The sequence below is a fragment of the Cibotium barometz genome, chromosome 52 (genome assembly GCF_041138505.1).
Source record: "Cibotium barometz isolate CiBa-2024 chromosome 52, ASM4113850v1, whole genome shotgun sequence".
Taxonomy (NCBI): Eukaryota; Viridiplantae; Streptophyta; class Polypodiopsida; order Cyatheales; family Cibotiaceae; genus Cibotium; species Cibotium barometz.
This window is the reverse complement of record NC_141097.1, coordinates 4941024-5013112: the sequence shown is the minus strand read 5'-3', so window position 1 is coordinate 5013112 and position 72089 is coordinate 4941024. Positions and strand designations below refer to the sequence as shown.

General features: G+C 42.4%; 1 protein-coding gene across 1 annotated transcript; it reads right to left on the bottom strand.

Moving 5' to 3' along the window:
* Positions 1-31497: 31497 nt before the first annotated feature.
* Positions 31498-34590, bottom strand: HCEF1 (high cyclic electron flow 1). Its single transcript, XM_086788812.1, has 4 exons — positions 34034-34590; positions 33101-33325; positions 32509-33015; positions 31498-31826 (listed from the first exon to the last, which is right to left on the bottom strand). The coding sequence occupies exons 1-4, from the start codon at positions 34481-34483 to the stop codon at positions 31755-31757; spliced, it is 1254 nt and encodes a 417-aa protein (XP_086644938.1). The 5' UTR covers positions 34484-34590; the 3' UTR covers positions 31498-31754.
* Positions 34591-72089: the final 37499 nt, after the last annotated feature.

Below are 72089 nucleotides of genomic sequence, written 5' to 3'. Positions count from 1 at the left end.
TAAAACAAAACACTCACTCAAGACTGACAAGAATAATGTCCAAAAAGTTAAAATGAACATAGATACATCAAGAATATACTTGTTATCATAACACTATCCCTTATACTTATGTATGTACCAGAGAACAATATCTCCTTCACAAAGAATAATCAACAAAAAAGGTTAGAATATTAACTCGCAATTTTTTCCATGTCTAAGAGCTCAACCAACAACCGAGTAGGGATAGAAGCACTCCATAGAAAGGGATCTGCATAATTTGTTAGGTAAAAGGACTTTAGTGTTGTTATTGAAAACACATAAACAACACCCTTAGTACTTTTACAATTATGTATCTTCCACCCGAGCATAGGAGTTAGCGAGAAACATAAAAGGAGTCAGCACAAAATAACTCTTTATTCTAATCCTATATGAAGCACACATGTATTAATGTCTATGTAGAGCCAAAAAATCTAAAACAAAATGTAAGGATAGAGGAAATAGCAAAAGAATTTTGAATCACACAAATAGTTAAGTAAATGACCTAAAACTTTATCTTTCATCAAGCAAAAAAACTTGCTAAATTACCTCTACATTCATGTCAAAGCCAATTGCAAGACCTTCTTGAACACCACATTCATGGTGCAAACAATGCTAGAAGTACTCTCATATCAGTTTCAGATGTAGTGCTTGAAATAAATACTTTCATAGCATCTAATGATCTCACTCGTGAGAAAGCCACATGTAATTGCCCATGGCTGAATAGAGGTGTCACCAAGTATAACCTTGGAACTGATAGTGTTTATCCCTATGATTTATTGATGGTCATGGAAAATACAAGCTTTACGGGAAATTGCCTTTGTCTCATATCAAAAGGAAGCTACAAAGTACTTGGTATGAAAGTGATTCTAGGGATGAAAACCTTGTCCCCAATATGCCTTCGTCTCATATCAAAAGGAAGCTACAAAGTACTTGGTATGAAAGTGATTCTAGGGATGAAAACCTTGTCCCCAATATGTGTACCTATAATTATTTATGCTTCTATAACCTTAGAATGGAAGTGATTCTAGGGATGAAAACCTTGTCCCCAATATGTGTACCTATAATTATTTATGCTTCTATAACCTTAGAATGGAAGTGCTTACATATTAATCTCATCCCATTGCATAATCCTTTTCTTGGATCCAAGTTTTGCAATAAAATAATAGGAGCATTTTTCTTCAAAATCAATCGATGAGCAGAATAAGCTCCGCATGGATTCAAGATATTAAGATATTCTGTTGCATACAAAAAGTTTGACTCACCAGCTCTGGACACAGAATCTACACTCAAGTATTCCTTGTTCTCTATAGGCATTACACTTAGAGCAATATCATTGATAGCATCAACCTCACATTTTGAGGTGCAAGGATATCATGCTTTTTAAAAAAACTTGCATAGTCTTGAGTTTCTCAAAAGCCCCTTGTACACCCATTCAATGAGTTATTGCATAGACCCTATTTGAAGAAGTATTCTAGGAGGGATTGACACAACAACTTCTTCTATTTCTCTATGTACAGTCCCATTACCAGTGTCTAGGATCCATCATGTAAATTTTTGCTCTGTCGAGTCACTTGTGCTATAAAGAACATACATGTTCTGCATAAACTTTAACACTTTAATCTCTCTCCAGATTTTTGAATGGCACAATGTTGAATTAACAATTTCCTCTCTTCCTCCCTTTGGAACCACTAGTTTGAAATCCCCTCCAAAAAGCATGAGCTTTCCAAAGAGCTTGTCATTAGACATTATGTCTTAGCGTTCTATCTTGTAACAGTATATGCCCATTTGATAGATGAATTTATGGTCTTTTTGTGGTGTAACAATTATCAATTTTAATGATCGAGCTATTTCCACTTGGAATATTAAAATTCTGAGTCCAAATTTGAAACTATGTGTGATTTTACCCTAATATGAGATTTTACAGCACTCAAACGGACACCGAATTAAGCCTATAAGTAAATTTTTAGTTATTTTAAGTTAAAATACAGTAAACTTTAAACCTTAATAAATGCATGTTTGGGTGTTTGATTCACGAATGGACTGCAACCCTATGACCAGGGAAACACCTTGGACATTTTCATCATCGAAAAAACTTTTCGCACGCTAGGCGCTTCGGCATGCATATTGAGGTCCATGTCTCAAATTAGGGATCCTCGCCCCAAAATGATGGTGTTCACATACCCGGGCGCTCATACAATAGTCATGTAAGGACCAAAGGCCAACGTACGATCCACACTAGCTGACACGTGGATGCCCATGCTGCCCCACTGACCCGAAAGGTACATGCGTACCTCATCTTTTGCTCACGTAAAGGCACCATACCTTTTCCCAAGCTCATGCAGCCATAGGTTGGCGTACTTTCACCATACATCATCCTTTGCACCCTGCTTTTTCTCCCTTTCCCTACACTCGTACCTGTACCAACTTCTATATAACCCCCCTACCCCCATGGTAAGTACGCGACACCCTGTGTTGCCCATACCTTATCCTTATGCTTCTCGTAAAATACATGGGTAGTAAGATCCGATCGATCCTAGGCAGTTTGCCCCAGTAACAATAAGGTGTCTAATATTTCATTTTATTTTGGGTTGCATGAGAAGGTAATAAATTGGTCTTGCTTATCCTTCTTCCTTACAATTGCCATGGCGTCTTGGTAAAGCTGATACATAAAGCGAGGTCCTCCTATAAAAGAAGATGGCAACATAACTCTTTGCCCTGATACACTTTGTGCTCCATCAACTACATTAACCATGTCAGAGAGTCCTTGGTATACTTCAGCACATAAATTTTGTGTGACTCCTTTTTTTTGGCCCACTTTGTTTTTGGCAATCATCGACAAAGTTACATGTGATTTTTGTTAGTGGGGACACTAAGAGATATTAATAATAGGAGAGAAGAGAGAGAAGGATCCGGAGGAACGTAAACTTAATCATCAGAACGAGATGGTGATTCTCAGTTCCTCATTTAATTCATTGAAGTGACATTCATCATTTGAAGTAATTGGCTTATGATGATGTCCCTTTGTGTGATAGGATTCTTGTCAAATGTTGTTGATTAGGACGTGATCCTGTCTTCTTATGCCCATGTGATTTTTATGTTTTTATGCATAATTAAGTGCTCTTAGAAGCAAATTTTCATGAAGTACAAGAATTGAGTCATATAGACTCTTATTGAACTGCTTTGTGTTGAAGTAGCCACTTGTTGGTGGTTGGTGAGGATTGAAAGAATTACGTCGACTAGCGAGGATAATATAGATATCTTCACTAAGGATTGAAGATCATTGATTTATGAAGATGGTGGCATCGCTTGTTGTAGAGGTTTGTAATTTGAAGAAAAATTCCAGGTGATGGGTTGTACCATTGACCAGGCTTTTGCCTACCATGGCTCCCCTATCCAGAGATGTTCCTGGAAGTTGTTGATGTTGAATTGAGTCATATAGACTCTTATTGAACTGCTCTGTGTTGAAGTAGCCACTTGCTGGTGAGGATTGAAAGAATTACGTCGACTAGTGAGGCTAATATAGATATCTTCACTAAGGATTGAAGATCATTGATTTGTGAAGATGGTGGTGTCGCTTGGAGAGGTTTGTAATTTGAAGGAAAATTCCAGGTGATGGGTTGTACCATTGACCAGGCTTTGCCTACCATGGCTCCCCCATCCAGAGATGTTCTTGGAAGTTGTTGATGGTGAGGCTTTGGTGCAAATGTTCTCCAGTGCATGAGTATGGGTATTTACTCATGGAGTAGCTTCTACATTAATTTAGCCAAAAGAATAGTAAGAGCAATAAGCTAACAGATATATAATGACTATTGAAGATTATTGGAAAAGGTTAATGCGTGAGATGTCTTAATCCGTGATTGGCTTAAATTGTGTAAGCCGTGAGATGGAACTCCGTGAACTGTAATTCCATGAGATGGAATTCCATGAATTTGCAGATTTTGACCCCCCTTTTTTTATTTTATAGATCATCTATGTCATGATTTGCAAGCAACAGCCTCTTGTGCGCTCATTTCCCACTTCCACAGGGGTGACAAGAGCATTGTTATTTTGTTCTTGATGTGCTCTTAAGTCTTTGTATTTGATCTTGAATTTATTGCTGAAATGATGTCGAGGAAGTAGGGAAGACTGATGATTGTTTGCTTGAACAGACAAGCTCTTGTGTTGGGGCTGAATGCACGAGAGTGGTTGAGTGATTTGCTTGTTGTTTCTTGGGCCTCCATTCTTGTCGAACTTCAGGTGAAGTTGTTGGGGTTGAAGTCGGTGGTGAGGTTTTCTTCACAATGTTTGATTTTGGCAACCATATGATGGAATTACCATCATAGTATCCTTGTTGTTAATGTATATGCACAGGCACCCATCTTTGACAAACACTATAATTTGGTGGCCGATGTGCTTGGTGGTGAGGCTTTTTTCTTTGTGCAAGCTTAGGGGACATTGTGATGCGCTTAGGGGACATTGTGATGCGCTTGGGGACCCAAGCTTTGGTATTTCTTTGGTAGCACCCTTGTGCTTGCAGCAGTGTTTTTGGTACCCATGCTTGTTGCATTGGTGGAGTTCTTTGAGGAACTCGCATAGGCTTTTGTGGACGTTGTTGTGGAGTACTTTTCTTCTTCCTTGGCTTTTGAGTGCTACGTTGAGGAAGAGGTTTTGATTGTCGAGGCACCCAAATTTGATTGGCACCTTCATAGTAGCCTTGAGCTACAAGTAGCTGCTTCTCCACCCACATTTTGATACTATTAAGATATCGTGATTGTGGTTATCATGGTAGAGTTTTATTTTGGGGTGATGTGGAAGGTTTGGGGCCCTCCTTGACTTTGGCTGGTGTGCTGAGGCTGTGGGTTTGAGACTGATGGGCATTGTTGATGATGATGAGGTTAGAGTCTCTTGTGGAGTGGCTATCAATGATGAGGCCTTTGAGCATGTGGTTGTCTCCTTTGATGAGGTTTGTTAATAAAGATACATAGGCTCCGGGGTCTTTCCTTTGAGTTCCTTGTTAGAGATAGATAGTTTGGCTCTAGGAACTTCTTCAAGAATAGCTGATTTGCGAGGTTTTGGCATTGAACTTCATAGGTGAGGATGGGGTTGAAGGAGTAGAGGCTTTATCGGAGTTGGTTATTGACGCACATGGTAGGTCATTGTGTAGAGGGGCTTTTGTGGAAGAGGCTTGTATCCTTTTGCGTTTAGTATCATAGATATCCATTAAAGTTGGATCCTCTTGCTTGCAATATGGTATTGTCAACTTTTTATCTCGTTGACCATCATGATGACTCTATCGCTAGTAAAGCACAGTGGTGCTTGGGCAGCAACAGTCCATTTATGCCCCAAGATCAAATGTGCTTCCAACACATACTCAACCACAAAAAACTTGCAAGTAAGGGAGTTAGTTGCAATATACATTGTATGTTCAAAGTACCCCAAACATGGCATGTTCAAGTCTTGTGTAAAGTTTATTCTGTCAGGATGGGCCGTGAGTGTTGGTTGACCTAACAAATCCCATAGCTCTAGGGTCATGAGATTGTGTTCTCATGTTGGATAAAGCTGTGCTTGAGCTGTGGTGATTTCATTTGAAATTTCCAATCCCACCAAAATCCCAGGTATCTTTTCAGTAAGATATGTTGGAAGTTCCGGCTCCTGCAAGGTTTCTTCCTCCCGTAATAGTAATTGTACATTAATGGCCTGCAGGAGTGTTCAAGGTGACTGTTTGCATGGATTCATTTAGTGAATACAACGATTCACTTATCCAAGGTCCACCAAAGACGACATCATACTCAAGGGAATCTAATGTAACACGGAATGTAAATTCCATATCACCATCAATTGTTCGAGTAGTGTATCTAAAGGAACCTGGAACTTCAATGTTTTATCCATTGGCTCCTCTTGTAAGACTATTGCTTGTAGGGATGAGTTTAGGTTGTCCCAATGACACCCAAGTGTCTATTGTCACTCATGATGTTATGACTTGCTCGAGGGCTAATCAATGCGCGTTTGTGCTGAACATCATTGCATGTAGGAAAATCCAACCATACCATGATAGAATCTTCCAAAGGAACCATGGGTGCTTCGGTTATTATTTCAGCTTCAGATCATCCTGTGTCTGTTTCATATTCCCGTTCACTTTCATCCTCTATTTGGGTCTCAGCTTTTTCAAGAGTACCCAATGCATACAATGGCACACTTGGCCCTCTGACAATTCTTAATGAGGGATGTTTGGAAACTTGTGAATCCTCACAGTTCTGTTTTATGTAGTTCGTTATGTCCTTGTATAACTCAGAGCCATTAAAGATGCAAGTGCCGATGTGGTGCTGGCTTTATTATGAGAGAAGAGCATTTCTCCAAATGAGGTTTTGAGAGACTGTTTTAATCTTGTAAGGGAATTATCAAATTCCTCACATGCTTTCTCAAGCGTATAGTTCATAGTCTGTTTCAAATGACTCTTATGTAGAGAGTATGTCTTCCTCTTTGAAAGGGAAAGTGGTACTCCTTTAGGCTTTGTATTTTGGTTGCTGTTTTAGGTTTGGCATTATGAGGCTCAATCACAACCGGTGACCCTGTAAGACATTCAACCAAGCTAAGCATTCTCTCCTGTGCTTGCTTTTTGTGTTCTGCATATGTCATGTGATCATCATTATCCATTTGGGGTGGTTGGGTGGGTTTTAGTTTCTTGCTTGGTCTATGTGGTGTATTGAGGGAAGAGCAAGAACTTGTTTCATCCTCACTTAGTGATGTACTAAAACTTGTTTCATCCTCACTTAGTGATGTACTAAAACTTGTTTCATTCTCTGACTTCCTTTGGTTTGTCAATTTTTCACTATGTTTACCCATGCGACGAGATCGAATTTTCTTTTGGGTTTTTGTATCATGTATCATCGTACATATAGGTGTTGAGGTTTGTGTGGTGGTCTTTGATGTGGATGCTTCTGCATCTTGTATAGCTTTTGGCTCTTTCGTGTTTATGTCCCCTTTTGGGTCTTTGTCCTCTGCAGGCTCCTTTTCCCTATCTTTTAACTCGACCTTGGTTTTGATAGTTTTTTGTAGTCCCTTGTTTTTCTTGGGTTTAGAAGGTTTTGTTTTCTCTTTTAGGTTCTGTTTTAAAACATGTTCTTCTACCCATGTTGAGCTATTGTCTTTTACATTCTTTTTGACTGATTGTCGTGCCTTGGCTTGTAAGTGTGTAAGCACATTCAAGGGCACCATGGCGTGTAAGCGTGTAAGCACATTCAAGGGCACCATGGACAATTGCCCGTTTTGTACACTTAAGATGTTAAGAGTTGTATTTTGTGAGACAAGTTGCATTGAAGTAACTTGTCTTGGGCAATCTTGGAACATGTGGTCAATGCCACATCGTTCACACATCGGCTACAAGGTATCAATGACTATGGGTATAGAAGTATTCCAAACTGTGCAGTCTGCCACCTTGTGAGGTCCACGATAATAGAAACCCTGAAGTGTCCGATTAACTGTTTCCTGAGTATTTTCTACCTTTTGAACTGTTTCTGTTTGGTGCACGGGAGGTTTTGAGTCCATTGTGGATGAAGTGGGACACTTTTTAATATCATGGTCAAAGGTTTTACAATATATGCAGTATAGAAGAACAAGTGCCTTGTATGCACAATGAGGATTGGATGGTGGTAGTGATTGCATTCAACACAAGGCATTTCGCTCGTCACTTTTATAGGCATTAAGGATGTTTGGTTTTGAAGGTTTTGAGGAACATCTCGTAGCCTGATCATCTTCTAGCATGTTGTCATCTAAACGTATTGCTTCTTTACAACATTTATCGAATGTTTCCGGATTGGATACAATGATCAAGTTGTGTAAGCTATTATTCTTCAAGCCCATCATGAAACATCTCCTCAATTGAACATCGTTTAATTTTTCCCATGACTCACAACGTGAGTCCAATGGATTCATTTGGTTGATGCTCAATTGAATAGAGTTCTGTTATTGCACTCCACACCACCTTGTCTGGAAAGGCCATGTATAAAGGATGATTTCAAGGTTTTGAAGTTGGTCTTGATCGTCGGCATTAATGCGATGAACTATCAACTAGCTTTTCCCTCTAAGCAGCATAAGTTCAATGCATGTACCTTAGTAGGGCAGTTGGGATTTCTAAAGACTTCACATCTCTGTTCAAACATTTGAATGAATTGAATAGGGTCTGTTGTTCCGTCATATTTGCCCATAATTTTGGAAATCTGTACGGCCGTATTTCTGTATGAGTCATTGAGGCCATATGTGAGTGCTCTTGTTGGAAGAGACTTAGTGAGTCCTTGGGCCACCCGCCTTCCTAGACTAGTCAGTATGTCCAAGGTGTGGGCATCTAGGAAAGGGTTAGTACTTGCAGGATTTGCGAGAATGTTAGGCAAGGGCCCAAAGCTTGGTGGAATCGAAGTGACAGGGGGTGTAAAACCCGTGACACGCTTGTTATAGGCATGGCCAATGGCATTGGGAGGTGAATTTGCAACATAGATCTCAATGGCTCAAAGATGTCAGCCATTGGGATTAGTCCTTGTGTAATCCCTGGCAATCCCTCTATTTATTGTGGCCATGTCAGAGTGCCTAAATGCTCCTTAATGAGCAATTACAATTTTTTTTTCTTTTTATACTTTCCCACCACCCATTACAGCCTCAAGAGGCTTGGCGTAATCTTCATTGGATCAAACGGGTGTCCGTTTGCCCTAATTAACTTAGGCGCTATACGCACGTGAACGACCTCTGAGATATTTTTCAGAAAAAGTGTATGCTAGGAACTTCCCAGATGGAAGATAAGGTCTGTTTTCGTGCTGTTTTTTTTCGATTTTTCATGGTTTTTAGGTTTTTTGCTTCGATTTTCGAGTCGAATTTCGAGGATGCTGGTCGGAGGCCAAAATGATCGATTTTGACTTCGGACGACCACGTCCAAAGTCGTAGAGCTTGATGTTAGCTTTTCGATGAGCCCTAGAGTGCTTTTATCAGATATATGGTTTAGGAGATACGGGCCTCCAAACAGGGGTGTTATTTATTTATTTATTTATTTATTGCCAAGTGAAACTAGTGTTTCACGTCATGAAATGGTTTTCACGCTGTGAACCGAACTTCACATGGAAATTATATTTTTATTTTTTTATTTTTTATTTTTGCCGCATGAAACTAGTGTTTCACGTCGTGAAATGTTTTCATGCCGTGAACCGGACTTCACGTGAAAATTAAATTTTATTTTTGACTATTATTTTTTAACTGTATGAAACTAGTGTTTCGCGTCGTGAAATGGTTTTCACACCGTGAACCAAACTTCACGTGGAAATTAAATTTTGATTTTTTTTAAAAACCATGTGAAACTAGTGTTTCAAATCGTGAAATAACTTCGCGTGAAAATTAAATTTTAAATTTTAATTTTTTATTTTTGGCTGCGTGAAACTAGTGTTTCACGTCGTGAAACCGTTTTCACACTGTCAATTGGACTTCACGTGAAAATTAAATTTCGATTTCTTTTTTTGTCGTGTGAAACTAGTATTTCACGTCGTGAACCGGGCATTATGTGAAAATTAAATTTTATTTTTTTATTTTTATTTTTTTAATCGCGTGAAACTAGTGCTTCACGTCGTGAAACGGTTTTCACGTCATCGTGAACCGCACTTCACATGGAAATTAAATTTTGATTTTTCTTTTTTTTAAAAATCGCATGAAACTAGTGTTTCACATCATGAAACGGTTTTTACGCCGTGAATCGGACTTCACGTGGAAATTAAATTTTGATTTTTTTTCCACATGAAACTAGTGTTTCACGTCGTGAAACTGTTTTCACACCGTGAAAATTAAAATTTGATTTTTTTTGGTCGCGTGAAACTAGTGTTTTGCGTTGTCAAACGGTTTTCGCGTGAAACTAGTGTTTTACGTCGTCAAACGGTTTTCGCGCTGTGAACCAGACTTAACGTGGAAATTCAATTTCAAAAATTTTTTGGTCTTTTTTTGCCGCATGAAACTAGTGTTTCACATCACGAAATGATTCACGCCGTGAACCGGACTTCCTGTGGAAATCAAATTTTATTTTTTATTTTTTTATCCTGTGAAAATAGTGTTTCACGTCGTGAAATGATTTTCATGCTGTGAATTGGCCTTTACGTGAAAATTAAAATTTGATTTTTTAAAACCTTTTTTTGCCGCATAAAACTAGTGTTTCACGTCATCAAACGGTTTTCACGCTGTGAACCGGATTTCATGTGGAAATTAAATTTCATTTTTTGTTTTTTGTTTTTATTTTTTACCACGTGAAACTAGTGTTTCACGTCGTGAACCGGAATTCACGTGGAAATTAAAATTTGATTTTTTTTGGCCGCATGAAACTAGTGTTGCATGTCGTGAAACAGTTTTCACGCCGTGCACCGGACTTCACATGGAAATTAAATTTTGATTTTTTTTCTTTTTTGCTGCGTGAAACTAGTGTTTCACGTCGTGAAACGGTTTTCACACCATGAAGTGGACTTCATGTGGAAATTAAAATTTTGATTTTTTTTTACCGCATGAAACTAGTGTTTCACGTCATGAAATGGTTTTCACGCTCTGAACTGGACTTCACGCTGTGAACTGGACTTCACGTGAAAATTAAATGCCGTATGAAACTAGTATTTCACGTCGTGAAACGGTTTCCACGTGAACTAGACTTCACGTGGAAATTAAATTTTGATTTTTTAAACTTTTTTTTCCCGCGTGAAACTAGTGTTTCACGTCGTGAAACGATTTTTAGGTCATGAACCGGACTTCACATGGAAATTAAATTTCATTTTTGATTTTTGATTTTTATTTTTTACTGCCTGAAACTAGTGTTTCACGTCGTGAAATAGTTTTCACGCGTGAACCGAACTTCACGTGGAAATTAAATTTTAATTTTCTATTTTTATTTTTTACCTTTTTTTGGGCTACGTGAAACTAATGTTTCACGTCGTGAAATAATTTTCACGCCATGAACCGAACTTCATGTGAAAATTAAATTTTAATTAATTAATTAATTTATTATTATTATTTTACCTCGTGAAACTAGTGTTTCACGTCGTAAAACGGTTTTCATGGTTGCGTGAAACTAGTGTTTCACGTCATGAAACGGTTTTCACGCCGTGAACTGGACTTCACGTGGAATTTAAATTTTGATTTTTTTATTTTTCTCCACGTGAAACTAGTGTTTCACGTTGTGAAACGATTTTCACGCCGTGAACAAATTAATTTTTTTAAAAAATTTACCCGAATGAAACTAGTTTTTCATGTCGTGAAACGGTTCATGCCGTGAACCAGAATTCACGTGGAAATTAAATTAAATTTTATTTTATTTTTGCCATGTGAAACTAGTGTTTCACGATGTGAAACGGTTTTTACACCGTGAACTGAACTTCACGTGGAAATTAAATTTTAATTTTTTTTTTGGTCGCGTGGTGAAACTAGATGGGTTTCATCCATAGTGACAATGCCCAAGAAGAACGGAAAAGTGCGGGTGTGCCTAGACCTCAAAAAGGTCAATGCCACCACAATACGGGATCACTACCCATTTCCCTTCATGGAACATGTGCTCAAGAGAGTTGTAGGAAAGGCAACCTACAGCTTCCTCAATGGATTCTCTGGATACAATCAGGTGCTGATCGACCCAAAGGATCAACATAAAATAGCATTTGCGTGCACGTATGTATATCATGTCATGCCATTTGGGATAACCAATTCCCCAGGCACCTTCCAATGCCTAATGTGCATGGACTACAAGGAATATCTTTGGAAATTCCTTAAAGTTTTCATGGATGGCCTCTGTGTTAACTCTACTTGGAAAGCACACTTAGAGTGTTTATGGAAAGTGCTAGAAAGATGTCGACTCTACCGAATCTCTCTCAATCCTTTGAAATGCCAATTTCGGGTTTGACACAAAGTAATCTTAGGACACATTGTCTCAAAACAAGGAATCTCCATAGATGACAGCAAGGTGTGACTCATCCTAGAACTGCCGACCAACTTCAAAGGATTCCAGTGCTTCATGGGACATGTTGGGTATTATTGATGTTTCATCTTCATGTACGCCGACATTTCTCGCCCCTCTATGGACTTCTAATCATTTTTAAATGGATAGAGGAGTGCCAACACCAGCATATAATACCCTGAAGAAATCCTTGGAACAAGCGCTCCCATCTTGAGGTCCCCCAATTGGGACATCATATTTAACGGCCACATCGATGCCTCCACCTTTGCAATCGGATGTGTACTGGCTCAACCCGGTGAGCACAATAGGGATTTCCCTATTAGTTTTTCCACTCACCAACTCAACAAGGAAGAATGCAACTATACCACCACTGAAAGGGAGGGGTTAGCCATGGTCTACACGGTTAAAACGTTTCGCCACCACTATCCTTTGGCAACTAAGTCAGTCTTCTTTATAGACCATCAAGCTCTCCTTTATCTTGTAAATAAACCATGTACCTCCTGCATGAATCACTAGATGGCTTTGCTAATTCTGCTTGATTTTGACTTTACTGTCATGGTGAGGAAGGGCTCACAACATGTTTTGACTGACCACATGTCACGCATCCCCAATGGAGAGCCACCGATGGGTGTCGATGATGACTTGCTAGATGTTGCCTTGCTCTAATTATGCGCCACACCCTTACGGTTTAACCTATGGTACTGAATTGGTCATGCCTATGAAGTTCTTTGCACCCAACTTAAGAATTATGGTACATGAGAAACTCACGGGCAATCTCCTAGGCTATCGCTTTTTTGAACTTGAAAAGCTTGATGAAACATGCATCCTTGCTGTGTACAGTATGATTGTAGAAAAACTGAGGCGTAAACAGTGGTTTGACGACCAACTCAAAGACAAAGAAATGAGTGAGGGCGATATAGTCCTCCTCTATAGCACGAAAAACCACAAAAAGAAACTCAAATTCAGAGGCTTGGGACCTTTCCTAGTTAGTGAGATAACCCTGCAAGGTGTGGTGCACATAGAAATGCTCGATGGCATCAAAGTGGTAGGATACTTCAATGGTAGCAAACTAAAATGCTACTATGGTCCACTCACTAAAACCACACTAAGGCCCATTCATACCAAAAAACAACAAAAGAAACAGGACAAAGCAATGAAAGAAACGGCCCAACGTGAAGCAAAAGAGTGGCAAGCAAAACTTCAGGGCAAAAACATCGTGGTCACCATGGCCCAAGTAGTGGACCTCGAAGAAGAGGATTGGGAAGTGAAACCTGCACAATTGTGGTTAGGAATGACCACCCCGATGAGTTTCACCCAAAATTGGCCCTTGTTATGCCTTCAATACAACTGCTACCAGACAGCGTATGCCTTTAGTACCATGGAAGGAGCAGCATATGCCTGTAGTACCATGGAAGGAGCATATGCCTTCAGTACAACTGCTACCAGACACACCACCAAAAGCACCTTTAGGAAATTTCTTTTTATCTAAGTTGCAGAGAATCTAGCAGTGAGCAATGCAACGTCTCTATGATAGAGCAATAGAGAATCTCAAGTTACAGAGAATCCAATAGCAAGTGATGTAATCTCTCTATGACAGAGCAGTGGATAATCTTGAGTTGCAGAGAATCTAGCAGCAAGCGATGTAATCTCTCTTGACAAAGCAGTAGAAAATCTCTCTCACACACACTCTCTCTCTCTAATGAACACCCCTGCTTATAGTCACTACAGTCACCTCACACTCGGTTCAATGTCTAGGCACGATCACAAATTTGTTCCACATTGGCAATAACCCCTTGGAAGGGAAGTTTTATGTGATGCCTGCAGGAAGCATGAGGGAAGAAATTCTTCCAAGGGAAATAACCCCTTGGAAGGGAATTTTTATGTGAAGCATGCGGGAAGCATGAGGGAAGAAATTCTTCTAGGGCATGGATGGATGGGACACAACCAGTACCAAATTGATTGGGATGCAAGGACGGCCACCCTACAAACAGGCCTCTGGCCAAGTTACAGCCTTAATGACAGATGAAGAACCCTTGTCCTCCAATCACCCACCCCAAGTTGATCACTCCCCTCCTCTAACCATCACCATCACTCTCCTCTCCTACCTACATAGAACCATGCCCCCCACAAAGTGGCCTCTCCCCATAGTACATACCCAATTGCCTCATGAACCCTCATCATCACACTATGTAGCTACCCAAACCCACATAAAAGAAACCATCACACCACTGCTACCCCCACTAACAAGACTAACCCACTAACCCAATTACAACTTTGGCCTCGAGGCACACAATGCATGAACCTTCGCACACCTAGGTGCCCAAAAAGCTCCGTACAGCCCAAGGATATTACAAAGGTGCTACAACTCTGTGGATTTCCTGAAGATCCACTTCCCAAAATCATGTCCCAAACCAGCTCCTCGTACCTCCCAACGGCCCCCAAACAACCACAAGCCCACAAGGTACAGGAGAACCTCTGGCAAAAACCTTCCCCAAGTCCAAACCATTATCACCAAAAACCTCGGCCTCACCTCGTCTCACTGCTTATTAACAGGTGGATCCCTAAGCCTCTCCTTCAAGCTCAACACTTCTATGAAGGCAATCAAAAAATTTGGGTCTTGCAACACAACTAAGGTACACTATCCCTATTACTCTCGTGATTCCGAAATCACTAAACTTTCAATGGAATCCCAAGATAGCCTCCATTGCTAACACCACTACTATTGCACGTGACAAAAGGAGAAAGAAAACTTCAAGAGGATGCCTTGACCATCCAACCCCAGTCCACTATCCCTAACAGTGTTGTACCTTTGACTTCAGCTATTCCCCCACCCCTTATCATCCGACTCCCTCGGTGCACCCCCACTCAACCCCTTCCTTCTCCAACCCCATCTACTCCCTCCATAAAAGCCCCCCCCCCCACTTCTGATGGAGCTACCAACCTCGCCCTATGTGCCCTAGATCCATTCTCTCAAGATTTCATGGTAGAATGGCCTTTTGGGCACATCTATGCATGTGCATGGCATGAGTGACCCTTACAAGAGAATCTAGCTTGGCCCTAGGGCCAAGCTACCAAGAATAAATTAGCATCCTCTTTGCTAGTAGATGGCCCTAGGGCCAAGCTACCAACAATAAATTAACATCCTCTTTGCTAGTGGCTTGTCCCTAATGCAAAGCTACCATCAGAGCAACACCATCTTTGTTAGTAGATTGGCCCTAGGGCCAAGCTTCCAAAAACGATGATGTTTATTTATTCATGGTATCTTGGCCATAGGGCAAAGCTAGATTCTCTTTTGTGTGCTAGCTACATTATCTAGTGTTCCATGGTGCCATTCTCTCATGGCCCTTGGGTCCATCTTTGCATGTGCATGGTAGGGCGGATCAATAGTAGATGCTAATTGCCAAAAGCTAACGAACAACAGAGTGAACCCAGGAGGCGCTCCACGAGGCCATGCTAGTGGCCAGTCAATGCCTCTAGGCTGCCTTGGAAGACCGCGAGGCCACCCTCGCCACCACCCTCAATGAGCTTTAACACACACTATAAGTCGCCCAAGAAGCTGAGCAGCGCACCCATCACACCCTCACCCTCACCCAAACAGAAGCCCCCACAAACCCCAACAGCGAGTGGCATGCGCAGAGGAGGATGGCAACCATATCCACCTCTTCTTTAGTCAATACCGGGAAGTAGCTGAGAACTCCCTGCACCAAAAGGATTTACAACTCCAAGCCGTTAGAGGCCCACGCTCTTCTTCCTCAACCCACCCCTTCTTGCCCAATCCTTAGTGCCGTCGAATGTAAAGTCAATGCACTGATGGGCACAACCACAAAGCTCCCTTGCCTCGCCACCCCTCCACAAAACCCTACCTAACTTCTTGACCTCAACCACCGTGTCATCCACCTAAACCTTCTTCAGTAGGATAATTTTATCAATGACCCCATTTCCCCCACCATCCTTTCCTACATCCTCACCAAGATCCCATAAACCTTCATCTCCTTCCTTGTCACCCTCTTTTTCCAAGCCCATATTTCCTTCTCCAAACCATTCGCCCTCTTGACTTCCTTGTCCACCCCCTTCAGGCCAACCTCCTCAACTAGGCTCACCTTCTTCGATATGGGCAACCCACCAATGATGACATCATCAACCTCGCCGTCCCTAAGGGGCTCTTCCCATACCCCATACTCTCCCTCCCACACTCCCAAAGCCCTCCACTTCCTCCGTCACCTGGGGTGGGAGATCGTTTACTCCGCCTACAAGACCCTATGCGACTACGAGCTCCCCCCAAAGCCTCCTCATCCTCTACCACCAATGCCACCTCCAACTCCATATCATCCACACCATTGGGATCATGCAGTTCAATGATTCCCACGTGGCCTTCCCCCTCGAAATCTCCCCTCAGGAAGCTAAAGACGCTCGTCACTTCTTTTATTCAAAGTGCCCCGACAACAACTCCTCTGACGAGACGATGATGGCAAACAACGGAGGTGCCAATCCAAGGCGTCCCCCCAGCCATCCACCCACACCCTCGTCCCCTCCTCATCAACCTCCACCCCCTCGTCCCCTCCTCATCAACCTCCACCCCCTCCCCCATCCCAACCTAGCACAAGCTCCCACCCTCTACCACCACCACCACCAAGAAACACCACCCTTTCCCTCTTTCCATCACAATCCTCTACAGCCCCTCACATACCCACTCCTCCTCCATCACCAACACCCCCTTCATCCCCCACCCTCCATCTTCATTTGGGCCTCCCCCTCAACCTAAAATATATACCCTCAACATTGGCAAGGCCCCCACCTTTCTTTACCACCACCCTCGCCGGTACCCTCTCCGTCTATAGCTCCTCCACCCCAATCGCAATCATTGCACAAACTCCCTCCCCCCCCCCCCAAGGAGGAAGGCGAGATCCCCCCACCACCACCGGCGGAGGAGCATGAAGAAATTGACCCACCCCTCAACTAGCATGCCCCCTAGACCGCATGGAGTTTGAGCAAGAAATTAACATACTGCTCGGTGACAACTCCAACAAGCCCCAATCAGCAGGGTTACAGATCGAATGGACATCCATGTCCTTCGGCCTTATCTGGACGCCAAGCATAACGCATGAAACACCCCCATCGGCAAACGAGGTAGTTACCACCGACCTCCCTCCACTGCTCACCCCATTACCTTCAAACTTATGGGCGAGCATCCTACTTGGTACCGGCTGTTTCTTCTCAAGCCATACATCTAGGAGTAGTATTGCAAGACACCATGCCACATTTGGATAAACCCCAAGTACTTTCCCATTCGATGTTGGGCTTGGGACCTCTTCCAGAAGGTATAAACAGCAAAACCCAAGCTACAATACAACTTTGTGTGGTTTGCCCCACCAACATCCCAAAGCCCCTGCACCAAGGCCACTATGTTCACAAAGATACATGCCTTCATTGATAGATATGAGCAGGTGTCTAATCTAGAACTTGTGGCCATCATCCGCTTCTTCCACTTAACTATCACACTTCTAGAGGCCTTCCCAGATTGGAACCACTACTATGAGGGCAGCCAAGGCCTCGCCTTTGACCTCAACAAAGGCCCAATCTTGAAGCAATTATTTGGCTACTACGAGCGCATCCAATGGATGCCTGGCTGGCACCTGCAAAACTTCAAAGATATGATGGAGACCACTTTTTGGACTAGCTACAAGATCTTCCATCGATCCTCCCCGCATCCCAAGTCATGGTACGACTTCATCCACACCTACTCCATCTACTACGGCTAAGTACGCTTGCCAGCTTTGAGGATGGATCTGAATTAGGGAGGGGGGCATGTTAACCACACTGGTTAACATCATTTTCAAGCGTGGTTATGCTTCTTATAACTCATTATTATGTAACCGCGTGCTATGCGCTTCATATATAGGATGACTGAGCTTACGACTTATGTAATGCTCATCACAGGAATGATCCTAGGTGTACATAGAGCCAGGAAATCAGTTTTGGGCCCCCAATTGTAAGTGGGTGGCCGACCATTGTAAAAAGTGAGCTCATGTATATAAGTGACTTATGAAATATGAAAAGGGACAATACCATTATCACAATTGAGTTTTTCCTTGTCTCTCTCTCTCACTCTCTTGTGGCTATGGTAGGCTTGTGTTTGTGAATGCATGCTTGCTTGATTGTGGGTGTGTGCATATAGGTGATGATTCTTGTCTTGCTCTCTCGTCTCCCTCTTCTTGTCTTGTTCTTGAGATCACTCTTGCACACACAAAGGCATTAAGTAGAGGTAGAGCTTTCCATAGCTCCCTTCCTATTTGTTCTCTACCTAGCTTGTGGAAACTCCATTTGGGTGAGTTGAGGTGGAGTGAGCCCCTAGCGACCTCACATTGGGGAGTTAGCTCTCATTAGGGGGAGTTAGCTCTCATTAGGGTTGGCTAAGTGCTAGTCTCCGAACTGATCCTTGCATGGTCCTCCTTCTCTTCTTCTCTCCCTCTCTTGTGCAAGGTAACATGTTGATTTAGTTAACAAATGCAACCTTACCCTATTCTTAATGTCAAATAGGAAAAGTCTAGAGACTTAGTGTACATAGTTTCTTAAGACTAGTAATTGAGGCTGGACCATTTTTAAGTTTGGCTAGCCTAGTGTGAAAACTAGTCACTTATATATAAGTCATTTTTTACAATATGCAATACACAATCATTCCCTTGCAATAGTTTGATTGGAGGTTTCCCTCTTCCATTAACTTCTTTCCCCACCTTCTATGAGAGAGAACCATCACAAAGAACCATCTCTTCTTGCCTCCATCTAGGCATTGCAAGCTCTCCCTTCACCCCTTTGGCAATAATCATTCTAGTGTGACAAACAAAAGGACCATCTCTTATTACCTCCATCTAGGCATTGAGAGCTCTCACTTTACTCCTTGGCAACAAGGATCATCTCTTCTTACCTCCATCTAGGCATTGAGAGCTCTCACTTTACTTCTTGGCAAGGATCATTCTAGTGTGACAAATGGAATGAGGACACAATGGATGAGCTAGTGCACCCACACAATGGAAAGTTGCATTTGTGGCTCGAAGGCAAGACCCAATAGCACATGCTTTGACAAGGTTAAGGTAAGCTCTCAACTTGAATATATTTGGTGCCACCACTACCCCGGGGACTAGCCTAGGAATTAGCTCTATTTTTCATCCATTCCAAGCTATTCATATTGTCCAATATTACTCAGTTTTGATTAAAATGTCATACTCCAAAAAACGTATGGTTTTGGAGCCTTGATTGCTTTTGTTTGTTGTGTTTGATTTTGACTTTTTAAGGGCATTCTATTTTCATCTATTAGTAGGACAAAACCCTAGCTCTTTGGTGATTTGTATGAAATTGGAGCCCAAGAGGCGTTCTATTTTCATCTATTCGTAGGACAAAACCCTAGCTCTTTGGTGATTTGTATGAAATTGGAGCCCAAGAGGCGTTCTATTTTCATCTATTCGTAGGACAAAACCTTGGCTCTTTGGTGATTTACATGAAATTGGAGCCCCAGAGGCATAGATTTTATTGCTTTGATCCAAGGATAAGCTTAGTAAGCCTAAATACGTGAACCTCGACACATGAGCTAGTATATGTGAGCCTAGAGTTGTGAACCTGGACCGAGACCTGGACACATGAGCTAATATACATGAGACTAGAGATGTGAACCTAGACACATGAGCTAGAGATGTGAACCTAGACACATGAGCTAATACACGACGTGAGCCTAGAGATATGAACCTAGACATGTCAACCTATGTACGTGAGCCTACAAACATGAGTCTACATATGTGAACTTGGAGATATAAACCCAGACATGAAATAAAACAGAAATAACTTCCAAAAAAAGTAAAAAAATTTGGACCTACACAAGACACCAAGGGCGTTTGATGCAAACAAAATCTAGACTAGTTGTTGAAAACGACAATACAGTCAATTGCAGTGCATCAAACCACACTTATTCAAACCCACTAAGTATTCGATCCCAAAAAACTACCAATACACTCAATAGAGTGCTCCTCTATTAAGAAGGCTAGAACCTCTCGGATCCACCTCAAACAAAGAGATTTAGAAGGAAATAAGTCAACGAAACACATACGTGAGTGGAGATGGAACCCATGCAAACAGGAGCTGCCACGAGCCTTTGAGATCTAGATTCACCAATTGGCTCTGTAAACAACGCCTTAAATTTTATGAAGAAGGCATTCAATTTTTCTATATTTGGGCATAGCTCCAATGAAGGAGCAAGAGTGTAGAACAAGAAAACTCAAGGTTTTCTCCCACAGGTAGTGGTCAAACCATGTCCACTGATGCCATGATGTTTCAAACATTTAGTGTCAATGATCTTGAGCTAGGTTTATCCTAGCTTACCATGACTGACAAGAAACCCATATTTTATGAGTGAACCTTAGAGTGTTCACACTTTTTGAGCCACTCTCATGGTGGGGGAGATTTAACCCATTCTTGTGTCGAGTACATAGCTTTCTTCTATTTTTTAAAGCTTATGTATTTCTTTCAAGTTGATTTTTTTTAAAATAGAGGGCCAACTGTGAGCTTCCAATATTGGTATTAAAGCCAGAGAGCTAGAGAACACAGAGAATTGTGTTGCATACTTTTCTTGTCAGAAATAAATGAAAAGGTTATGTATTGGGCCTTAGAGGGCCCCAAGACTGGTTTTCTTTGCGTGAAGGTGAGAGTCGCCGCCGCCGACACGGAACCCGAGAGTGATACTAGTTGTCAAAGCACCACCTGTTTACTGTCTACAGTGCACACTACTATAGTGGACAGTGCACTGACCACCAGAAAGCAACCAACACCGACGGGGCTAGCAAGTACACCCATCACACAAGCGACACCGGCGAGCATAAGAGGCAATTAATACAACCAACTCGCAAGTGCCGGCAACAAGCCCAACCCCCCACTTGGTGGCAACAACACTGACAAGAAACGTCAGCAACAACAAAACAGGAAGCAGCATGAGGAGACTCTGGCAGACGGACGAGCAGCGTTGACGACTCCACACCAACGTGGGTGTCTCATGAGAGAAAAAGATAAGGAGGTAACTCTTCTCTCCTTATCTTTGTCTCATGAGAGACAAAGATAAGGAGGTAACTCTTCTCTCCTTTATATTTTATCCCTTCTCTCCTTTTGACGCTATATGGGATTAATACAAGATTGCGTGGCATTCTGTGGTGAGTCGTGAGAAGAGAAGAAGTAGAAGGAGAGCAAAAGAGAAGAGAAGAGAAGAAGAAAGAGAAGGAGAGAGAAGAAGTAGAGAGAGAAGGGAAGAAGAAAAAAGAAGAAGAAGGAGACAGAAGAAGTAGAGAGAGAAGAGAAGAGGAAAAAAACAAGAAGAAGAAGAAAAAGAATTTAAAAAAACCATATATATATATATATATATATATATCTTTTGAAAGGGGGTATATTTTTTTTCCAATCTTTGTTTCTGCTCCATCTTTTAAAAGAGGGTATATTTTTTTCCAATCTTTGTTTTTGCTCCATCCTCGATTTCTACCAAGCATCTACACCCATGGATTCTGATGATGGCCCTCAACCACCAACCATTTTGAATGTGTCACCTCTTCCCGCTTGTGCTTTGGAGGAGCACATTTTTCTACTTGAGATGCAACTTGAACAACAACGCAAATGCTCGCGTGTTCATGAGGAATCTCCTGATCTCATGTCTCTCGAAGATGATCGCTTGAGCAAGATTCTCAAATCTATTTTTGACTCGCCAATAGACTCACCAAGGACTCCAAGATCAGCCATCGCGCATTCACGTTCTCCAAATTTGATGGTAAAAAGGATGGTCGTCTAGTTCTTTCTTCGTTGACTGAATTTGATGATTATTTTGCTGGTGAGCGATTTTTTGAGGAAGATAAAATAAAGTGTGCTACTAATCATTTGAGTGATCGAGCTTCTTTGTGGTGGCACGCACTTCGCATGGGTCCTACAAGCCTCTTACTTGGGATCAATTCCAAAACAAATTCAAGTCTGCTTTTCTTCCTCCACAATTCCACCTTAATACTCGTCGAGCATGGAATCTTCCCTGCATGACAGATCGTGATGTAGTTTCTCAATACACGGAGAGATTTTAGCAATCACTTCTTATGCCTCGTATGCTCGAGGATGTTCCTGAAGAGTCACTCCAACAAAAGTATGAAGATGATCTTGAGACAACTATTTAAGCGGATGGGAACACATTATGTTCAAGCCAACTTCTCTTGATGATGCAATCTCTTTTGCTCATGATTCCAAGCACAAGAAAGGTTTACCTCGTCAATTACCTCTCGTAATGGTCAGTATACTTCTCCACCCAATCGACAATCTTCTTTCATGGTGGGGAATCAAAGTTTTAGACTTTCTTTTCGATGCCCTCAATTTTATCAATCTCCTTCATCACAACAACGGCGTCCATGGAATGGTAATAATGGTAATTTTGGTAATGGTAGTAATAATGCACACACATTTTCTAATTCAAATGTAAAGAACAATTTTAATACTACCAACCCAAGCAATGTACACCCTAAATCCAATTCTAGTCACAATAGTAATGCACCCACTCCTTGCCCTACCCAACCTCGTCAGGGCAATAATGTGCCTACATGCTTCAAGTGTCATCGAGTGGGACATCAAGCCGACAAGTGTACCTTTCATCCTACTCAAGTGGCACAACTTTACAATATCGAAGATGACACATACTACGATGGTGATGGTGATGGTGATATGGCTCCGGATTGGACAGAAGAACAACTCAACAATGAAGAAGTGGGTATGCAAAGCGAATTGACAGGTACTTCAATCACTCCTCACTCTTTGCTTCGTATGAAAGGATCTATTAATGGCAATGATATCACTATTTTGCATGATGATGGTAGCAAGGCAGTTCGTAGGTTACATTTGGAGACTCATCCTTCGTGTTATAAGGTTAAATCTGCATTTCAAGGCACATGCTACATGGGCACTCGTGAAGTATGTGACCTTGAGATACAAATTGAACCTTATAAGCAAAAACAAAACTTTATCATTGCACCTTTGTATTCTAGTGACATCATACTTGGTATGCCATTTAGACATGAATTCAATCCACATATTGATTATTCCATGCATACTATGGATTTCACACATAATGGTACTCTCATACAATTCGTTGGTGATTGTTCTCTTGAGATGTATCCATTATTATCCCATATCCAAACTAAACGTGTACTTTAGAAACAATCACATGTATACATGATTTTAGTTAATGAAGTGCAAGCATATGAAAATAATCTCACTCCCTTTCAGCAAGCATTCATGGCTCAGTTTCAGGATTGTTTTGTAGATGATTTACCTCCTACCTTACCTCTTTCATGTCGTGAAGGCCATACTATAGAGATTATTCCGGGTAGCTGTTATAAATATTAACCCAAACATATGGGTTATTTGCCTAAGGTCTCAATACAAATAGGAGACATTTACTCTTTATTCATATTAAGAGGAGGCACCCCTTTCTCTCCTACATTCCCTCCATCATTTTTCATACTCTTAAGGAGGAGAATATGGAATCTGATGACCTCATTGATGATGTATAGAGCTTGTATCTCTTGCCTATAAATTGGCACATCTAATGCAGTGTGTGATTATCATTATCACTTCAGCTAATTCCATCAATTATGCTTAATTATGCATTATGATTTGTTTAATTTTTGAACCTCCTTAAGCTTATGGTTTCTGCTGCAATCTCCTCCTCTCCTCTCTCCCATTTTCATTAAATGGTATCAGAGCTTCTTCCTAAATTCTATAGTGCCTACTGAACTTAAGCATCTTCACGACCAACTTACAATTATCGCCTCAGTTTTGTTATGCTACAGCCGATGAGAGCTCATATGTGTGGAGAACGAGGTGAGCTTGAAATTTTTATGCTTAGTATTTACCGAGATTGGGTAGTGTTTGCTGACTGGGAAGCCAGGGGAGAAGAAGCTAAAGCAAGCTTATTTCATTGCATGTCATAAAACATTGAATGCTTCACATGTTGCACAATTGTTTATCAAAACTGTCTTCACAAATCATGGATTACCTAAAGTCATTATTTTATATCGTGATTCTCGATTTTGTAATCATTTTTGGATGGCATTATTTTCAAAAATAGTCACAAAGATTGATTTTAGTTCTGCATATCATCCAGAAAGTAATGGACAAATTGAGGCCACAAACAGCACTATTTTAGATCTTTTGAGGTCTTACACTATCTCATCTCTTGCAAATTGGGATCAATATTTGCATCTTTTGCAATTTGCATATAATAACACACCTCACACAACCACTGGTGGCAAAGCTCCTTTTGAGATTGTCTATGGTAAGAAACTTCCAACTCTAATTACTAGACTTTCTCCCAGCGGTTAATGATTTTATCGTGACTCATAAATAATCGAATTTTGGCTGAAACTCATGAGTCTATTCTTAAGACTCAACAAGCTTACACTAAACAGGCTAACAAGCATAGAAGACCAAAGACTTTTGAGGAAAATGATTTAGTTTGGCTTCGCATAGAAAAACGCAGACTAAAGTCTATTGAGAAACATCCAGCCATTAAATTATCTCCACGATTTTATGGGCCTTTTAGAATAACTGCTAAGATCAATGACAATGCTTATCGTTTGTCTCTTCCTGACCATTGGAATATTCATAATTCCTTTCACATTAGTCTTCTTAGACCCTTTAAAGGTACACCACCTTCTACCCCCATTTATGATGACCCACCTCTCTTAGAGGGGCTGATATAGAAATTTTAGTTCCAAAAGCAATTCTTGATCATGAGTAAACTACAACTCGCAACCCCTATTTATGATAACCCACCTCTCTTAGAGGCTGATACAGAAATTTTAGTTCCAAAAGCAATTCTTGATCATGAGCAAACTACAACTCGCAAAATGGCAATGTTTATGTCAGATATTTGGTCAAGTACAAGAATCATCTTGTAGAATAATCTCAGTGGATTCTAGGCCATGTCCTTGCTACGCACTATGCCTTGATCGACTCCTTTCCTCAGACAATTGTAGTGAATTTTACACTTGGTATTGAGACCGGTGTAATCGTGTTTGTGAAGGTCACCGATTTGAGGTATCACACGATTCTCAGTTTTTTTTTTGTATTTGGCATTGGTATGTGTGAAGGTCACCGAATCGAGATATTGCACGAGGTTTTGATATTATGGATATTTTGAACTTCATATTTACTTTCATGCGAAGGTCACCGAATTAAGGTATTGCACGTCGTTGTTTAAATATGCAAAGGTATCGACTTTGAGGTATTGCATGTTTAGCAACTAAGGACAATTGCTTTTCACCAGGGAGGAATGTTGGAATTATTCACATTATTTGAAATTTATGAATTTATTTAATGGATATTTATTTTATGTGCAAGTGAGACTGATCACCTCTAACTTGTCATATATTTTGAGCTTATATTGTGAATGTCAGTGTAGATCAGTGGTAGGGCTATTGTGCAGGATGTGCATGGATCCATTAGGCTTGCTTCGACGAAAATCTATTGACGCATGGTGTGTGGCATAATTTATTCGACAATGACAGTGATATTTTATGTGCACATTAGTGTGCAACATTTTGATATATATTAGTTCTATTTTATGAGTGAACCTTAGAGTGTTCACACTTTTGTATTTAGGCTTATGCAAGCCCAACGTGGAGATCCATATTTTTGGCTACGTGTATTTTTGGCTCTTGCTTTTTGTACAAGGAAATATATTTAAATACACCATGAAGAGGATATGAGCCACTCTCATGGTGGGGGAGATTTAACCCATTCTTGTGTCGCATGCATAGCTTTCTTCTATTTTTAAGCTTATGTATTTCTTTCAAGTTGATTTTTTTAAATAGAGGGCCAACCGTGAGCTTCCAATAGGATGTTTTGTATGAGCCTATAATCTTTTCGTAGGAAGAATGAAAGAACACTTTTTCGTAAATATTAACAAGAGGAAATATTTTTTATGGGTCATTAATCTTCTTGGTAAAGATACTTGGTACAATCATGAAAAATGTCCAAACATGGATATCTATTAGAGTTTTGTCTAGATGGGCAAGGACACTTACCTTATAGGGTCAGAAATAGCATCAACATGCTCCAAAAGGAACCTATGAAAAAGTAGTGCATAATAGGAAGTGCACAATAAGAGAACCTACAAAGGGATAGTACATACCCAAGTTTAGAAAGCAAAAAGATTGAATGAATCTAAGGAAATTATTAAGAATTATAAATAACTCATCTAGGTTACTCATGATAACTAGAGAAGGTGGTTCAACAAGAGGATGGTGGCATTGCAAGGAGAGTATTTGTCAAAGATTTTACATTCACATTTATAATTAATTTCAATGTTTTTTAAAGAAAATTAGAATCTGTGGAAATATCAAGGTTGTGGGCTTTTTGAAATAAAATAACTTTGACATTGGAGCATTTTATATTGGTACTATCTTTGAGCAAGAATGAGTTTAGCTTAAAATCATAACTAGAGTTAGGAGGAGGGAGGAGAGGGAGAAGGCTTTGAATGGCACATGCTTTGCATTGGAGGTAAATGTCCTAAGTGAAGCCACAAAACTAACCTTTAGAGGTAGTGGTAAATGGAGCTAGTTAACTTACTAAATCATGAGAATAATTGGTATTGTTTTTTTGCATTTCATTCTGCATGTAGGGGTATTTCTACATTTGTCACTTTGCATATAGAGGATTTCTTATCATTTTTATGGATGCCTGCTCTCCTATAGCTATACATTGACACTTCATGCTCTCTTCACATGCCCCTCTCTCTCTCTCTCTCTCTCTCTCTCTCTCTCTCTCTCTCTCTCACTAGACTCCACTCTCTCTCACTAGACTCTGCATGTAGGGGACAGGAGCCTCGCCATACACTTGTCTGTCAGAGGAGATTATGCATTATTCTACACTAGGGGAAGTATTTCTTACGGGCGACTTCAATGCCCACACACAGAGCAGACAGTGTGAGGTGTATGACTATGATGACATGGAGATTCTCCACCCTGTGGATCCAAAGGAGATAGGGGCTAGTCGGGCAGCATCAGAGGACACTGGACCAGACAGAGGACATTATGGGGACCACTTACTAGAGTTGGGAGCCAGGCATCGTCTCGTTATTCATAACGGGATGCTACAGTGGTCGGGATCAGGAGGGCTGACATGCTTCCCACATGGGGGTCATACACGGACCGGAGGCACGGTGGTAGACTACATTATGGGGTCTTTGGAGGCATCATAGCTTGTCACCTCATTCTCCATTCCACCTCGTCCTATTGGGGCAAATCATACATACTTGGCATTTTCACTAGCCGGATCACCAGTATCACCAGCCCCCCACATACCGACGCCACACACTACCATCTACTTCACACATGACATGGCAGACATATACACTGGCAGAGTAGAGGATGGGCTCCTACTCATGGATCCCCTGGCATCTATGGATACCATTACAGCCCAGCTGGCATCACTCCTACACACGGCTGCATTACAGAGCTTCCCACATCGTGTACACTCAGGAGAGCCTGTGAGACCTGGGACTATGCCCCAGAACAGATGGTATGATGACGAGTGCAGAGCCCTATACTCACGGCTCCGCATACAGAGAGCCTTGGGAGCCATCACAGAGCAGGAGTCGAGGAGAGAGATGAGGAGACTTACTCGCCGCAAAAGGCGGGCCTTCGCAGAGATACAGGAGCTAGAGATCTTTCATTTCTTCATGAGTAGAGATAGCCCTGTCTCATGGCGGCACTTCAGAGAGCCCCGGACCCCGACACCTATTGCAGACCCACAGACATGGCACACATATGCAGAGGGTCTATACCATGCCCCAGAGCAGCCACCTATACCTCCACAGGAGCCTCGACCTACCACAGCTAGCTTCTTTACCCACTCGATGGTACAGGAAGCTATCCGCCGCCTACAGCATGGATGGGCCGCCGACCATATGGGCCTACAGGGTGAGCATCTCATATATGCAGTAGATTCTTTAGCTCCTTTTCTTGCACACCTGTTTAACAGGGCACTAGCAGAGGGTTTGCCGGCGGAGTGGACTATGCACACCATTGTGCCGATTCACAAAACAGGGGATATGCTCGATCCGAGCAACTATAGGACGGTTATGGTTGGCCATGTGCTGGCCAAACTCTATGGTGCAGTGCTGGAGCAAGAGCTTAGCTTATATGCTGAGCGAGTAGGTTTACGCTCATCAGGGGCAGGCAGGCTTCAGGAGAGCTTTCTCTACCACTGACCATGTATTCACTTTGAGATGTATGATTGATCAGGCCAGAGTGAGGAAGAGAAAGCTCTATTGCTGCTTTGTAGATTTCCGCAAGGCATTTGACACAGTACCACGAGAGAGGCTCTTTCAGCGCCTGCAGTCTCTTGGCATACCAGCAGATATGACATGGGGCATCTATGCATTATATGAGCAGGTTTTTGGGCGAGTCAGATGTCCAGGAAGTATGTCCGAGACTATTGCTAGCACCATTGGTGTGAAGCAAGGATGCCCACTTTCCCCCACGCTATTTGGGTTATACATTGATGAGGTGGCTGACTTCATTACATGGGGAGACGGAGATGGAGTTGATTTAGCAGGTACCTCGGTACATATTATGCTCTATGCTGATGATATTGTATTAGTGTCTGAGTCTCCAGGTGGTCTACAACAGCATCTACATGCACTCGATGATTTCTGCACACAGAGGGGTCTTATTGTGAACCTTGGGAAAACCAAGGTTATGGTCTTTCATACATCGAGACAGGGTAGGAGTCAGCTGACATTCACTCTCACAGGATGCCAAGTGGAGGTGGTGACATCATACGTGTACCTAGGGATTACCTTCTCTGCAGCAGCCACACGCTTCACCATGGGTTCAGCAGCCAGAGCTAGATTGACACGGGGATATGCAACATTGGCTATGCTAGAGAGACAGTGCCACCAAGCGCATTTTCAGGAGCCCCGGACGAAGGGGTGGCTATTTGACACATTAGTCACACGGGCATTGATGTATGGAGCAACAGTATGGGCGCCAGGCCTTGCTACCCATTGGTGGACACAGATAGAGAGACCACAGGCCCTCATGATGGCATGCATGATATGCAACAAACCGTCAGTACCTCATGACATTATCCGAGCAGAGTTTGCTGCGCCTCCTATGATGGTAGAGGCCATATTTCAGACTATATGCCTGCTAGACAGATTCAGAGAGATGCCACAGGACAGATTGTCATATAGAGCTTTTGAGGCATCTAGACAGTTGGCTGAGGCAGGAGACAGAGGATCATGGTATGCACAGGTCACACATTGGTTCTCACAGCATGGCCTAGACATGGATCATCTACCACCATTCCAGTATGACAGGGATGCACCACATATCCGTCTCTCTCATAGTGAGAGGAACAGAGTATTGAGACAGGATCTATGGCAGCTCTATACACGAGAGACATGGATATCGCCTACACAGCCTCTTCCACCAAAGATGCTATACTACAGAGATCACGTCATGAGTATCACTGATAATGGATTTATAGAGAGGCCTAGATACATGGAGGGCTTTTTACCACACGGCTCCCGAGTGGCTATTGGTCAGCTCAGAGTTTCATCACACCGATTGGAGATTGAGACTGGTAGAGCAGCACGGATCCCCCGCCGAGAGGAGAGGGTATGCAGATTGTGCAGAGAGGAGGTGGAGAGTGAGGAGCATTATGTATGCAGATGCAGAGCATATACAGCCATTAGAGAGAAATATCCCATTTTATTCAGAGAGCCACATTCCCTAAGCCAGATCTTTGAGGCAGCAGACTAGCGCATACTGGGGAGATACATTATAGACATACAGCGCCACAGAGAGACATTATTACAGGCTCAGAAGACAGCTCCAGAGGGGGGGCGACAGACACAGATTACTACATTTTTTCAGAGATCCATCCCCCTCCCAGCCCCTACACGGCAGGGAATTACTCTCCAGAGAGCAGAGACACTTAGAGCCCGCAGGAGATAGAGGACACCTGGCTTTCGGACACCACGCCTATACCAGAGAGAGATGACAGAGATCAGAGCTCAGTTTCATAGAGAGGGTGCGGAGCGACTGGCTCGCTTCAGAGCACACCCAGGCATGTTCTTCAGGGAGCTGTGGACACCCCCTTCACTGATGTATACCATTTTATACCCCCAGTATGGTACAGGATGGAGCTAGCTAGGTTGCATATCATGATTGTATACTCCATGCATATAGCTTTGCATTCTCCTAGTAGTAGAGCTCCATCCCCTGCACACCCAGATTCAGCTTTTTTGTTCAGTACTTTTTCATTTTGTTGGGATGACAGAGGATACCCCATACAGGTACTCCGATTTGTCTCATAGGCCGAGTTCGGTCTTTTGGAAGACGTTAATAAAATCTTTCTTTCTTTCTTTCTCCCTCTCTCACGGGAGAGAGGACTCCCTTACACCAACCCCCCTCTTTCTCTATCTCCCTCTCTCTCATGGGAGACATGCCTACCTTACACCAAGCTCTCGATTTCTCTCTCTTATATGAGGTTCTAGACAAGGCTCGCATACCTCATGTTTCCCTATGTTTTTCGGTTGGCCCTCCACTGGTGTCTTTGTGTGTCATGGGAGAAAGGCTAGAGAGGCTTGCCTCGTGCTTTCTTGTGCAGGCTCGATTTTGCATGAAGGGGGTGCGGATGACATAGGAAGCTGGGAGGGGCACTTATAAAGGTTGCATTAATTATGCCCACTTCGGCAACCATTAATCACCGCCCTGCCTAGGACCCGATGTTAGAGCTGAACATTCTCAGTCCCCCCTTTAGTGGGCGTTTATATTGAAAGTCAAGAAATACTTATTGATGGTGTATATTTACTCTTTTTTTAATGGTGTATTATTAATTAATACCAAAATCATGGGCATAATACTAGTTTCCAAATGCAAGATTTATGACTCACCCACCCTTAATCCCTAAAGTGCGTGGAAAACTACTTGAAGTAATTATCAAGCATGAACAATTTTCTCAAAGCTCTAGCTATCTAGTGACACACTAAAGGTGTGAAAAAAAAAAACATACAACCACTAGGTTTTAGAAAGGATTAAAGCAAAGATTCACTAGGTTTTAGAAAGGATTCTTGAGTAGAAATTTTAGTGCCACAATATTGGCCCCTTTCCCTAATGGCGGGCAAAGGACATTGAGGCCGTCAGCTACTAAATGGTGCGGAAGATTCCAAAGAACTAGTGGGAACTTCTATAGATGTGGGATAGAAAGCAAGAACAATGGTGTGTGGAGTTCGTATAATAGCCACAAAAGTGGCCACAAAGTGTACCCCACAACAGTACGCTTGCAGGTGGCTATCTAATTGTGACTACGAAAAGATCTACTCAAGGGAGGGTAAAAAATTCAACTCCATCTCCATCTTCATCTCCAACTAGATACTCCAATGCACAGGAGGCATGAAATTGAAGGGCCCAATGCACGGGTGAAGTAGTTTCTACTACTCCAAACATAGCGCGCACTGGTATTAACAAACTAACGTTGTAAGGTGCTTCGTGTATAAAGATTAAGTAAGGTTCTTTCATGTACAGCAAAACTCTCGCATGTGCTTGGGCACATAGCTTGGTATGCTTGCCCACATACAGTGGCATGTTATACTCTTCCACACGCTGCGGGGACCACGATGATTTCAAGATTTCACGTTTGGAATAGAAATTTCAACAAGTGTGACTACAATCATTCCCTTCGAAGCTCAAGCCAAGCACATGGCATATACACTTAAAAAGCAATTGGTCATTCAGGCGAGGTACTTCTCAAGTTTCTCAACTTCTTCCGTGCTTCCGATGTAGAGGGGAACCCGTTGATGAACCTGCATGGGCCAAGTAAACAAGTACTTAAATAAACTTCAACCTCCATGAACAAGTAACACAGATGGGGTGTGCAGCATAACCATGACATGTAAACACTACACGTGTGGCATGACCATGGTTCAACAATTCTGGCACATACCCACCACATGGGTCACGAGGTGAGCCATACTTTGGCTCAAAAGCTTTCATGAATGTCTGTGACATAGCCACGGTTCACAAGGTGTGCTATGAACAAGGGCTACGCTATGAACATGGGTCACAAGCTTTCATGAGCATGTTAACACACAAACTCGACACATATGGTGTGACATAGCCATGGATCACAAGGTCCATGAACATGACTGCAAGTACAACAGCCCACATGAGGTGTGTGTAATAGCACAGCTCACAAACTTCCATAAGCATGCTATCACAACAAGGCACTTACATGAGCATGTTGGCACAAACAAGCAGTCCACACTAGAAGTGGCATGACATCATCTTCAAGCTTTCATGGACATGATGACACGTTCAAACACTACACAGAAGCTGTGGTAACCAGGCTCAGAACCCTCTTGGACAAGAGGCACATGCAGACACTATATGGGTAGTAATGGCACAGCTATGGCCCTTTGAAAGGAAAAAAATATGATTGAAGCGCCCACTTGATCATCACAAAAGAGAAGTAAGTGTTGCTACTACCTGGTCAGGGTGAATGTCAAGGATTCTTTTGTGGCCATCAGAGCCTTTACCGCCAGCCTGCTCAGCCAAGAAGCTCATGGGGGCACATTCATAGAGGAGACGGAGCTTGCCATTCTTGCTTTTCTTGTCGGAAGGGTAGCCATAGATGCCTCCGTAGAGCATGGTTCTATGGAAATCGCCCACCAAGCTACCAATGTAGCGAGCCGAGTAGGGCTTACCGGAGGTCCCAGGGTCCTTAAGGTTATCAATGTACTTCCTGAGCTTGTCATCCCAGAGCTGATAATTGCCTTCGTTGAAGGAGTAGATTTTGCCCTTGGTGGGCACTTTGATCTCCTGGTGTGTGAGGACAAACTCTCCGTAGAGGGGGTCTAGTGTGAAACCGAAAACTCCTTTGCCGACAGAGAGGACCATGATGACGGAGCTGGAGTACATACAGTAGCCGGCAGCGAGCAAGTTACTACCGGGTTGGCAGACGTTGAGGATGCATTTTTGGGCCTGCTGGTCGAGCTACGAAACAAAAAGGTCCGGCCAGGTGTGAAATAACCGCGGACAATCTCAAAGTGAAACAGCTGGTGAAACGGAAGAGGTTTACCGGAGAGTCGTCGTCCAAATCCGCCAGGCATTCTTCGTTGGGCCTGTAGATGCCAAAGATGGAGCCCGTGGACACAGCTGCATCGACGTTGGAGGAGCCGTCCAGGGGGTCGAACACAACAACGTAGTTCCCCGAGTAGCTCTCTTCCACGGCAACAGGGGTGTCCTCTTCTTCAGATGCGATGATCCCCGTCCGCCCACTGCTCCTCAGACAGTTCGAAAACACCTGGTAAATAAATAACAAGGAAAATGAGCCAATTAATCGAACCATTCTTGCCAAGCTACACCTGGGGACAAATTACCACCTTTCTCCTCGTGGATGTGGGGCGCTTATGCCTGTGAAATTCTTCACCCAGGTTACACAGCACGTGTGTGAGCACATGAAACCGCATGCAACCCCATTCAACCCAGCAGGTGTGAGCACATGTAACCGCATGCAACCCCATTGCAGATTCATAGAGTGTCTTGGCCCACTTGAAGATCTCGATTTTAGCTATAAATTTTTTAATTTATTCAAAACTAATTCAAGAAAATACCTCCACTTGAAAGGGTAGGTTTTTTGTCATCATTTAGTTGAGAGGTTTTATTGGCACACTGATTTCTAGCACTTACATGGGATGGAGGCGGGTGTTATATAGTGCCGAGGCATGGTCACCAAGGTCAGCATTTAATGCCATACACATTCCAAGGCTACAGTTGTTCAATTCAAGCTTAGCTTGCATCTTTAAGGCTTGCTTTGCCGATCAAAAATCAGGCTCTAAAAAAGATACATATAAACTAACAATTTCAATGTATTTTTTAAAGCTAACTGAAATTCGAGAACGTTCAAAAGAGCAGCAAAAAATCAAGCCTGCACTGCAATATCTCTCTCTCTCTCTCTCTCTCTCTCTACACACTACTACACGCGCCCGCACACACAGAATGTTTATGATACCTCGTTAGATACCACGTCCAGCTTCTTTTGATCCTCCCCCTGCACGTTCACCGCCCCTTGCACGCCCGTCAAATTGGAAATGCCCGCCCTCTGCACCAACGACGCAATCTGCTTGCACGCCAAGGAAATGCTCGACAGCACAATGGTGAGCTCGGCGTCGATCACGCCGAGCTGCTCCTGCTTCAGTAGCCATCCGGTGAGTGTCTGAATCTCGTACTGGCTCTTCTTGGACTTGGAGGCCGCGGGCTCGATGGTTACTGCAGCTCGCACTGACCTCTTGACAGACTCTGTACTACCACCCCTCAGAAGGAGCTGCAACTTGAGACTCTGCAAGGAGCCATGGAACGAAGAGGCCAACGAGGACGTTGGAATCAGAGAAGACGACGAGGACGTTGAAGACGAAGGTGAGCACAAATGGGAGGTGAAGGCTGGGGCGGACGAGATAGCCATTACTGTGACTCTCGCTACACACAGCGAGTTCGTTGTGTTGTTGATTGGAGGGAAGGTGTGAAAGGCACAATTCCTTTTTTTGTGGCCACAATGCGTGCCTCGATCTATCCCCTCGTCCCTTAGGTACCTACCGCATCACAAGGATACCCAACCTTAGTCTTTCACACACGAAGATAAAACGCGGACCCGGGCGGTGGTGGAGCTTGTCCTTGCAATGTGTGACTAAAGTTAAAAGGACCACTATCTTTCTTCTTCTTCTTTTTTGTGAGCAATAATATATATATTATAAAAAGAAAGAGAAAACTTTACATAGCATTCTTTCCAACCCCACAATCAGCCACCATCAACAACATAAGAGTCAACCACTATTATGCAGGCTACACACCCAATCCCATCTATCATCCTCTGAAACAAAAGAAGACTCATCCCAAGATAACTGATACCCAAGAAAATACAAGCCTCAACCAAAGCTTCAGTTGAGAAGCCTGTTTTTCCAAAACCTCACCCTTCACCTCCCCTTTCTAAAACCAGATTTTGATTGTTGGTCTAGTCCCTATTGGATTCTCAATAAATGCCACAAAGATGTAACTTGCTTGCTTGACCTCTTATACCATATCTTTGTTCTAGGTCCATACCTAGTTAACTTAGTCTTCACCCTCTGCTTTCTGAGACCCTACAAATCAATACACTAGACCATTAGGCACAGCCCAGTATGTCTGTAAAGTGACCCCACATGGAGAAGGCTCAGATGATAGTAAACTGCTAAGACTGAATCAACTAAAACAATTCAACCCCTCTCATTTTATTAACCAAGCATATAGACCAGCATATATAAATACATTTATACAACAATCCACTAACATCAATTCATGTATCACAAGCTTTTTGAAACACAATGTAATTTCTGGAATTCTAGATTTCCCATAAGCAACAGCACCTGATAATATTAAATATCACATCAACATGTCCATGATTAGTTGTCCATCTACCAAATAGCCAGTCCCCCCATTGACCTTACACCCCTAAATAACTTTGGACCCATTTCCCAATCTTAATCCAGGCTCCCCTAATAGCAGGGCAATCCCAAAATGTATGCGTCCCATCTTCCAAGGCAATCCTACATCAAGGGCAACATCCACTTGTGAAGTTCCTCTAAACCAATTTAGAGCCAATGAACAGAGCTACCATACAGACTCTCCACATAAAAACTTGAGATTTAGTAGGTATTTCCATTTCCCATATTGCCTTCCACTTCCTTCTCCAACAGTTAGAGCTCCAGTTCACTTTCCATATTCTGTTACGGTAAATGACATTGTCTTCACTTACTCTCAAGGCATTGTACAGAACTCTGGTTGTGCCTCTGTCCAACTTAGAACCATTAATGCAAGACCAATCCCTAATCCAATAAGTTTCATCCACTGCAGTAGTGGATATCCAGCCTTTCTGCACCTCTTTCAACACATGCCTAACCAGTTGTGCTTCTTTATTAGATAAAGTAAGATCCATCTCCAATTGCTCAGGCTCTTTCCATCCCACTAATGCTTCACCCCAACAATCCTTAAATCTCTCCAGACCCTTATTGTTTAGTCTTTTGGCTATCTTGGGATCTTGTAGGGTAAAGGGGGGTTGAACTTATGAGTCCACCATATCCCTAAACACATTAAAGAGTTCACAGAAGCTTTACCACATCCATCCTAGACCATGAGTTCCAAGACCTCTTTCTATTTAGTACATAGCATCCTGCATAGTGGGGACCCTATTATTTTCAGAGGGGCATGAGAGATGTCACGACAATGGTAGTACTGGTAGCCTAGAGAGCTCAATTGTTCCCGGACAAGGCACGGGAGGGGTTTAGGGGGCCAATCTGATCGATTTACGGACTCAAGAGTGGCCGGACACTAGTAAAAGTGGCTGGACACATGTGAAGGGCATTTTAGCTATTAAAAGAGTATGAGTCCAGAGATAGGAGTCGTGTCGAATTGGTTGTGGTTGAGTAGTGGAGAAGTCGGCCAACACGTCTGCGCTTAAACAAGAAGGATCCGCCACAATCGTCGCGCCCATAACCGTAACAAGCAGCACCGGCAGGAGTGCCGACTACCACAACAGGCGGGCAAGGTAGCCAGCCTACGGTGCACACAGCTAGCCACCGTAGAAGTTTGGCAGGCGCAACAGCCACTCGTCGCCAGTATAGTCTGTGTAGGACAAATACGGCCAAGCGAATGTAGGAGAAAAAAATCATCCATCACCGGTTCTACTCAGCCGTCGACGATCTACAGTTCGAGTTCAGAATTTTAAAAAAAACGAAAGAAATCCAATTCTTATAACCCTTTCAAAGGTTTTTAACCTTCGAACTTTGGAGACTGTTCTCGGCGGTGGAGTATTCAAGTGGATTTTTGAGCTTTCTTACAAAGATTGGGAGGTGCTTAGCAAATGACAACTCTTAGATTTTTATATTGCATCATCGACGATTTCACTTCGAGCTAACAATCTGATTGATTTATAAGCGCTTGGACTTGAGGTTTGTTCTTGTGTTCATTCTCTTGTATCGCATTGATAGGGTCCATATGGAGTCTAATAACCCTAATGAGTCTAGAAGTGGAGGTCCTAGTCCTTTGTCGGACATGGAAAAGATAGTGGACGATCCTAATGTCACGATGATAGATGATGACCTACTTGATGATCATTTGGCCAGTACTAAACAATTTAAGTCTCTAGAGTCCCGTACTTTGGACATTGAGGCCAAGTACGATAAGATACTTCTTTCTCTCCAGGAGGTAAAGAATCATATGCAAGCTTCTACCACTGTAAGTGCTTCACTACTAGGAGGGATGCAAGTAGCTCTTGACCAAGAGGGCAACATGAATGTAAACACATCTCATTCTAGAGATGCTACTGCTATTCTAAAAGATTTGAAACCTCCGACTTTTAATGGGGAGGAGAAGGAACACAATAAGCATATAAGTGGTGGATGAGCTTGGAGTCCGAAAATTGGGCTACTATTACTACGTAGGTTGAATTTGAAAGTGCATTCATGAAAGAATTTCTTCTTGAGAATGAGATGGATCGTAATTGGGAGCATGGGACAATTGTGAGATGAGAAATCTCACATTGACTCTATATATCTCCAATTATAAAGAAATCATTCTCAAATTATTGAAAGGAATGGATAGTTTTCAAAAGATTCGTGGATTAGATTCAAACTATAAGAATCAAGTTAAACAAAATGAGCCGAAAACTTTAGAAGAAGCAATTAAGTTTGCTCAGACTCTATCGGAAAGAAAAAACGTGCCCAGAATGCACAACGGACACCTAGTGTGTCCGAGGGTTCTAAGCATCAAGGACAAAATAAGAGGAAGGGACCTAACCAAAAGAATGACCAATCAAAGAAGTCTAAAGGACCATAAAATTTTTTGAAGCATGAGGTTTTTGAAAGAGCTAAAAAAGAAAATTTATGTTTTCACTGCATGGGAAAAGGTCATAGTAAACTATGGTGTCCTAAACTTAAAGAAAATGAGAAGAATCAGGGTGATCAAAGTAAAGAAAAGCAAGTGCATACTATTCAAGTGCTCCCTCTAGAGACTTCTTGTAAGTTTAAAGAGGTTCAAGTTTATCATACTGATTCTACTCATACGTGTTGTGTCACATCAAGTTTATCATGCTGATTCTACTCATACGTGTTGTGTCACATCATCAATGAGGGTGCAAACATTTGGACCACATGAGCTGGTTCGAATGTATGGTCATGTTAAGGGTCATAAGGTATGAGTTATGATTGATGATAGTGCCACACACAATTTCTTGAACTCTGCTTTAGTCAAGAAATTAAAGTTGCTAAAAAGTTGAAATGACCATAAGTATGTGGTTTCTTTGATTAACGACTATGATAAAGATGTATGGGATACAGTAGTTCGCGATATCCCATCAGTCATTCAAGGTCATGAGATGCATTTGGATTTTCAAGTTATTCATATCAATCAAGCGGATGTTATTCTAGGGTGTGAGCAGTTATGTAACATTGATCCATCTTTGTCTAGAAGTTATTTGCATAATTCTTTTGAGTTTGAAATAGATGGTAAGAAAGTGCATTTACATGGCGCACCCTCCTCACCTCTTATATGCTCTATGGAACTCAATCGCCTTGTACAAGCTAATGAAGTAAAAAACATCCTTTTGTGCTACATCATTCTTAATGATGTCATTCCTTTTTTCGCATGTGAAAACATAAGTGGTTTGAGTGAGCATAGTGTTTACATGACTTCTTTTCAATTAAAGCATGTTAACAATAAAAAGATTAATGAATCCTTAAAGCAATTGTTACAACAATTTAAAGATGTGTTTCCAAATGAATTACCAGAAGGACTACCTCTTGTCAGCGATGTTGAGCATCCAATCAAAGTAATACCGGGCTCAAAGCCAGTAAAAGTAAGCCTCCTTATTGGCTTAGTTTTATGGAAGCACAAGAAGTAGAATGACAGTTAACAGAATATCTTAAGAATGGATTCATTCGACCAAGCACTTTACCTTGGGCTTCACCAATTCTATTGGTGAAGAAAAAAGATGGGTCTATGTGACTATGCATAGACTACCGTGGTTTGAATACAATCACAATTAATAATAAGGATCCTTTGCCAGAAATAGATGAGTTGTTTGATCAAATCTAAGGAGAAAATTACTTTACAAAAATCGATTTACGATCCAGATATCATCAAGTGAGAATTCGGGAAGTGGATGTCCAAAAGACTGCTTTTTGAACTAAGTTTGGCCACTATGAGTTTTTAGTCATGTCCTTTGGTTTGACTGATGCTACGGCCACATTCATGACACTCATGGATAGTGTCTTGAAACCTTATTTAGGAAAATTTGTCATGGTTTTCCTAGACTATATCCTGATCTACAGTTACACTAAGAAAGAACATCTCGAACACTTACGAGACAAGTATTTGAGTTACTTAGGAAGCATTCACTTTATGCCTAAGAGAGTAAATGTGAATTCTTCATAAAGAAATCCAATACTTAGGCCACATAATCTCAAAAGATGGCATTTGTATGGATCCAATGAAAGTTGAAGCTATATTGAAATGGCCACATCCCACAAACTTAGAAGAATTATAATTTTTCCTTTGTTTGTCTGGATTCTATAGAAAGTATGTTCGAGGTTATGCTAAGATAGTTGTTCCGATGACGGATCAGCTTAAAGGAAAGGGAAAGACCTTTATTTAGGGGGATTCCTAGCAAAGAAGTTTTGAAAAACTTAAGGTAGCTATAGCTACAGCTCCCATTCTCCAAGTTGTTGATCCGAATCAACCCTTTGTGGTGGAAACGGATGCTAGTAATGATGCAGTAGGTGCAATCCTCTTACAAAGGGGGAAACCTATTGCATTTGAAAGAAAAAGTTGGACAGAGCTCAACAAAATTATTCAGCTTGGAGGCATTATTTATATGGTGCCAGATTTGAGATAGTCTTTGATTATGAGAGTATCAAATGGCTATCTAGTAAAAAAGAGTTGAAAGGACGTAAAGCGTGATGGTGGGCAGAGTTGCTCCAGGAGTTTTACTTTCAATTGAGATAGAGAAAAGGACGTTACAATGTGGTAGTTGATTCACTGAGTCGCATGCCCATGGTTAATGAGTTGAGTTTTACTCAAATTAAGAGTGATTTTTTGGAATCACTTAAGGGGAAGTGCATTGGTAATCTGCATTATGCCCACATGTGGAGTGTCATAAAGAAGAGGGATCCCTTGATTATAAATAAAGATTATAATCATAGAGTGTCATGGAGTCTCGAGAGATGTCTCAAGGAGACATGTCACTTACAAGTGATGAAAGAAATCATTGGAAGAACTTTTCCATCGATAACGGTTACCTACTTTACAAAGGTAGAGTATGTATACCTTCAGACTCACATATTAGGCGTCGTATTTTGTATGAATGTTATGATAGTCCAAGTGTTGGTCATCCTGGAATATGAAAGACTTATGCACTAATTAAGAGACAATTTTATTGGTCTGGCTTAAGTAAGGATGTCCAAGACTATGTCTTAAAATGCCAATAGTGCTAGGTGAATAAAGCAGAATGCCTAAAGGTAAGTGGGAGAGTATCTCAATGGACTTTATAGTTGGATTACCTAAAACGAATAGAGGCTACGATTCGGTTTGGGTGGTCATAGATAGGTTGGCAAAAATGTGTCGGTTTATTCCGACAAAAACGACAGTGACTATGCCTGAGTTTTAGAAAGGCTATTCATTGAAAATATCTATCGATTATATGTCTTACCTACCGATGTAGTTAGTGATAGAGATACAAATTTTAATAGGCATTTCTGGCGTGTTGTGTTTAAGAGATTGGACACCGTGTAAAGTATGAGTACGGTTGATCATCCTCAAAGTGATGGTCAACCAAGAGAGTCAACCAAGTCTTGGAAGACATGCTACGAGCATATGTAAGTAAAAAGCAAACCAATTATAGGAAGAATATTTACCCATATTGGAATTTACTTATAATAGTGCCAAACATTTAACAATGGGATTTAGTCCATTTATGTTCATGTTTGGTTTTCAACTGCGAGCTCTAGTGGCCGTTGGACTCAAGAAAGAAAAGATACAAAAGGTTAAAGATTTTCTTTAGGATCTCCAGGAGATGATAAAAATCGCAAAAGATAATGTTAAGAGAGAACAGGATCGTGCTAAACATTATGCAAACAAAGATCGTAGATAAATCATCTTTGAAGAAGGTGTGACAAAGTGTTTTTAAAGGTTCCCGAACACTCTGAATCCTTGAAAATGGGGAGAAGTACGAAGCTATCTCAAAGTTATTGTGGTCCATTCACAATACTTAAAAAAGTAGGTAGTGTTGCTTATAAGTTAGCTTTACTAGAAATCTCTAAAGTTCATCCAATTTTTCATGTCAGTACACTGAAAAAGAAATTGGGTGATGATGATAATCTCGTCAGTCACTCAAGAGATCCTAGTAGAACGTATTGGACCCCCATCCTTACCACATGAACCAGAAAAAGTCTTAGATTTCCAAGAGAAAAAGACTCGACACTCTATACAACAAGAGTGTTTAGTCGAGTAGAAGGATAGGCCAGAAGAAGGTTCTACTTGGGAAAAGGTAAGCACACTCAGACAAAGGTTCTCGAATTTTGTTTTTGAGGATGAAAACTCCTCGTAAGGGGGGAGTAATGTCACGACAACGGTAGTACTGGGAGCCTAGAGATCTCAACCATTTGAACAAGGCATAGGTGGGGTTTAGGGGAGCCAATATGACCAATTACGGACTCAAGGTTGGCTGAACACTAGTAAAAGTGGCTGGACACATGTGAAGGGCATTTTAGCTATTAAAAGAGTATGAGTCGAGAGATAGGAGTCATGTGGAATTGGCTGTTGGGAGGTGAATCGTGGAGCTCTCAACACCCTCCTTTGGGAAAGAAGGTTGAGTTGCCATGGTTGCCATGATAGGAGAATACTCTTATCTTTCCAGCTTAGACCTTGCCACACTCCATCAAGATAGATAGCTGAGCAGTCAACCAGCTCCCTTAACATTTTTTACCAGATTTCCTTCTGATGAAGACACTTAGGCAAAAGCATAGCCAACCTAGCAATAGTATGAGAAGGGAGGTGAAGAATGCCAAGCCCACCTTCAGATTTAGGCATACAAATTTTAAAACAGGCTAGCTAGGTCATAGTCTTTTTATTAGACCCCACATTCCTCCACACAAAATCTCTAATAACAGGTCTAATTATCTTCTACAAGTGCTCTTTACCATAATCCAGCACATGACAGAGAAACATAATATAGGCATCAATATTGTGTTGTATATAGCCACCCTATCATGAAAGGGGACCTTGACACCCTCCCACTTCTTTAGTTTCATAAAAAATCTATCTAATGGCCAATGAGTCAGCTGCTTATTTGTCACATCCACCACAAATGGAACCCCTAGGTATTTGACAATTTGACCTCTCCACACCACGTCACACCCCCATATCTCTAGATCAAATTAATTATCCTCAGACAAACTAATTAGCTTAGACTTGTTAATATTACATTTGGAGCCTGAAGCATCAACAAACTCTTGTATAATATCTATCATTATCATCTTCCAAGAAGATAAGGGAGTCATCAACAAAGGATTGTATAACCGATTACTCCCCATTACTCAACTTCAAGCCATTCACCCTCCCTCCACAGAGGAGGCCATCTCAAGGGCTCTGATCAGAGGATGAGAGGCAATAGCAAAGAGTAGGGGGGCAAGGGGATAGCCCTGTCTCACTAATCTATGAACCTTAAATCCTCCAACAACTCTTCCATTCAATAGTAAATTAGACTTGCTCCCCAAGGTGAGAGTGAATATGCAAGAAGACATTCTGAAACCAAATCCCATCTTATCCATTACCATGGACACAAAAGACTAATGCACCCTATCATATGCCTTTATCCAAATCTAGCTATAGAAGAATACATTTGTGCTTAGTCCTCAAAGCCATATCCCTACCTAGCATAGCACCATAAATGTTGTTATAAATGGATCTCCCCTTAACAAAACCATGCTGTTTTTCAGAAATCATATCTTGAAGAGCAAGGGTTATTCTAATAGTGGTGGATTTGGCCAAGATTTTGCATATAATAGTTAACAAAGTGATAGGCCTCCAGTGATTAAACTTGTCATAAGCATTCTATTTAGGGATAAGTTTCACCATCCCTTCCTTTAAGACCCTATCCAGGTTTCTTAATTTAAAGGCTTTGCTGCACATTCTCCAAACAAAATCCTTAAGAGAGAGCCAAAAGGTAATAAAAGACTCTAGAGACAGTCCATCTCAGCCAGGAGACTTCTCTCTCCCCAGTCTTAGGAGGGCCTCCCATCATTCCTCCATTTCAATATCCCTTTCTAGCCATTTAGCTCTATCAGAATCCATACTCCTATTAACCTATTCCAGAATCTTGGATACTTCTTGGACCTTCTAGCTGACAAATCCTCCTTGCGAGACTGAGAGTTGCACCACCTAGATGCTCCACCCATTTCTTGGCTATCAATTTCATCCCTTTCAGCTCCTGCCCATTATCATCCAAAATACTGCCTATAACCTCCTTGCATCTCAGCTTTTTAGTTAACTTAAATAGATACCCATCAGGTCTCCTTTTTTTGGTGAAGGTTTTCCATTTGTACATAGCCTCCTCCTTGGAACATTTCTCATCTTCACTTTTGAGCCCAGCTTGGCACTTAAAAATACTAGTTTGTCTCTTCAACAGTTAATTTCCCCACCTACCTCTTCTTGTGAAGAGATTCCAATACATCACCATATCTCTTTCTTTCATGTCTATGCCTTGCATTTCATTAGCAAACAATCTCCAAGACCCTTGCACATAGCCTCTTCTTTTGAGTCTCTCTATGGCTTTCTCAGTTTGACTGATAAACAAATCATCCTTTAAAAGTAGATTATTAACCCTTAGTTTTCTAGTGGGAAACCTATTCAGTTCAGCTTCTTCTCCTCCAAGCACATGCCATCCCCACTTAAGCGGCATATGATCAGACAGAGTAGTGCTAGATTCAATGGACATTTTAAAAAGTATGAGGTACCCAAGTGGCTTGTTGGTTGAAGAAACCTTGTCAATCCTAGAAGAGGACCCAAAGTATTGCAAGCTAAAATAAGTATGTCTCGGGTCTAAGCTGCTCTAATCTCCCATCTCCCAACCATCCCTTAGGCCTAGCTTACCTCTCAACCCTTCTCATTTCATCTTTTCATGACCCATCAGCATAGTGCTCCCGCACACCTATCTCTTTGTTTCTCTACCATATTGAAATCCCCCATGAGAATGCAGTGTCCATGGCAATTTAAGTTAGCTATCCATTCCCACATCCCACTCCTTATCTTATGGTTGTGAGCTCCATATAGATTAATTATCCAAATCTTCTCTCCTTCCAAAATAATCTCTACCACCAAAATCCTCCCATTAGGTTGGTTGGCTATGATAATAGGGCATAAGCTATTTTTAACAATAGTCATGACACCACTAAACCCACCATTCACCCCCCCATACAAAATAGTCCAATCCTGAAACTTGTCTTTTCTCAAAACTTTAGACCCAAAAATATTAATATTCCTGAATGGCTAAAATAGACCAATCCCAATCCTTAATCAAACTCCAAAAAGCAACACTCTTCTTTTTATCTTTAATTCCCTTAATATTCCACCACGAGCACCCACTAATTTTGATAGTAGAACTCATGAGAGGGCAATCTTGGGAACCATCTCTACCTCCTCTCTACTACCCCCTTGATCCCCTTCTTTTTGAATCCCCTTCTAAGCTTCCTCAAGCTGCCAATTAATTTTTTGAACTGATGAAGTCCTACTATCATCTTCCCCTAATGGGTTAAAAGTATTAGAGTACATCATTGGGCTTAAACGGCCAGATTTTTTACTCCCCTGGTTATTCCAACACCACCCCCACTTGACTTTTTTCTGGCCTCATCTTTAGCCTATCTCACACATTTTCCCCTTTATTGTTTTCCAGCCACCCTCTCCACCAGAGTCCCCCATATTATCTTTAATATTTTTACCCTTATCCTCTAGCCCTTTACCCTTACCACCTTCCATTTTCCCATTTTTCATCTCTCCCCCTAACTTATCCTTGCTTTTAGCCTCTACTCTCACTAGACTCCCTTTAGCACAGTTTCTAGCGATATGCTTGAACCCCCCGCATTTGAAGTAAGCACCGAGAAAAGGACCAAATTTTAACATCAACTCCATCTTACCTAAGTCCACTCTATAGATTTAGGAGTTTCAACTGTTCTATTCCATGCAATACAAACACTGTTGCCTTGTCGATTGCCCGCTTTATCTTTAGGTAAACAAAGCACTAGGCCAGTCGCATAGGCAATCTCTCTCAAAGCAAGACAAAGCCAAGGTGGCAAACCTACGATTTCAACCCACACAGGGCAGGACTCAGCCAAAATTTTATTAACATCAAAGAAGGGATAAAAAGGAATCACATGCATCAACTTGTGATCCATGAACAGGGGGGCTCTAGCAAAGAGTTCTGGAACAGCTTGTGCCTTGGTAAACAAACGTTAAAGAAACCTTTACCTAAATAAAAAACCTGAGAAACCACACTACTATGAAAAACGTCATCCTACAGCCATCTCGCTACCTCAGCTTTCAAAGGGATCCTACCTGAACAGAAGACAATCACACTACATAAAGAAAATAAATCAATCTGGATCCTCACTATATCAGTTGACACTTGCAAACATACCTTCTCTCCTCTGGTTATGAGCCTCTCGGCTACTCTCTCTCTCAGACAAGAAATTCTTGTGGTCCCTTCCCTCATCCTCTGTTGCACGTGCCCTCTTCATCTCATCAAACCCTTCATCCCCCCAGTCCCCCCCCCAACCATTATCTCCTTCAACCAAGCAATGCTCCCATAGGCAATCCATGCATGTAGCCCACCATTATCTTCTTCTACAGAGAGTGTTACTAAAAGTTTCAACAAGGGGAACAAACCACATGAGCTAGAGCCACAAACCACACGAGCTAGAGCTGGATTGGCAAAGGACCACTTCCTTGAAGCCTACATACATGGCCACCATCTGCTAAGGTTATATAGAATTTTTCTTATATGTAAAAAGGAACCTATTGCCCACGCGTCTTTGCCTAAGATGTGGGGCTCAGCACACTAAGTAGCTGAGCCTATTTAATGCAACTTTCGAAATGGTAAAGTTGTTTTGAGTTTGGCAACCGTGCGGATTCTTTTTGGTGCGGCATTGAAGAAACATGTGTGTGTTTGTTCTTTGCTAAAGCCTTGGCTAGTGGCTAGGAGGTTCTTAAACAAAATGTCATAGTGGATCAGACTTGAGCAAAAGGGTTTTATAACAGGTAGGTTCATTCTGGATGCCATAATTGTCATATGGGAGGCCATGGAATTTACAAAAATTTACAAACAGTGACCTTTCAAATTTGATTTAAAAAAAATTGGAATGGCTATATGTTTTGTAGCCCCTCAATGACATGGGTCTTGGACCTCAGTTCAAATATTGGGTCAGTCTCCTCTTTGGTCATGCATTAACAAGAGTGCTTGTAAATTGAATGGCCATATGTTTTACAACCCCTCCAGGACATGGATCTTGGACCTCGGTTCACTAGGTCAATGTCCTCTTTGGTAATGCATTAGCAAGAAGCTTCAACTTTGAAGCAAGTGCTAAAGAGAGGTGCAACCCCCAAAGGCACTGTAGTAACCCCTAAAAAGACTAAGAATCAAAACCTGAGGTCTAGAAGAAGAAGACGTCAACATGTGTAGATGCAACACATAATCAATTGTCAAGGGAAGTGACATCCTGACCATTGGTTCAGACGATAGCTCTTGCCTCCTCCTAAAGACAGCGGGTGATCTCCTATTCAAACCAGCTCTTCCCAAAGAGAATAAACCCATTGACTGTGAAAACCTTCCAAAGAAACTCCCCCATGTTGGAGAAAGAGCAAATGAAACCCATTGATTGTGAAAACCTTCCAAAGAAACTCCCCCATGTTGGAGAAAGAGCAAATGAAACAAGCCCAAAATGTTGTAAGGACGGTGCAGGCTAAACTAGAGCTAACACTCGAGCAAGTGGTCAAGTACAAACAATTAACCCCACCTAAGCAAATCCCTCACCCCATTCTAGAGCCAGTTATATAACCAATGAGGGAACCTCAGTGCCTACCAAATGCCTTAATTGATATCGTAACCATTCTTAAGAGGCCACAAAAAGAGCTAGTTTATGAGCCTCTACCTATGGAACCAATCCGACCGATCTCACATTACTAGTTGCGATGAAGGAGGAGGAATAAATGGAAGGAGAAAGTTGACCTTCCACGGTTCATCATCATATAGTCACCCCACAATAGTTTCTCTGATGTGATAGGTGACAACTTCATTTCCACCCCATCAAAGGCACCACCTCCTAGGGAAGGATTAGTGCATATCCCTTACACATTGGTAGGTCCAAGCCCATCTCCGAGTGAGTATGAATATTGAAAAGATGCAGGGGAGAAGAGAGCTTGAGCTCTTGCAAGCACACACACATTCACAAAACCCTAAAAGAGAACACACAAGGTGAGAGGCTGAAAATCTTCTTCTTCTTCTTCACACACAACACTCAACACACCATATATACAAAGATAAGAGTACACACTATATGAAAAGGTACTCAACCAAATACATACTAGGGTTCTCTATAGTGTGAACCCAACTAAAATGAGCTAGCCCTATAACTATGCCAGTCTCTAGAATGGCTGTCACACAGCCTGTTATCCCACTGGCCGCATATCACCCATGATCTCACCAACCATGCCAATGGTGTAAGTGTGGGGCCCTATCCCCCCCAGGCAGGTCATCAGTGTCCACCTGTCATGTGCATCCCGCACTTGGATGCCACGTAGACATTTTTGTACAGAAGGTGCAGGACCTGGGATGGTGAACTGGTCCCATGTGAGCCCAGTCTGGGACGAGTCAGCCAGGGATCCATCTCAGTCGTCCGAGGTCAGGTGTGCATTGTCCTGCACATGAGTCCAAGGTCAGGTGTGCACTGTCCTGCACATGAAGCAGTGCCGGTCCGCGCTATGAGTCTCCCTCTGGAATGAGATGTGCTGTGTATCTGTGGTTTGAACTGGATGCCAGGCCTCTGCAGGCATGTAAGTTTGCATGTAGAGATGGGGCCAACCCATAGGGCTACCCCAGTGCAAGGATTTGCATTTTGCATTCTTAGTCTGGGCATGGGGGAGGTGTAGAACTACCCCCAAGGGGCCAGGAGGGCCCAAGATTTGCCCACCAGCCAAGGCATGGGCTGGAGGGGCTGTCGGCCAGCTATACTACTGCTGGACAGGTAGCCGACCAGGTCTAGTACCCTACCCACCTAGTCGGCCAGGTGTAGGGAGCTGTCCCACACCTCTGCGTAGCATGCCCAGTAGCCAGGATGCTGCCCCAGAAGCATGCGCAGGCTGGACAGCAGGGTGGCATAGTATTTAACATAGTGTGAAAACACTAATTCAGTCGTGGAGCTCTCTGAATCCAGTCGACTGGATGATATGAGAAGTATAAAAGCCCAGCCAAGAATTCATTGTAGTCATCTCATAATTCACCAAGTGCTCCAAGCAAACAAGGGCCAAAACAGCCAAGAACTTGCTAAAGCAAAGGGGTGAAGGACTGAAGGTCAAGGGCAGGTTTTCCAGCCAAGAAAAGGTCAAGTACTTTGTATTTGTTTTCAGATTTGCATCATTCTAATAAAGCAAATACACCATCCGTGGGGGGCCCTACAGAGGGTAATTGGGACCCAATACTGTGTCCTCTCCATCTCCCCCTTCTCTCTCTATTTTCTGCACATCGTCTTTCAGTTTGTGCGTTAATTCCGTCGCAAAAAGAGTGCTGATTTCTGAGTTTTGAAGTACCGATCCTTCTCCGAAGCTTCCGCATATTATAGTGGTATCAGAGCTCACTTCAAGGACAAAGATTCAGCAAAGAAAACCAGAAAATTTTTTCGCTCGTGTGGTTGGTTTTTAGACGCCGGTGGACTACCCCCTTTTGGAGTGACTCCTGTCGTCCCTCGGTTGGTTTTTAGCCTCCGAAAGCCTCCGGAAGTCTCCCACACAGATAGTGGATGGTCAGATTGCGTTCTGAAAAGGAATTGCATTTTCCCGCTATGGCGAGTTTCGGCGACGAGAGAGACCCAGAACCATGGGACCAGAGTGCACTAGGCAGCCCAACTAGGGCACCCGGCTTGAGTGTAACAGATATGTTCCAGCAGATGATGCGAGCAATCGCGCAGACCAGACAACCAAGTTGGATGAGCAGAAGGCGCGGATTTCGGCTCTGGAGGAGCGTTCTCGCTCTCCAGCGTCGCGTTTTCCATCTCCTCCTCCCTCTCCTTCCGTACCCCAGATACCAGATCCTCGTCTCACAGGGACCCTCTCGAGGGGTCACAGCCACAGCCAAGCTCCTTGCTTGAGATGCAGATGCGTGCATTGGAGATTCGACAACGAGAAGACGACACCATGCGATGAGTGGAACACGAGCGTTACCTCAGAGCTTTGGACGCCAGATTGACACCGGCGGCGCCCTCGAATCATTTTCCCGAGAAAATGAATTTCAGTAAGTATAATGGTAAACTCGATCCCACTACTCTTTATTCATGGTTGCATCAATTTGAAGCTTACTTTGCCGCAGTTAGGAAGACAGATACTGACAAAGTGATCTTAGCTAGTTGGTACTTGGAAGGTGAGGCCATTCCTTGGTGGACTCAGTGGGCTCATGCCCACACCAGAGCAGGTATGGCAGCTTATGTGTGGGACGAGTTCGTCCGCGACCTTAAGCAGCGGTTTTTACCGCCCCACTACCTTGAGCGACTCGAGTTCAGGGGAGCGCGTCAGAACGCGCAACCAGTCCTTCAGTTTGCCAATAAAATTTCGACCTTGTGTCTACAATTAGGCTTATCTGATTCGGACAAGAAAGGGCAGTTTTTGTATGGCCTGGACACGCAAATCCAATGGGAGGTGCGTATGTTTAGGCCAGCCACCTTTGAGGACGCACTCTCGCTTGCGCAGAGTGTAGAAATGAAACACAATGGTGGCAAGCCCAAAACTTCCCAGCCGGCTTCTCCTAAGGCTAACGCCTCGGGGGGAAAAAGCCAGAACCAGACGGGGTCTTCCCCAGGACAGAGCCCGGGAGCCTCTGGCTCCAAGAATTCGAACAATGCGTCTAAGCTTACTCCAGAGACCAAAAAGCGGAGGCAGGCAAGATAGGTGGCAAGTTGAGTGCTGAGGAGCTTTCTCAGTACAGGAAGGAGGGTAGATGTTACTTTTGTCACACAAAAGGACATACTTCTCGGGATTATCCGAAGAAGCCTCCAAAGGCCACCGCCGCCTCCACAGCTTCCGTGGGTGAGCACAGCTCCCACACAGACCCCAACGGCTACCCCTAGTTCTTCAACCCCCGGTGCTTCAGTTGGAGCAATTATTAGCCGGGAGCTCGAAGATAAGCAGAAGGGCGCCCATGACCAGGAGTATGAGCGCAACAAATTGCTCAAGTCCTTTGGCTACATAGGTGGCCAGAGAGTCGTTGTCTTGTTTGACAGCGGCAGTATGGAGGATGTGATCACGGAAGAGGCCGCTAGGCGTGCCCATTTTGAGCTAACTCCGGTGGACAAACAAGTTGAGGGTTTTAGCACAGGTATGACAACGAGCGTCAAGTATGAAGCTCTAGGTGCTAAGTTAGTAATTCAGGGCATAGAGTTTGTGCGTGACTTTATGGTTGCCCCTCTTGTAGGAGCAGACATAATTTTGGGTATCCAGTGGTTTCACAAGTTTCTTCCTGATGTCAAGTGGGACAAGCACACATTCTAGATTGATCGGAATGTGTCAAACACCCCGGTGACCATTAAGTGTGAGCCAGGTATTCCAAACTTTCCGCTCATAAGCCACTTGTTTTTGCAGGCTAAGCGAGTAGTCAGGAAAGGCGCAAAGTGTGCGATGATTTACATCCAAACAGCCCAGACGGTGGCCAGTGCTTCCGAGAAGTACTCGGTTCTCCATGAAAAGTTCCAGAAGATTTTTCTTCGGGACAGTCTCCCTCCCCAGCTTCCCCGTCCAGACCGGAGGATCACAAGATTGACCTCCTCCCAGGCTCGGAACCCCCGAGCAAGTTTCCGTATCGCCTTTCTAAGGCAATGGAATCGGAGTTGGACCGCCAACTCCAAGAATTGTTGCAAGCTGGCTTCATCCGTCCCAGCGTGTCGCCATTTGCAGCACCGATCTTATTCGTCAAGAAGAAAGATGGGTCTTCTCGGTTGTGTGTCGATTATCGTGCACTCAACAAGCTGACTATCAAGAGCAGATTCCCGATGCCTCGAATTGACTACATTCTCGAGAGGCTGAATGGAGCTAAGGTGTTTTCTAAATTGGATTTAAAGAGTGGGTACCACCAGGTATGGATTGTAGAGGGGGACATCCCCAAGACTGCCTTCCGTACACAGAACGGGCCCACTATGAATTTGTGGTCATGCCATTTGGTTTGACGAACGCCCTAGCTACATTTAACCGCATGATGATGCGTATTTTCCGGGAGTTGATTGGAGTGTGTGTGTTCATATTTCTGGACGACATACTCATATTTTCAGCTACAGTTGAGCAGCATGACATTGATGTGGAGAAAGTCCTTAAGTTGCTGGAAAGCAACGAGCTCTATGTCAATGAAAAGAAGTCAGAATTTTATCTATTCCAGGTACATTACTTGGGATATATAATCAGTGCTGAAGGCATTCGACTTGATCCGGCTTAAGTGGCCGAGATTGTTAACTGGGAAGTACCTCAGACTGCTTATGACATTAGATCATTTGTGGGTATATGCCAGGCATATTCCACCCACATTGACAAGTTTTCTGATCTCTTGGCAGACCTCACCGATCTGCTAAAGGGAGTGAAAACAAGGAGGCAAAAGATTCGAATGACTCCACAAGCGTTGGAGGCATTCCAGAACCTCAAGGTGGCTTTATCAGAAGCGCCTTGTTTAGCCCTTGCCTCGTGGGACGAACCGTTTCAAGTGATCACCGATGCGAGTAACATCGCAATTGGAGGTGTATTGCAACAGAATGGTCATCCAGTAGCTTACATGTCTTGTAAGTTACTGCCCGCCGAAAAGAACTACTCAGTCTATGATCGTGAACTCCTAGCAGCTATTCAGGCCTTGAAACATTGGAAACATTTCCTGTATGGCCATGACTTCGAGATCCGCACTGACCATCAGGCATTGCGCTGGATTCAGACGATGCCAAGTGCACAGTGGAGTGATCGACAACACCGCTGGAGTCAGATATTCCAGCAGTTTGGTGGCATGATTGAGTACCTTCCAGGAAAGGCCAATCCAGTGACCGATGCTTTGAGCAGGAAGGGACAAGTATCTGCGATTCAGACCACTAGACTTGACCTTGTTGGTACTGGATTAGAAGACATGAAGCACACGTACGCGGATTCTGAGGAATTCGGTACTCAGTGGGAACAGGCATTGGATGCCACAGGACCATGCCATTTTCTGATACGCAATGGTTGGCTTTACTACAAAGGCCGACTGTGTGTCATGAAATCATAGGGGCATGAATTCGACTCTGGAGAAATTAGAACGGCCATACTATTGGCCAAAGATGAGGCGTGATGTGTTTACATATGTACAAGCTGTGACATTTGTCAAAAGGTGAAAGCTCCTCATGGAAAGAAGATAGGGTTGTTACAGCCTTTGCCAATTCCTGAGGGTCCTTTCCAAGACATTTCGATGGACTTTGTCACAAATCTGCCTCAAAGTCCGAGTAAGCGTAATACACAATGTTTAACTATTGTTGATAGGTTCAGCAAATTTGTTATGCTTATTCCTTGCAGGGCCAATGTGACCGCCGAGGATGTTGCCCAGCTATTCATTCGGCATTGGTACCCGATTGGTGGGATTCCTAGGACCATAGTGTCAGACCGAGATGCCAAGTTTACCAGTCATTTTTGGAGGGCATTGTTTGATAATTTTGGTACTAAGTTGAATTTTTCCAGTGCATTCCACCCACAGACAGATGGCCAGACAGAGATATACAACCAGTTGGCCTTTGATGTGCTGAAGTGCTATGTCCACGATCAGCAAGGTAAGTGGGAATCGTTTTTGCCTTTAGTTCAAGCTGTTTTGAATGACTCTTTTTCTTTAGCTATTGGCAGGACTCCATATGAGGCAGCGTTTGGAAGGCCTTTCCAGTCGTTGTTAACCAGGACTTCGTCTTCAGTACCGGAGGTGAACAGAGTGACAGAGTCTTACCAGGAGATCCTAGAGTCCGTTAAAGACAGATTGGCTAAAGCGCAAGAGGCCTACACTCGACAGGCCAATAAAGACGGGACATGAAGTTTTCGGAAGGAGATTGGGTATATCTTCGGATTATGAAGCAAAGATTGAAGCAGGTGGGCAAGCGATGCCCAAAGTTGTCTTTCAGGAGCTTCGGACCATTTCCCATCCGGAAAAAGATTAATGAGGTGTCTATGCAGTTAAAGCTACCTCCGAGTTGGACTATTCACGATGTATTTCATGTCAGTTGGTTAAAGCCATATGCAGGTCCACCCCCTTCAGAGGTCAAAGACGAAGCGGAACCAGACATCATTGATGAAGCAGAAGTAATGGTTCCAGAACAGATCCTTCTGCACCGTTTCAAGCATGGCTCAGGCCGAAGACTACGACAGTTTCTCACGAAGTTTCAAGACCGAGGAACTCATGAAGCGGTATGGCTGGACAAAGAATTTTTCGAAGACTATCCGGCATTATTGACGGATTATTTGGAGGCTATGCAGCTTCCGTCAAGTTAAGCAGAAGGGGATGTCACGTGCATCCCGCACTTGGATGCCACGTAGACATTTCTGTACAGAAGGTGCAGGACCTGGGATGGTGAACTGGTCCCATGTGAGCCCAGTCCGGGACGAGTCAGCCAGGGATCCATCTCAGTCGTCCGAGGTCAGGTGTGCATTGTCTTGCACATGAGTCCAAGGTCAGGTGTGCACTGTCCTGCACATGAAGCAGTGCCGGTCCACGCTATGAGTCTCCCTCTGGAATGATGTCAGATGTGCTGTGTATCTGGTTTGCAACTGGATGCCAGGCCTCTGTAGGCATGTAGGTTTGCATGTAGAGATGGGGCCAACCCATAGGGCTACCCCAGTGCAAGGATTTGCATTTTGCATTCTTAGTCTGGGCATGGGGGAGGTGTAGAACCACCCCCAAGGGGCCAGGAGGGCCCAATATTTGCCCACCAGCCAAGGCATGGGCAAGGCATGGGCTGGAGGGGCTGTCGACCAGCTGTACTACTGCTGGACAGGTAGCCGACCAGGTCTAGTACCCTACCCACCTAGTCAGCCAGGTGTAGGGAGCTGTCCCACACCTCTGCGCAGCATGCCCAGTAGCCAGGATGCTGCCCCAGCATGCGCGCAGGCTGGACAGCAGGGTGGCATAGTATTTAACATAGTGTGAAAACACTTTAATAATAAAATTCAGTCGTGGAGCTCCCTGAAGCCAGCCGACTGGATGATATGAGAAGTATAAAAGCCCAGCCAAGAATTCATTGTAGTCATCTCATAATTCACCAAGTGCTCCAAGCAAACAAGGGCAAGAACAGCCAAGGAACTTGCTAAAGCAAAGGGGTGAAGGACTGAAGGTCAAGGGCAGGTTTTCCAGCCAAGAAAAGGTCAAGTACTTTGTATTTGTTTTAAGATTTGCATCATTCTAATAAAGCAAATACACCATCCGTGGGGGGCCCTACAGAGGGTAATTGGGACCCAATACTGTGTCCTCTCCATCTCCCCCTTCTCTCTCTATTTTCTGCACATCGTCTTTTAGTTTGTGCGTTAATTCCGTCGCGAAAAGAGTGCTGATTTCTGAGTTTTGAAGTACCGATCCTTCTCCGAAGCTTCCGCATATTACACCACCACCTCACTAGATGAGCTCGATATCTCAACACTCCCCCTCGAGCTCAACTCCATCTCATGTACACCAACAAGCGAAGCCCTGAATCTATGGAGCTTCTCTGTACCCAATGCTTTAGTGAAGATGTCAGCGACCTGATCCTGTGTGTTGACATAAACAAGGTCAACGTCTCCTGCCAAAACCTTCTCTTTGACAAAATGGTAGTGGACCTCTATATGCTTCATGCGAGCATGAAAAACTGGGTTCCTAGCCAACTGTGTATTGCCATCACTGTTATGTTTTACTTTGTACACCCACTTGCATCCAATGGCTTTCTTGCCTTCAGGGAATTGCACTAAATCCCAAGTCTCATTTCCATATAGTGCATCCATCTCCTCATCCATAGCTTTCTCGCAACACACATTTCCAATAGCCTCATCAATGCATGTGGGCTCTACAACCTGTACAACTTTTGCCATGTATGCATAGTGATGTGCCACATAACCATCATAGGTAAACCTTTGCACAGGATTCTTCACTCTCCCAAATCTTTGTAGCTTTGCATTCATGGCTTCCATAGCCTTTTTTACACCAGGTGTTCTCATAGCCCAAGATCCTCATCAAGGCTCATCTCTGAGCCACTAGACTCTCCATCAACATGAGAATGCCTTGCAGAAATGTCAGGCATACTAAGGGGCTCAACCACTTTCTCTTTGCCTTTATGTGATGTACTAATCACATTTGCAGGATTGGTATTATGACGCATCTTGCCACTCCATGGTCTATCAACTGAACCACTAGATGAGGACTCTCTTGGTCCACTCAAAGACTGTGATTGCTGACTTGCATTCTATGCAACCACATTTCCACTCACATCAGCCCCAACAACAACAGCTTCTTTTTCAGCAGCATACTAGCTACTCATCTCATAAAAAACAACATCTCTGCTTACCCTCAACTCATGTGTAGCAAGGTTATAACACTTGTATCCCTTTTGCTCAAGGGGCAATGTAAACATTCTGCCCACTCTGTTGCCTTTTACAACCAACCTGCACTTCTCTTTAAAGTCTTCAACATAACAACCACATTAGGGTTAAACCGAACCTGCAAACCCTACTCAATCATCTGGCCAACTGAAACCAGATTCTTTGTTATGTTCGGAACATGAAGTACGTCTGCAAACAACAAGGTACTTCACTTTGCCATCCTGCATAGACAATGGCACATCTCCAACATGGGCAATTAGATGAGCAGTGTCATCCCCTATTTCCACAAAACTTGGTCTTTCAAGGTTTTTCATCTCCTTGAACCACTCCCCATATCCACCACTTGCTGCAGAGAAACAGAGCAATTTTAATTGAGTAATTAATCTTTGGTCTTATATAATTGGACAAATTCCTCTTCCATGGAGTTGATGGACACTATTGCTAAGCTAATGAATGCCTGGTTGCTCAATTTGGACAAATATTGAAGAAGTTAGAGCCATTTTACTACTGGTTTTTTGGTTTTTCCCAAAACAGAGAAAGGGGTTTTCAAAAATTGATATGTACACATGTCAGATGGTGTTGATACTCTACATTGAGGTTGTTTAGGTGTCAATACAAGTTTTCCATACTTGATTGCATCACTACATTGTGATTTGGAGCTGTGGAAGTGCATCAAAATAGGGTATCTCGGACTACGTTAGCCAGTTCATCTTGGATGCATACAGGTTGATTTTCTACATCAAATTTGAAGATTGGTGGTTACTTTGGAGTATCTGGAACACTCATTGGAGTGTGGTTGAGCTAAGGAAGGCTCATTTATAGATTTGGAAGTGTGCGAAAGGTGTACGCATTGAGCAACATGTCGGATAATCCAGTACAGATTATTGGTGAAAAGCTAGATAGGAAGAACTTCCAGGCATGGAAGTACAGGATAAAAAGTTTCTTGAAAGGAAAAGGATTTTGGAATCTCATTACAGGTGATGAGACAGAGCCTGAGCTACCTCGACAACCTACACAGCAACAACAGGTTATTGCTCATCACAAGCAATGGTCAGAAAGAGCATTCAAAGTGCTGCATTATCTGTCTATATGTATTTCTGATGCTATGCTCATACACATACAGGATGTTGAGAATCCCAAAGATGCATGGGATACTTTGGTCAAGATGTTTGATACAGATACGAGTGCTCGTAAGTCTCAATTGCGATAGCAGATACACAATGTGAAAGGAATAAAAGGAGCATACATGATTATGTGCAAGAAATCAAGAAGTTTGCAGATGCATTGGCCACAATAAATGCCCCCATGCCTGATGATTGATTTGGTGGATATTACCTTGCGTGGTCTTGGCAAGGAATATAAATCTTTTGACACATCTATCTCAGTTCCGGAGTACAGGTTTACCAGACTTTGATGAGTTGGTTTCGCTCTTGCTGGTTGAGGAAATCAAACTCCGTGATTCATTTCTGGATGCATCTACTAGCCATGATGATAATGGCAGAAATCAGGCTTTCTACTCATAGAGAGGCTTTAGAGGCAGGGGGAGATTTGCATCACGAGGACATGGTGGTAATGGTCGTGGATGGCAGGATAGGTCACCACAGCAGAATTTTCAGCCTTCATATGGTGCTCGAGGTGGTCGTGGATATGCACCTCAGAGAGGCAAAGGTGACCCCCGCCGTGGTAGAGGACGTTGGCAAGGCCAACAAAATTCTATGCAAGCTGTGGAATGCCATTATTGTGGCAAATATGGTCATATGGCGAGAGATTGTTTCCACAAACAGAATGATTTGAGAGGGGGTAGAGCACAACGTGGTGGTCATTATGGTGGAAATTATGCACATGGTGGAAACTATGCATCAAGCAGTAATGATGGCACTGTAAATCATTTGTTTGCCATGAAACATGTTGTGGGATCAATGACGACAAATGCTGAGAATGATGACACATGGTATATGGACTCAGGAGTATCAAACCATATGACATGTCATGGTGAATGGTTTGAGCATATGAAGCCTATGGAAGTGAAAGGCTATGTGGAAACACGTGATGATACCCAGCATGTCATTACACATGTTGGAAGTGTACCATTGGTCATGCATAATGGTCAAACAAAGTCTATGTCTGATGTATTGTACGTGCCTTCTATCACAAAGAACTTGGCCTCAGTTGGTCAAATGGTGGAACAAGGATTACAGGTTCGTTTCAACGAGCATGGTTGCTTTGTTGAGGACTTCAAACATGGATGTAGAGTCATTGCTAAAAGCAAGAAAGAAGGCAGATTGTTTAAGCTGGATGCTGGAATTTCTGAGCTAAAATCAGCCATGTTCTCCAAAAGTAGGAATGTGGTACACAGGACATTGATATGTGGCATAAGAGGATTGGACATGTCAATATACAGAGATTAAAGAACATGCAAACAAGAGGCATTGTCAGTGGATTGCTTAGATTCAAATATGATGGGAATATGCATGTTTGTGAAGCCTGTCAGTTTGGAAAGCAGGCAAGGTTGAGGTTTCCTAAAGAAGGAAATATGAGTAGCAGGCCACTTGAGATCGTACATAGTGATGTATGGGGTCCTGCACAAAACCCATCTATCAAAGGCAGTTTATACTATGTGACATTCATAGATGATTTCAGTAGGATGACATGGATATACTTTCTCAGGGAGAAGAGTGAAGTATTGGAAAAGTTCATGGATTTCAAAGCTTTTGCAAAAAAGCAATATGGCTGTTGGATTAAATGTTTGAGGACAAATGGAGGTGGTGAATACACCTCAAAGGCTTTTGAGCATTTCTTGAGGAAGCATGGAATAAGAAGACATTTGACTTGCAGGTATACACCTCAGCAGAATGGTGTGGCTGAGAGAAAGAATAGAGTCATATGTGAAGTGGCTAGGGCGATGCTTAATGAAAAGAGCATGCCAGATTACTATTGGGCAGAAGCATGTGCTACTGCAGTGTATATATTGAACAAAACACCTACAGTAGCCATTCATGGAAGCACGCCAGAGATGCGGCTTATAGGTTATAGGCCAGACATTGCATAGCTTATGTACATGTGCCTGATGAAAGAAGAAGGAAGTTGGATCCTAAGGTAGAGAAATGTGTATTTGTTGGATATGCACAGGATCGAAAGGCATACAAATGTTATAACCCACAAACTAGACAAGTGGTCATCTCACGAGATGTGGTGTTTGATGAGCTTGCTAGTTGGTATACAAAGCAAAAGATGAGGGTGTCATTGAGTCACTTGAGGCTGATGTGCATGTGAACTTGCCACCACAAGCAAGTTCTAGTTCTACTTCTATGTCTGGGGGGCCAGCAGGCAGAAGCTGAGAGTAGTACTGTACGTCCATGGTCAGGACGTTTGAGGCATGAGAGTGTCAGCACTGGGAGTAGTGCTATGGATAAAGGAAAGAAGAAGGTCGAAGGAATTGGAATCACAGGTTATGAGTCATCGAGTTCAGAGAGTTTGGATGAGGAGCTTGGCATACCTGTTTTACGCACACCTGGTGCTAGGTAGGATAGATATGTGCCACCACATGCTAGAGTGACTGGTGTTCAGAGTGACCCGCATGCATTGCGGAGATCCCAGAGAGTCAGATATCCAGTTGACAGATTGACATATCGTGATTTTGCTATGCACTATGCATATATGACATCTATGGTGAATCATGTGGAACCTACATGCTATACAGAGGCTATTGGAGAGCATGTATGGGAGAAAGCAATGGATGTTGAGATGGACGCATTGGTCCATAATGACACATGGGATTTGGTTGCATTACCAAAGGACAAGAATGTTATTGGCTGTAAATGGGTTTACAAAGTGAAGTGCAAATCTGATGGTTCTATTGAGAGACATAAAGCAAGATTGGTAGCAAAGGGTTATGCACAAACCCAAGGTCTAGACTATGATGAAACCTTTAGTCCAGTGGCTAAGATGGGCACAGTGAGAGCAGTCATTACTATGGCTGCAGCTAATGGCTGGGAAATGCATCAAATGGATGTCAAAAATGCATTTCTGAATGGAGAACTACAAGAGGAAGTGTATATGGCACAGCCAGAAGGGTATGTACACCCTAGATATCCCACTCACGTATGCAGATTGAAAAAGGCATTGTATGGTCTGAAGCAAGCACCTCGTGCTTGGAGTGATAAGATGAGCAGATATCTTATCTCACTTGGTTTTCAGATTTCTACAGTAGATTCTTCACTCTATGTGAAGAAGACAGAGCATGGGATTGTTTTACTCGTCATCCATGTGGATGACTTGATTATCACAGGTGATCATACTACAGATGTGATGCATGTCAAGCAAGCTTTGAGTGGGCAATTTGACATGAAAGATCTTGGTGAGTTGAGATACTTCCTTGGAATTGAAGTGGTCAAAGATCATGCAGGTACTTGGTTAGTACAGTGCCAATATGCATTGGATATGAAAGATATTGGTGAGTTGAGATACTTCCTTGGAATTGAAGTGGTCAAAGATCATGCAGGTACTTGGTTAATGCAGCGCCAATATGCATTGGACATGTTGGCAAAGTATGGCATGATAGGGTGTAAGCCTATGAGTACACCTTTGGAGCAAAATGTGAAGTTGCGGGCTGATTATGGTGATGAGCTTGATGATCCATCTATGTACAGGAAGATGGTTGTTTTGGTAGTCTCATATACATGACTATCACACGCTCGGATTTGAGTTATGCTGTGGGGCTAGTAAGCCAGTTTATGCAGAGCCCCAGAAAGCCTCATTTGGATGCAGTGAGACGCATCATGAGATATGTGAAGACCACTGCACATTATGGTCTACTTTATGAGAGTGGTAAAAGCTTGGACATACATGGCTACACAGATGCTGATTGGGCAGGTAGCACATATGACAGGAGGTCTACTAGTGGTTATGCTTTTACACTTGAAAGTGCCGTGGTGAGTTGGAGTAGCAAGAAGCAACTTACAGTTGCTTTATCTAGTACAGAGACTGAATACAGGGGTGCAGCCATTGCTACTTGTGAGGCAGTATGGTTAAAGGGTCTCTTGGCAGATTTATGTGAGCCTATTGATGGCAAAGTTGTCATTCATTGTGACAACATGAGCAGTATACAGTTGGCCAAGAATCCAGTGTTTCATGCGAGGACTAAACACATAGAGGTCCATTATCATTTTGTCAGAGAGAAGGTGCTGGATGGTACAGTTGATCTTCAGTATGTGAAGACTGATGAGCAGGTGGCAGATATCTTTACAAAGCCACTTGGTAGGGAGAAGTTTGAGTACTTTTGGACTATGTTGGGAGTACATGGGATGAGCTTGAGGGGGAGTGTTGAGAGTCTTGATATCCCAAGCTCATCTACATCTTCATCGGCAGTACATCATGAGCTTGAGAGGGGCTGTTGAGATTCAAGCTCGATGTCAGTGTGAGCCAACTATGCTATGTGCTGCTGATTAGGTAGGAACATGTGTGAGACATAAATGACCGCGTGTCCAGCTGGTCATAGTGTGTGGACATTAGCTAGGGTTAGTTATGTGTGGACACAACTCATAGTGTTGTGTGTATTATGGATTATGGCATTATGCTTTGTGTGAGAGTGGAGATGGCTTCCCTCTATGGTTAGGGTTTGCAATATACATTAGGGTTTGCTCCTGTGTGTGTGTCTCCTCCCCCTCTACCGTTCTTTCAACACATAGGTGGCGTAAAGCAAATCCAGTTCACACAAGGGGAGGTTACATAGACATCATCATAGATAATACCAATCCCCACATTGAGGATTTTGGTATACAACCGGAATGGTGTAAGAAATACCTTACAATTCAAGAATATAGTCAACGGTATCAGTGCTCCCCGCCAGCCCAAAGGGTTGATCCACTATACATGCCTATCAACATCGTTACAATTCCATGATGCCAAATGTCGAGATTCTCATGTTTGCTATAACTTTTAACGATTTCCACCATCAACATTTTTAGATATTGCAAGTCAAAGGCAGCAAATGCTCACCTGGATACGAATTTGGAACCGTATTCCAGATCTAGATATTGTGGCAATCGTTGGATTTCTAAAGCTGATAGTGGTCCTAATAGATCAACCTAAGAAACTCTATGATGGACTTGTAGCTAACCAACTCCGCTTTGACATGAACATAGGTCCTGATGTTAGAGGCATGATGCTATACTATCATTGCCTAAGGTGTCTTCTAGGTTAAATGCACATTACATTTGAAGATATGGTCGACACTGGGTTCTGGACATCAACCTAAGAAACTCTATGATGGACTTGTAGCTAACCAACTCCGCTTTGACATGAACATAGGTCCTGATGTTAGAGGCATGATGCTATACTATCATTGCCTAAGGTGTCTTCTAGGTTAAATGCACATTACATTTGAAGATATGGTCGACACTGGGTTCTGGACATCAAATGCAACTTTTAGAAGAACCCTAAGAAAGCTTCAATCATGCTGTAACTTTTACAGGCATGAGTTCGGAGACTAGGTCTTTCAACCTAGGTAACAGGTTCTGAGAGGACTGAACCTACATCAAGTAGAGGGGGATGTTAATCCCATTTTGGATTAACAAATATACTCCTCCATTTGAGGACATTAATAACTGTCATGAAAAGGCACTATAAAAGTTGTACATTATGAGATATTGGCCACCCAAGGTCTTAGTTAGTAAGTTTTGGGTACCCAAGTGTGAAAAAGGGCCAATTGTATATAAGGTATTTTCTCATAATAGAAGGACACAATCCCCCTTGTTCTATGAGAGTTCTTGCCTTGTCTTGTGAAAAAGAGAGAGAGTGTGAGAGTGTACTCTAGTGCATGTGCCTTTTATATGCATGCATGTGTAGAAGAGTGAGAGAGAGAGATTGCCTTGTGTGGTGGTACGAGTGACTCTACAGTGACAACGTGGACATGGAGATTGGAGGATTGGAGCTTTTGGAAGCAAGATTGGAAACCTCAAGGGATGTGAGCTCAGAGCATTGGTTAGTCCCCAATGATAGTTATTGTCTATTGCTTCATCCAATGGTGAATGTTAGAGTTCTCCCTTTGGAGGTGTGGTAGCCCCCATAACACTAATGTCAACATAATCAACAAGGATTGTTAGGAGTCTTGGGGAAGCCCAACACTCGTATGAGCCTCATGGTCAAGCTTGCAAATGAGAAAATAGCTAAACCTTTGGGCATCCTTTAGGATACAAAGATTAAGACCTTCGGCCTAATCGTCTACCACACATTTATGGTGGTAATGGGTTTTGAGAGAAGAGAGTCATGCACCATGATCCTCGGAAGGCCTTGTATTAGAGATACCGATTGGGAAACCAATCACATCTATATACGTAAGGTAACCAATCCTTAAAAATAAACTTGAAAATAGGGAAGACTAATCCCATGGATCAAGGCATTCTCACCAATGAGTCTGACATAATCGCTCGGACCACTTTGGCTGATATTTAAAGAGCACACAACGCAGAAGCTCGTTCCACATTGATTAATATCCCGTAGAGGTTGTAACAAGATGTTGGATGGTGAAGATGAAGACCAACAACATAATCCCCTCCTAGAGCCTGCTCACTCGAAAAATTGGATTCATGTTCTTGCAACCATAGACACTCTTCCAGAAAAGCTTGGGACAATGTTTGCATGATGATTGTATGGTGCCAAAATCATATCCTTGTTTGTGTTTGATGCATTTGAAATAAAACCAGTAGTGGAACCGGCTCGCCTTGAGTCAGAGTTTTCCCAAAAAGACCATTTAGCTACATGGTCTACCTTGGTTAACACTAGGGCTAGGCATAATGTTTTATCTTGGGAGATGTGGACATCATTAGGCCCACCATCCCTCATACCATCCACAATTCCCAACCCATGAGTGTCGGTTGTTTTGAAGCTGAATGTTATATTAGAACTAAACTATTGAGAATAGGTTGATCTACATCTATCACTTAGTGTGTGTCATTGAATTTAATATATTTATGCTAAGGGTATAGGCAAAGGTGTAAACCATGGGTTAGCTTATAACCCATGGTTATTGACTAGCATTAAAGGCACCTCTTCTAGGTGGCTAGAGAGGGACAAGTGGGAAAGTGGATGAGAGCTAGGCGCCTCCCTTTCTTGAGCCTATAAAAGTAGGGTCTCAACATCGAGTCTCATGTGTGTGAGAGATCTAACATCTTTGTAAGTACTTTATGCTTAATCCAAGCTTTGTGTTACTTTGTGAAACCCTTGCTCGTATCACCATTTGGTTCTTCTTTGAGTACTCTAACCATTCTATGTGCTGAGTAGCTCTAATGATATGTGTGAGATATTTATCATTGTTACTTAATGAGTATTCATTAGCATAATCATTGGTTGAAGTATTGCTTTGTGTTGTTATAAGATATCACATTATCCATTGGTGATTAGCTCTATAACTTAGTGGTTTTAACATTTGGTATCATAGCTCCTTTCCATGGGATCCCTAAGTTAGCCTAGAAGTCCCTCGTGTGAACAACCCTACAGGCACTTTTGTGCTGGCACAAGGGTTTTTTCTCCATGTGAACACACTCGTGTGTTAGCCACATCAGCCCTAGGCATTAGGGGAAGGTTGAGGTCTATAGGGGCCCTTTAAGATGCCATGTGATTAAAAGGTTATTAAGGAAAAGGGCCAATCACATGATGCCATGTATACAAAAATGTTGGGTGACTAAAGGTGGTCAAAAGATTCTCTAGAAGATCCCTTTTTGTACTTTTCATTCCCAAAAAGTGGGGGGGGGAGGGGGGGGAGTTTTTGAAATTTCGGACATCCATAACTTCTACATATGAGCTCAAAATTTGTCGGAGATTAGAGATCCAGAATCTACTCGCTGAGCTGTTTCCATAGATATGTCACATGATATGGTTTTGCCCACTCAATTTGAAATTCAATTTTGGCGAGAAACTTTGAAATTCAAATTTCTAGCCATTTGAAGAACAAGAAGGTATCTAAAGTCAAAGAAACTTAACATTTTAACAAAAAGTCATTAAAATCATAATATGGCAACTTAAAGGGCCCCTATAGACCTCAACCTTCCCCTAATGGCTAGGGCTATTTGTACTCTTGTACTCCATTCATTCTTGGTCATCATTATTGAGTACTTTCTATCATCGAGCTATTTGTACTCTTGTACTCTCTGAGTTTCTCGGTCATTGTGTGTGCATATGTGTTTGTGTAAGTGTGCAAAGCATCTTCTCCCTCATCCAACATTGGTATCAGAGCTAAGGTTGATGGCCTGAGTTTTAGTGTTTAGGTTTTGGAGCCAACGTACATTTGACTGTCGGCACCTACCATTGACATTAGTGCCTCCTCCTGCCTCGACTTCTTGACATTGGCCATGTTGTTCTCCTCATTGGCATGGCCACCTATTGGCTTTTCAAAGCTAGTTTCAGAGCTTGGCAACTGCACAGTCATTAGCTCTTTGCCATCAGCCTCTGAAGTGGTGAAGCTTAGTGTACATTTCTAGTGTTTTATATCTACGTTTCCGTATATCCATTCATCTTCACCGTCACACAAGCCTGTGTAAGATCTTGTACTTCTCACATTACATAGATCTAGGGTTTCTACCTACTCTGTACATTGGTCAGCTTTTCTCTATGTTGCCGTACATTTTGGCCAACCCCACACACTAGCACTACACTCAGCTCAAGCTTTCAAGAGCTTTCGGCATCGGATTTTGTTACAAATGGAAGTGTTTATAATTCAAAGGAATCACTACTATATAGTGAAAAATATAGGGTGACTATGCGAAAGAATGCACATGTCTAGATTTTTAAATTAGCGTTGGGATAGGTAGATCATATTATGCATACAAGCACCTACGTTTTGTATATTTGCATATTTTTTGTGGTTAGATACGAACCATAATATGTTTATATATCAACCCACTCTTTAGAAAAAGAACCTAATCAGAATATTCAGCAACACTAGTAGGTGAACAATCTAAAAATGAGATTTTTAGTTAATATCTAAGTTTTTTTACATCAAACATCTCTAAATAACAAGGTCACCTGTCGGTGACAGCACGAATTGTAGGTGCAATTTTTTGGGAGAAAATCAATGATTTCTACTTCATGAAATCAAATTGGTCTAATTCCTTATAGCTCCAAGGGTTTTCAAGCATGCTCTACAAGCTGGTGAAGTCAAAAATTGGTTTGATCAAGTCTATAGTGAGATCCAAGCTCTTAATCAAATATGCAGGGGTGACTTTGGTAAAACAAAGATTAAGCATCAATGTTTGGTCAAATCTTGTGTTTCTTGGCTTAATCCTCTACTAGACTAATTGTTATTGGCCTTGAAAGGATTTGAGCTCATTTGAACTCTAAGGCCTCAGATCTGGGCTCCCCTCATACTCTATTTTATGCACACAAAACAAAGGATTAATTTGCTAATCAATGATTAATCAATGCTAATCACTGTATTTTGGTGCAATTGAGGGTTCAAATTAACCATTAGGTATTTGATATACAGATCCCTATAACTTCAGATTGCAATTCAGAGTTGGTTTTGATACTCCAACCATTCCGTACAAATTGGTAAAAATATGCTGATAAATTTGTGATAACCATCATTTTGCATTTAAACCTTGGTTAATGCCTACAAATCACACTCAAATTCAAGATTATTCACAGCCAGAGTTGCATTTGGGAATGAGCATAAGAATGAATGCTATACGCATTATGTATTGGGCACATTACATTAGTGTAAAAATGGGATCAGACACTGCTCTTATCCAGAATAAGGCAAGAGGTAAGACCTCCCGCATAGATTTGGGTTTGCATTGCATAATGATACAAGATAAACATCAAAAGCCCAAAAGAATTGTCAAACAAACATTTAAACATGTTGCTCACATGGGACAAGAAGACCTGACGGACAAGCTCATGGCGCCAGCCATGAAAGAAGAAGATCTCTTTCCAAGAAGAAGATCCACACTAAGAAGAAAAGCTAAAGGAAGCATTGAAGGAAGGCATGGACATGAGAAGAGAAGCTGCCACAAGAAGACTGAAAGAAGAGGAAGACATGGACGCGTGAAGAGATAATTTCGCCCTTGTTTGCTTCCGCATTACATGAAGAGCCACCTTCTCTTCTTGATGCATTGGAAGTTGATGGGTTACAATCATGCATGCAACATTTTGCTCCTAATAACATTAGATATTAAGCGACTTCAATACACACTCTAGATAGTAAGCGACAACTTACTATTTTGGACACTAAAGGTTTAATAACCTTAGAGTCTGACAAAAGGTGGTTCACATGCTCTTGTGTTAAAACTCATTTAAAGAAGACTAGTAAGAAGCCACTAGTGAGAAAAAGACCTCATTCGGTGGCTATTGGTGTTTTGGCAAATGATCAACATCACATGGACATCCGTGTTCTTCTCGAAAACTGATAAGAGTAGGTTAAACATTTTCTGCCCTTCTTTTACTGCCCTTCTTTTACTGCATATTTTGGCTCCCCACATTGAGTGGGTAGAGTGCTCCCCACATAGAGTAGAGAAACTAGGTTTGTTTGCAGGTACATCACTCAGATTGTCCAATTGCTAAACCACCCACAAGTCCAAAAGAAAATCCACTTAGATGAAACCCAAAATAGCTCTTCCAGTTATAACAAGACCCTTAGAAGTTTGGTGTGCATTCAAACCCTTGAATGCACATAGACTCAAGTGGCACTTAGGAACATAGGCTCAAATAGCCCTTTCCACCTTGTGATCCAATTGACACCCATCCATGCACCCATGTCTTTCATCGATCGTACCCAATGGCCCAATCGCACCTTACCAAGGCACTTTGATATTGGATCCCATTCTTGTGCACAGCATCCGCCATGCCCCATGCCATCGATTGAGTTGCCTTGTCTCGTCTTCTTCATTAAGTCTCATTCTTGATTATTCTAGCCCTCTTTCTTCATTTAGTCTTGTTCTTGCTTAATCTAGCACTCTTTGCATACATAAATCGCAACTCCAGCTTTTGTATGTACGAGGGCTACTAGCCTTTCATCCACACATGGAATGCTTGGACTTCGTGAAGATGTTCATCGAAGAATCCTCTATCCTACCCAATCAAAGGGGTGTCCCAATTGTGAACTCTAGAGCCTTCGGATCCATGCACCCAAGCAGAGATCTTCACAAAAGTGGTGGTTTAATCAACTGGGCTCCACATCTCTCCCCCCAAGGTGCAAAACATGCCCTTTGTACACACAAGGGCTACTAGCCTTTCATCCACGCATGGAATGCTTGGACTTAGTGAAGATGCCCACTGGAGAATCCTTCATTCTACCCAATGAAAGGGATATCCCAATTGCGGTCTCTAAAGCGTTCGGATCCATGTATCCAAGCAAAGATCTTCACAAAAGTGGTGGTTCAATCAACCAGGCTCCACATCTTCCCCCAAGGTGCAAAATATGCCTATAACCATGGTAATCAAACAAGGTAGAGATGCCCAAGTCACTACAAAGCCACATCCACCCATTGCTCACAGTTTACTAATGTACAAGCCATACTGGGTGTCTTAAATTCTTATATATTGGGTGTTCTAAATTCTTCTATTCTTGTGGATAACATAACCTCATTCACACCTGCCTTATCAAGTGACCATCCTCACTACACATCACCATGTAATTTGCTATCTTCAACCATACGTAAGAGTTGAAGAAATCAGAATGAAACATGTCGAAGAAATCAGAATGAAACATGTCGAAGAAAGTAATGTGTTGGGGTTTTTATCGAAAGAAGCTTCTACACGAGCCTATCTTTTGCTCAATGTCATGCACACCATTTGTAATATATCCAAAAACACTGCATGTTTTAGATACTGTTAACTACTCCATTGGTTAACATGGTTTTGCCCACCCGACCTATTGTAAGGCACTTTTTCATCTTATCCAATGAACATGCACTTATCATAAGATATGGGTCGAACTATTTTTAAGTTTGGCTAGCCCAATGTAAAAACTAGTCATTTGTATATGTGTCATTTTTAACAATAAGTAAGACACAATCATTCCTTTGCAATAGTTTTCTTGTGAGCTCTCCTTACCTCTTCTTGCTTGCGTGCATGTTATTGTGGTCTTACTTACTTGATGGATGCTTGTTTGAATAATAAATGTGATTATAGGTTTCTCTTTCATTAGTTTTTTCTTTTCTCACCTCTTATGAGAGAAAACCATCATGAAGGACCATCTCTTCTTGTTGCCATCTAGGCATTGAGAGCTCTTCACCCCTTCATCACGAAGACCCATCTCTTCTTGTTTGATGGATGCTTCTTTGAATAGGTGTGATTGTAGGTTTCTCTCTTTCATTAGCTTTTTCTTTTCTTGTCTTTTTATGAGAGAAAACCATCACGAAGAACCATCTCTTCTTGCCTCCATCTAGATAGTAAGAGCTCTCCCTTCATCCCTTTGGCAAGAAGCATTTTGATGTGCCAACGGAGTGAGGATGTGATGAATGAGCTAGCACATCCATAATAAGAAGTTAAATTTGTTGTGACTCGAAGGCATTGTGACACAAAGTTGGGGTTTTGACTTTGGTCACTTCTTAGAATCAAAACACACTTGTATAAAACCTCACAGCCTTCTCACCTCCCTTTCTCTCCCTAGGTTAAGATAAAGATATACACATCAAAGGTGAGATCATAATTCATGGAAGGAAAGATGAAAGGCTCAAGAGAAGCAAGAATTTCTACCAGTCTAGCAGCTCCAAACAAGAGGGCAATTCTTTGTTGGAAGAAAATCTTCCGACTTAGGATTATGTGAACGGAAACATACGGGGAATGTTGGTAGGGTTCATCCGTTCGAATTGGGAAATTTGGACGGAACATATTAAAGCAAAAGAATATAGCAATCACTTACAAGAGGATAAGACACATGGGGTTTGCCTTTTGATAAGAGATTAGGAGAAATTAATCATTATTAAGAAGAAATAATGGCTAAAAGTCTATAAAAATAGAGATACACAGAGAATTACAGTTTTAAATCCATATAGATTGTGTAAAAGAGGATTATTTAGATGCGTAGAGCTTGAAGAGAGCTTCGTGCCTATATAAAAACTTTCAAAAACGGGCAACCGAGCAAAAAGTTATGAGCATTTTACTACAAGACTATAAAACTGCCAAAATTCACCTAAAAAATATCAAATTTGGGAGAAATTCTGATCATCAATGAAGTAAGGGATTAAGAAATTAGTTATATGAGTGGAAATAGCATATAAAGAGCTTCCTAGCCATATGATAAATTTTAGAAACCAATACCCGAGTGATGAGTAATTACCGGTTGAAATTTGGATATTGGACCACAAAAACTGCACTTCCCTCTCTATGCATGAAACCTCAATTTTCACATAGCCTCTTGCCTTTCATCTCCTTCATGATTCAAGCTAGAGGGTAAGGGTTAACATTTCTCAGCGGGGCGGACAATTGTAAAGATTTACCTATGGTCCCCAAAGTCTTTTCACATGCTCATTACCGCTAAAACCATTGGTACCTCCAAAGGAGGCAGGCAATAAGGCAAGGGCTACCTTGAGAAGTCACAGGCCCACCAAGATAATAACTCCTTATCCCACTTATCATGAATCATCAAGGAGGTCCAAAATTGGGTTAAGCATGAGGAGCTAATGCTAAATGAGACATTCACATGTAAAGAGAGTGTTTGAATAAGGGTTTGAAGATAAGAGAATGGCAATGACACTCTCTTTACATTCAGAGTGTTTGAATAAGGGTTTGAAGATAAGAGAATGGCAATGACACAAAATGCTCAATTGAGGAGGCTTATTCCTTGATTTGAAAGGGAGAGGAGAGCTCCTTTTATAGGTGGATAATCACCCTCTCTTCCATTGTTACAAATTACAACATAAAAATCTTCAACCCTTCAATGACATAAGGGTAGATGTCACCATCAATTGTCCTCTTAGGCTGTCTTTATTAAATTGAAGACTTTTTGACTTTGAAAGTGTGATGAGATAATAGCCAAGTCTAAGTGGCATGTAGGTGGAGATCCCACTTACACATGGTAGAATTCTCCTCTTCCATGTAGACATTCTAGAAGAATCTTTCCCAATTATGCACCTACACACACTCCTCCACATGCCTTCCACACTCCCCAACTTGTAGCCTTATGGTGAATACCATATTAATAATACAATAAAAATCCATGTGAGCATGAAGGCCCACTTTTATTTTCCACATCACTAGCCTATCTATCATACCAAAGTATTTATCAAGCATACTTGTGGCATTTACAATGTGTGCACCCTAAATCAAGTAAAACCATTATATTTGAAGATAGAATGTTGTTATCAAGGTAGCCGCCAAGCCGTCGCATTACCACGCCGTTATTCCATTGTGGGCGCCGCAATCTTCTTGGACAAGCTTCCACCTTATTACCATTGAGAAACCATCAAAATATGCACAAAATTGAAAATGAAAGATATCAATTTTTCATGTCACATCTTCCCCCCCCAGCAAATCCTCCATGCTTGTCTGGGGGTCTGCTGGCCATGGTGCTCAAGGGTAAAATATCTTTAGCCGGTACTCATTGGCACGTTCGGGAACCTCCTGGCCACTTGCATCCTCTAGAAGATAGGTGTTATTTTTGAACTTTTGCTGCGTCCCATCGTCGAAGAAGCTTCTTATCTAGCCGTTTCTCCACATGGCCATCATACCTCATGACTAAGCTTCCTTGCTTGAGTTCTAGCTTCTTCTTCTTCTTCATGAGAGTGTCATGCCTTGCCTTGCGCCGTTGTTGTGCAGTCTCCAAATTTTGAAATGCCTGAAGTCGCCTCTCATCCAAGGTCTCCAGTTGTACTAGGCGTTGGGCATGTGTTTCTTCTTCATTATTCAAGCGTGCAAAAGATGTGCGAAGGCTTGTGATTTCCAATTCTATTGGCAAAATAACCTCGATTCCATAAACTAACTGAAAAGGTGTGAAACTAAGAGAGAGTTTGTGAGTTGTCCTATAGGCCCATAGGACCTCTGGCAAATGCACATCCCACTTTCTCTTCATAGTATCCACTAGCTTAGATAAAGATCCACAAAGCAATCCATTAGTTTTTTCTACTAAACCATTACATTGGGGATAATAGGGAGTTGACATAGCATGCTTTATTTTTAATTTCTGCACCAAATCTTCAATCAAGTCATTCCTGAAAGACCTCCCCTCATCCGTAAGGATTTCCAATGGT

Bases quoted from the DNA above. Each gene is read 5' to 3' on its own strand.
- HCEF1 (XM_086788812.1), bottom strand. From the start codon at position 34,483: ATGGCTATCTCGTCCGCCCCAGCCTTCACCTCCCATTTGTGCTCACCT. The intron at 33,016-33,100 runs GTAAACCTCTTC...TTTGTTTCGTAG, and splicing joins ATTTGGACGACGACTCTCCG to CTCGACCAGCAGGCCCAAAA. The intron at 31,827-32,508 runs GTAGTAGCAACA...TGGCCCATGCAG, and splicing joins TTGACATTCACCCTGACCAG to GTTCATCAACGGGTTCCCCT.